Source organism: Cornus florida, unplaced genomic scaffold, assembly GCF_030987335.1.
Source record: "Cornus florida cultivar Cherokee Brave unplaced genomic scaffold, ASM3098733v1 CherokeeBrave_3.0.0_Hap2_Chr01, whole genome shotgun sequence".
Taxonomy (NCBI): Eukaryota; Viridiplantae; Streptophyta; class Magnoliopsida; order Cornales; family Cornaceae; genus Cornus; species Cornus florida.
The window spans coordinates 7704387-7776475 of NW_026775571.1; positions in this window are offsets into that span (position 1 = coordinate 7704387).

Here is a 72089-nt window from a genome sequence, read left to right on the forward strand (position 1 = left end):
TGCCTTCATAGCTGCCCTGACTGCATAAAGAAATTACTTCTCATCAAAGCGAGTACTGAACTGATCGTATGTCAATAACATCCTCTCTTTCGTGGTGGTAACTAACTCCCACCACTGTAGTGCATCCTCAACTAGCTTGAAGGTAGCAAGCATCTGCTTCTGAACCTCTGTGCACTGAATCAAACAAACATGTCGCTCGATGTCCTGTTTCCACTGGTGAGCTGCTTTCGCATTAGTGGAGCCTGTGAACTAAGGTGGGCTCCCCTTTGTGAAAGAACTACTGGCCTTCTCCTAAGTATCAGTCTGAACCACTGGTGCTGCTAACGATGCCGGCTGTACCTGAGGCTGATTTCAAAGTGTTTCTCTAGCCCGAGCAATGAGGTCGTTGACATGAGGAGGATATTCTGGATTTCCTCCCTGATCCTGAGTCTACTAAACGTCCTCCTGCCCCTCTTGAAACTGAACATCAGCATCCTAAAAGCCAGGCATTCACTGCCCTTCCTCCATTTGCCGACGCTACAGGCGTTCCTGCTGCCTACGTGCCGCTCTCCTCTGTCGACTGTTCATGTTCTGTCTAGTGTTAACCATGCTGTTAACATAAAAAGACAGACATCAGTACGAGTTTAAACGAATCGTAAAAGAATACAATGATTCCTAAACTTAAGCTCTAATCAAAAGAAAAAGCTATGCGGAAGTCTTAATATGAGACATCTTAGAGACACTTGAACCTGGAGTGCTTTAATACCAACTGTGGTACCGCTCGGATCCGAGACACAGGTTGATCAGGCCCAGGCCCAAACCTGAGGCAAATATCAAGCAATTAAAGTATTTTAAAGCGAACATAGAATATTAAATGAAATAAGAAATAGAATAAAGCTGAAAGAAAAATCTAACAACAAATCCTCCAAACGATAATGATTAAAGTGAATCCAAATCTTAAAACTGTCCATGAGTACACTCGAGAATCCATCTAGTGGACCCCTAAACAAAAACACCACTGAACTGAAATAACTGAAAATAAATGAAACTAAAACATCGCGAGAAGTCCTACGTAAGTAGATGAAAGAGACTGTCCTCGATAAGCATGATCAAGCTCTAAGGCTGGAACCATCCTGTACCTGAAAAGAATAAAAGAGTGGGTCAGGCCCACGAACAAGTTCTAATCTAACTGCAATCCATACAGTGACCCGATACGCAGATACACCATAGATACCTCACAATAGCTATCTAGTCCGTAAGTATATATATATTCACACTAAGGGACATTCACTGAACTACAATAGGGGTCTCAACCTAAATAGAAGGCAATATGCGAAAACGCACGCTAAGGTGGGCATGAGTACCTAGACCTAACTGGGTACACCTCAACCTACCATAGCCAGCTACGCATCCACTGCATATACGCTCCCTAACCAACGAGCCTGAGACTCAAGCTCATCTCGTGGTACCATAACCATATATTTAAATTCCATCCCAAAACCAGAGTATTTCTTTCAATTATTCATTGAGGTGACATACTAAACACAGTCCGGTTAGTCACTCAACTTATTCAGTTGATATGACTTAACTATAACCAACTATTCCAGGAAGTCATTCAACTTAGCCAGTTGATCTGGCTTAAGCACAAATAGTATTCAATATTTTACAATCCATTCCTTTAATCCGGTAGGTTAGGTCTTAGCGTTTTGAGCTAAACCATCCCTAGTATGCCACCGTCCCATACCGATGCATACAATCCTCCATATCCATGTAAATTATAATATATAAATAATAGTTTAGTAATTTATAGTCCAAACCCAGTATCCAAATAATTGCAGAAAGACATTTAATATTCTAGCAATTGACATCCAAACAATAATCTAGGTAATTGTAGAAAAGGTTTAATATTTCGACAATTAGCATCTAAAGCATGCATAGATCAAAAATAATAAATAGATAACCCTATCATGCATTTAAAATAAGTTTTATAAACATACTAAATCCCATTAAATTGCTAAAATTTAATTAAGCAACCAATATGTCTTTCATCCGTTAACAGCCTAGAAAATTCATTAATTTTGTACTATTTGTCCTAGAAACTTAGAGGTCAACTTTAATCAATTTAAGGTCTTAATAATACCCAAAATCAACTTCTTAATCCCTCTGTGGAAACCCAGAACCATCAGAATAGTTCAATCCTCGCACAGTTCAAACAGTGCGTCAAAAAAACCCATCAGAAAACAAATTTGAGCGAGAGCCTACTCCCAGTCTTTGGAGTTCTTTTAAGCCTGGAACTGGCTCCAAGGACCTTGGAGCTGGCTCTACAAGTGTGGGAGCCAGCTCCCACTTCTATGGAGCTGACTCTTACCTCCTCTGAGAGCCTCCTACTCCAACGCACTCCGTTTCAGCCCGTTTGCTCCATCTCCGGCCATTCCAACCCCTCTATTCCTCTTCAATACTGAACTTAGGAGTCATATCTAATCCTAGTATCATCCCCATGGTTTGTTTACAGTGGTTAAAAGTAGTTACAGTAATTACAATAATACTAGTTTAGCATGCTTAAAGAATAACACTAGAACTCAAACAAGCACGAACTGAAACAGAGTGGATTGTAACACATACAGATCATCAATATAGCATATATTATACATGTAAATCTTAGTTAATGATTAATTAAACCCTAGAGAATATCTAGGTGCACAGAACACGTGCCAATGGGGGAGAGGAAGAAAAGAACTTACCTGTGATTTCAGTTATGAAATCTCGGTTTCGTGTCCACTATTCCGGCAACACTAAACAACTGTCAAGCCTCATAGTGCTCCAGGATAATCTACCACAACCCTTCCTTGGTCCTCTCTGGTTTCCTCCTCGACAGCCCTTACAGTGTTCTGTTCCCTCAACCCTCTGTTTTTGTAGAACTAAGTTTACGTCTAAGTGCTATGTGTTATGGCCGTAAACCCTAGGCTAAAGCATAATGGTGTATTTATAGGCTTAACACCAAAACCCTAATCCTTGTAATATTAGAGACAGCCCTAATGTAAACCTTAGTCAGCCAATCCGTGAATTCTAAAAGCGAAGAAACCCTAAGGTACACGAATTATAGAAAAATAGTGAATTACCAATAAAAATAATACCATTAACAAGTAAAGAAAATAGCAGATAGTAATTAAGGAATTTAAATAAGTCAACGAATTCACAGAAAAACAATTAAATCCATTTAATTCAAATATCAATTAATAAACGCAAATAAATAATTAAACAATCAAAATTAGCAATTAAACAAATAATAAGACAATAAAATAACTAAACAAACAAAATTAGCAATTAAACAAATAAAAAGACAACAAAATAAAAATTAAAATGCCAAGACTATCCTTTTAAAATTAGGGGTATTACATTCTTCCCCCCTAACAAAAGGATTTCTGTCCTCGGAATTCGCTCTTACCTTCTTCCAATATTTCAGGAAACTGCGAGCGAATGACATCCTCTATTTCCCAAGTAGACTCAGCCTTACTGTGATGACTACACTGAACACGCACCAAAGGGATAACCTTATTACGAAGGATTTGATCCCGATGGTCGACAATATGACATGGTGGCTCCAAATAAGTTACATTCGGTTGCAACTCAATCTCTCTCACATTGATTTGCTGATACCGATCCTCATCTCGCAGAAATTTTCGCAACAAGGAAACATGGAATACATTGTGTACGCGATCCAAATTATCCGAAAGTGCTGACTGATAACCGACAGCTCCAACTCGATCCGTAATCATGAATAGACCAACAAACCATGGAGACAACTTCCCTTTCTTCCCAAAGCGTATTACACCTTTCATAGGCGATACTTTGAGTAGAACTTGATCCCCAACCTGAAACTCTAAAGCACGTGTACGATGATCCGCATAACTCTTCTGCCTACTCTAGGCAGTACGCATGTGATCCCTAATAAGAGCTATCTTCTCAGAAGTATCCTTGATGAACTCAGGACCCAAGAATCTGCTCTCGCCAACCTCCATCCAACAAACAGGCAATCGACACGGTCGACCGTATAATGCCTCAAATGGTGCCATCCCAATAGTCTTCTAGAAACTATTGTTATATGCAAACTCCACAAGCGGTAAATAATCCTCCCAGTGGCCCTTGAAATCAAGAATACACGACCGAAGCATATCCTCTATGATCTGATTAACCCTCTCAGTCTGTCCATCAGTCTGAGGATGATAAGCAGTACTAAAGTGTAATTCGGTGCCCAAAGCTTGCTGAAAACTCTTCCAAAATCCTGAAACAAAACTCGAATCCCTGTTCGATATAATAAATAATGGAATTCCATGCAGCTTTACAATCTCTGAAATGTAAAGTCTCGCCAACTGCTCCGAAGTGAAGTCAATGCGAATAGGCAAGAAATGAGTTAATTTTGTCATTCTGTTCACGATTACCGAAATGGAATTGTGACCCTTGAAGGAACTAGGCAATCCTTCCATAAAATCCATTAAAATGCACTCCCATTTCTATTCCGGTATCGGCAGTGGCTGTAGAGCTCCTGGCGGTCTCTGATGATTAATCTTGACCATCTGACAAGTACTACACTGTGAAACAAAAAGAGTAATGTCACTCTTCATACCTACCCACCAAAACTGCCGATTAATATCCTAATACATCTTGTCGCCTCCTCGATGAACAGAAATCTCAGAGTGGTGAGTCTCAGTCATCACATCCTTCCTCAACTCATCAGCAGAAGGTACCATTAACCGTCCCTTTTACCACAAACCTCCATCAGCCCCAACATAGTAGAATGGAACCTCTCCTGAAGCTATCTCTGCAATTTTGTCAATGCACTGCTGATCCGTGAGTTGTGCCTTCAAAACCTTGTGAATGATAGAAGGTGTAACTACTATGCAAGCCATGAAAGCATCTGACAACTTATCCACTATCCTCAAAGCATTTCATTCAGTGGTGAGTAAAGTAGAAAAACTACCAACAGGTCGGCGACTGAGTGCATCCGTCACTACATTCACTTTCCCTGGATGGTACTGTATAGAGAAGTGATAGTGTTTCACAAACTCCAACCATCTGCGCAGTCTCATATTTAGCTCCCGCTGAGTGAACAAGTACTGCAGGCTCTTGTGATCACTGAATAATCTGAAGGACTCACCCAACAGATAATGCCTCTAAATACGTAAGGCAAAGACCACAGCTGCTAATTCCAAATCATGAGGCTTAAGCTTTCGAGATCCATACGAAATCGGTCGCTCCTTCTGTATCAAAACATATCCCAGACCCTGTAACGAAGCATCTGTGTAGACAAGATACTCTATCGTACTCTGTGGGGTAGACAAAACCGGTGCAGAAATCAACTTTGTCTTCAGCTCATCAAAAGCTTTCTGACAATGTTCATTCCACACGAACCGTACACCCTTTTTAGTCAGATGAGTGAGTGGTCCCGCTATCTTTGAGAACCCCTGGATAAACCTCTTATAATGTCCTGTCAATCTGAGGAAACTCTGAATCTCGGTAGGTAAAGTAGGCTGTCCCCACTCAACCTGTGACGGCCCAAGTTTTGTAAACCCGGTGCGTCAGTGATGACCAAAAGATGACCCGATAACGAATCTGAAATGCAGAAGAGAAAGGTGAAACAACGGTCTTTAGAGATACAATGCGTCTCTAAGACACCAATGTGACCCTCAATGAGGTCATGGAACCTAAAGGAAAAGACAATGAAAAAAAAAATTTATCCTCAAAATTTGAAGAAAAAGGGAAAAAAAAGAAAATGACCGGGTCATTACACAACCACTGCTGATACTTTGGCTGGATCCACTGCTATTCCTCTTTCTGACACCACGTGACCCTGAAACTTCACCTCTTGCTTCCAAAATTCACATTTCTCAAACTTGGCATATAACTGGTGTTCACACAGTGTCTGCAACATAATCCGTAGATGTCTAGCATGATCATCCTCAGACCTAGAATAGATCAAGATATCATCAATGAAAATAATGAAAAATTGATCCAATAGGCCCTGAAGACTCTGTTCATTAAATCCATAAAGACCACTGGTGCATTAGTCAACCCGAACAGCATCACACAAAAATTATAAGATCCATATCTGGTGAGAAATGTCGTCCTCGGAACATCCTGCTCCCGAACTCGAAGTTGATGATATATAGACCGCAGATCAATCTTAGAGAAATGCGTAGCTCCTTTCAACTGATTGAAAAGATTATCAATCCTGGGCAAAGGGTACTTATTCCGAATAGTAACCTTGTTCAACTCCTTGTAATCTATCCACAGGCGAAATGAACCATCCTTCTTCTTCACAAACAAAACCAGTGCTCCCAAGGGTGAGTACTTCTACAAATAAAACCCTATCTGAGTAATTGATGAATCTGATCCCTCAGCTCTCGCATCTCCACTGGTGTCATCCTATACGGTACCTTTGCAGTAGGCGTAGTGCCGGTAGCTAAGTCAATCACAAAGTTGATCTCGTAACTAGGCGGCAACCCTAGAATCTCCTGAAATATATCTGGGAAATCCTATACAATTGGTATGTTATCCAATGATACAGTAGTCCCCTCCTCCGTTTCCTCCACCGTATGAAACAAATAGGTGCTAGTGACCCCGCTAGAACGCGGCATAGCGACGACATATATATCCTGATCAGGTATGGTGAAAACAACAGACCTATCATAACAATCAACTTAGGCATTGTGACAGCGCTGGTTTTTAGGCCAGTGCGTCAGTGATGAACAGAAGATTGACCCGATAATGGATCCGAATGCGGAAGCAAAAAAAGAAAAAGAAAACAAGACTCTAAGAAGTCAAAGTGACCTTCCATGAGGTCGTGGAACTCAACGAGAACTGATGCGGAAGCAAAAGATCAAAAATATGACAAATAAGCCCCTAGGTGCAAAATAGTCATTTCTAAAAACTGTGGATTCGGGTGCAACTAAGCACACCGCTAGAAGGACAACAAAAAATAATCAAGATGGACTCAAGAATCGCATGATTCGGAGTTCGGACGTAGGAGAAACGGCATGACGAAGAAAAACGAGCACTTAAGGCAAAAAGGGTAAACTGGTAATTATCCAGGAAGATCCTGGTTCAACTGAGCACACTGTTGGATAGACAGCGAAAAATTAGTCAAGTTCAAAAAAAAGTTCACTTAATTTGGAGTCCGGACGAAGGAGAAATGAGGGTTTGAAGTTGAGACATCGCGGCAGCCCGATGAAGGCCATGGCGCGCCCGGCGCCCATGCGCAAGCCCACCGGCGCCCAATGGCATGCATATGCTAACAGCAAGAAAAAAAAAAAAAAAAGGGAGTTTCCAGAACTGAGGCTTGAAACGGAAGCCTAAACGAATTTTTCTGGAAAAACACAAAGAAGAACCCCCCCCCCCCCCTAAAATTGAGTTTTCTACCCAACAACATGGACGGAAATGAAAAAAATTCACTATGAAATCCCCAAAATGCCCCTAGATTAGAACTGGACAAGAGGCAAAAAGCTGCTACAGGATCTGAGAGCAGAAACGGGCTAGAAGATGAATTTTTTTGGAAAAACACGAAAAAGAACCCCCCCCCCCCCGGAAATCAAATTTTCTACTCAGACTCGCAAGAGAAAATGAAAAAAACTTGCTGCAAAATGGCCAAAACGCCCTCCCAAGAAATCTGGTCAAGAGAGCTAAAAAACTGCTAAAATGAAAACTGGAAGCTGAAACTTCACGAGAGATTTCCGGTACCAAGACGATATTTTCTGGAAAAACAAGAAGAAGAAACCCCCCTAAAATCAAATTTTCTAATAGACCATGTGTAGACCGGAATTTATTTTCTGAAGGAAAACCCCAAAAGACCCTAAAATCAGATTATGCAAGAAAATTTTAAAATGAGTCCATAGGAGGCTCAAATCACAAAGGAAAGGGTTTTTCTTGAAAACGATCATGCATGCAAACGTAAATGATGATTTTAAGCGCACGGGAACGGTCCATGGCTCCCAGAAATGACCGAGTCAAAATCCGACCCCCCGATGGCCAAAAAGGCAAAAATAAACTTGAAATGGAAAATATGGAAACCAAAATTAGGAAATGGTTTCAAATGACCGTTTGGCCTTTGGCCACACTTCATATAAGATGAATGAGACCTAGTGGAGGTGCCAGAACACACTTTACACCACCCGATTTGAAAATGAATCCTTAAAGGCTCGGTTTCTACTATTTTAGCCCAAAAATGCAATATGTGAACTAAAATGAAAAAATGAAAACTAAATGGTGTTTAGCCATTGGCCACACCTCATGCATATTAAATGAATGCTAGATAATGAATTTCATGCATAAAGCACACTCTGGTGCAAAATAACATACTAAAATGCATGTTTTTTCACATATTCTCATTAAAGGCAAAATACAACCATTATGAATAAACATGGACTTCAAATGAAATTTGTCCCTTGGCCTTATATCATATACATAAAATGATAATCAAAAAGTGTGCTTAGGCACACATTACAAGTTTAGAATCAAATATATACATTTGACAAATAAGGCTACAGATGGCATTTCAAGCCAACCTTTACAAGAATGGAACCTTCAAGTCCACAAATCATCCGAGCATAATGAGAATATCAACCTTGATTCCTGTACCTGAAATATGCCCCAGTAACTTTGGGGTGAGTAACATAAAGCTACTCGTAGGAAATGAGCATGCATCGACCTAGCATTTTACAATTTTATCATCTTAAGGTGAAACATATCAAAGGGGCTCATACCACTGAATGTCTATGTCAAGATGAGACTCAGGGAGCATCCTAAGCTACCCTAGATCATTTCTAGCACAAATCACATCATCCATGCAATTCAAACAACATAGGAGCATGCTATACAAAGCAACATGATATAGATTCTCAAAGTCATCAACTTGAAATCTAATATACAAAAACGACAAAGGTGGGTCATGTTGCCTAACGTCTATGTTCCAAATGAATCTATAGGATGATTCCTAAGTCACATTTGAACAATAAAACATGAATCACAATATCTATGCAATTTAACTAACCTAGAAGCATGCTATACAAAGCAACAAGATATAGATTCTCAAAGTTATCAACTTAATATCTAAAAGTGCGAAATCAACTAAATATAGCAATTTAGTATAATTAGAATTTCTAATACCACACATCAAGACATAGATTCTCTAGGTTATCAACTAGAAATCTAAAAGTTCGAAATTAACAAAATATAGCAATTTAGTATAATTAGAATTTCTAATACCACACATCAAGACATAGATTCTCTAGGTTATCAACTAGAAATCTAAAAGTGCGAAATCAAATAGTGGAATACTTGGACATCTAAACTCAGAATTCTGCCGAGACCTCAATGACTATTACGGGCACTAACCCGCTGGTAATACCACCCCTAGTGCGCATTATCTTAATGGGGAAAACTCATACCTCCCACACTAGAGCCAAACTCTAGCCATATCATAGTAACAATGTCCTAAGTGACTCCAAAATAAATAAGTTTACAACTTATATACGAAATATATATAAAGCACGAAACTACATTCCATACACAAGTAGGTTGTAACCACACAGCTCATGCTCTAAATTCACAACTACTATAGGATGACAAATGTTGAATCTTCAGAGCGCGATTCGTTACGTACTATAATAACATCATATGTCGAATCTTCAGTGTGCGATTCGTTACACGCTATAACAATATAATTCAGTATTGAAAACATAAACTGAAGAATCTAATACAAGTCCAAAATCATGATTTAAATATACTTCTAATACCAAATTCATGATTAAATCAATAATGCAATAGAAACGACATTAATCAAGTAAATTAATTAATTTCTTTAAGTTTCAAATCTCAACCAAATGGTCCCTAATTAACACATGTTAAACAACATAGCATGGTCATTGCATATACCAATTCAAAAACTTAATTAGGCCATTAAAAAAATAAGATGGAATTTAATTAAACTATGATAGTCAAATCCCTAAATTCTAAAACAACATCAAATGGTCCCAAATTAACACTAGTCATTACAAATATCAAGTTAAAAACTTAACTAAACCCATAGACCTTTAAAATAGATTTTAATTAAAATGATTAATTAAAATCTATTTTAAAGGTCCATGGGCTTAATGAAGTTTTTAACTTGATATTTGTAATGACTAGGGCTTGTATACTAGCATATGTTAATTTGGGACATTTTAATTAAAATCTCTAGATTTTCATACTCATCCAAATGCTCTCAAATTAAAGTATGTTAAAGAACATGCCAAGACTTAATTTAATAGCCTATCACAAGTTAATTCCATGCAAGGTACGTCCATGATAATTAAACTTTCACAAAAGATAATTATTAAATAAAAAGTGTAATTCTTTATCAATTACTTCCAATTTAATATATGTTAACAAATATACCAAAGCCTAATACAATTTAATTCTAAGTTGAATATCATCATGAGAATTAAATCTTAAACATAGAAAATAATTAAATTAAATTCTAGATTATGAACAAAAGCATGCATACAAGTTGTATAATCATGGAAAACACTTAATACAACACATATATAATCCTAAAACATCCCCTACCTCAATTTGAGATGAAAATCTCAAAAGCCACCAAAATGAAATGGCTCTGAATCCAACAATACTTCAGGGTTTTGTCAGGGACAACGCCGTTAACATTAAACTCCAAAGAGGACCTACCAAAATCCTAACTTGACCTCAAACCCGAACTCAAAAATTGGCCAAAAACAGGTTCTAATAAGGGGTAAAGAAGCGTGTAGTCAAGACAAACACAAAACGCGAAGGCACTATGCCTTTATAACAAAGGGAAGGAGGTTTAAATGAGAGGAGACAGGTGGCAGACCCCCTTGGGCTACCATAGCAGGTTTTGGTCATGCATGGAGAGGGGAGAAGATGACTTTTTGACTTTAAATCCCCCTATTTATAGAAACTTAAAAAGTGCCTCGAAAGGGCCCGCTAGGTTCGAAAAAGTAAAAATTAAGTAGACGCGCTCAAACGGTGAAACTCCATAAATGAAAAAGATTTAAAATGAGAAAATATGAACAACGGAAGAAACGGTGTTGAAAACCAAGTCCTGAACAGAGAGATATGCCCCAAACAAGTTCGGCGGCAACAACGGCCAGAAATTCTAAAACTGGAGAAAAATGACCAAAAGGAAATTCTAAGAGGATCCAGGCTAAAAACGAGGCATTTTTGTAATAACTTTCTTTAATTGCACAATGGCCCCTCTAAAAAGTGAAAACTACACTAATGGCCCAGAATGAAAATATCTTCCAAAAATATTTTCTTAAAAACCACTGAAATAAAATATCTTCAAAAGATATTTATGAAAAACACCCAAAAAAATGAAAAGATTCTGAAGAACTTTGCATCCATGCCCCTTTGGACACCGGGAGCAACTAGAGTACTTTTCTACAAAAGTAAAGATACGTATTTCATGGAAACCACTTAGAATTAAGATACGTGAAGTCAAAAACCAACTCCAAACACAAGAAGTGTGGTTATGCCAACAAAGTGACAAACGGGAAAAAGACGAAAAGTGAATAGTGTCAAAAAACGAAAAATGTGAAAATGACTCGGTCCTTAAGGGAAGTTGTCAATCCACAGGAAAGAGCCTCGGAAACCATTCCAGAACACTCGAGACGACACTAAGTAATGAGAAACCGAGCTCAGAAAAGGAAAGATCAACGGAAAAAAAAATATCCGTAAAAATCTGAGAAAAATGAAAGGAAGGAAAATGACCGGGTCATTACAGGTATGGTAATGTGATAACCAAACCATCCCAAGTATCATATCATAAGTGTGTATGTCCAGGACCAAAAGATTGGTTAGAATTATGGGTCTACTAATATCTAGTGTCATAGGCCCATCACTCTCATAAAGAATGGCTCTATTGCCTAGCAGTATAGAAATACCATGTGGTCTACTGCATACCCGAGTCCTCATCCCAGACAAAGCAAAAAAAGATCTACCTACAAATGAGTGGGAAGCACCCGTATCAAATAAAACATGTCCATGTAAGCTATGAATAGGAAACTTACCCTCAACAGCCTGAGGTGATTGCATATCCTATGGCATGGGGTTGTACACCCTATCATAATGTAGCTGTTGCAGTGCTTGTCCCTGAGGTTGTGGTGGCGCTAGTAAAGACAGATATGTCTATCCCTGAATCCGTGGAACCTGTGGAGCTGGTAAAGGCACTGGCGCCCTCTACCCTTGCTACACCTACTGTCCCAGTCCCTGTCCCTGTCTTGCTCTAGGACATTGTCTAGAGGTATGACCATACCCTCCACAAGTGTACCTGTCTTGCTCTAGGACATTGTCTAGACGTATGACCATACCTTCCACAAGTGTAGCAACTACCCTGGAAAAGTACCAAATGGCCTCCTCTGTCGGTTAGCCTGTGGTTGACCCTGTACTGCCTGTGGTTCCCCATTCTGCTGTCGCTGAATAGTTGCCACATCTTTGTAACTTCTGAACCACCCTTGTGCTTCTTCGAAGGCTGTTGTCCTTGGAATTTGCCCTTATCATTCTGTCGGTGTCTGTTCTTATTCCTTTTCTCAGCTGACTGATTAGTAGAGTCTCTATCACCCGGCTTCTCACCCTTGGCCTGTCTGAAGTCCATCGTCAATTGATACTGTTGAAAAGCGGCGTCTACCACCTAAGAATAGGTAGTATAAGCTAGACTACCTTTAATAGCTCTCTTGATAGACCACATCAGTCCCTTAACGAAACTATTACACTTCTTCTCCTCTGTATCCACCTCCTCCAGTTTGAAAAGAGATAAACGCGTAAACTGCAGCTCATACTCTGCCACTGTCTTGTTCCCCTACTATAGATTTAGAAACTCTATCTTCATAGCTGCCCTGACTGCATAAGGAAAGTACTTCTCATCAAAGCGAATACTGAACTGATCGTATGTCAGCAACATCCTCTCCTCCGCAGTGGTAACTGACTCCCACCATTGTAGTGCATCCTCAACTAGCATGAAGGTAGCAAGCACCTACTTCTGAACCTCCGTGCACTAAACTAAGCAAAGATGTCGCTCGATGTCCTGTTTTCACTGGTGAGCTGCTTTTGCATCGGTAGAGCCTGTGAACTTAAGTGGGCTCCCCTTTGTGAAAGAACTTCTGGCCTTCTCCCAAGTATCAGTCTAAACCACCAATGCTGGTAACGGTACTGGTTGTACCTGAGGCTGATTCCGAAGTGTAGCTGTTACCCTTGCTTTTATAGCCCGAGCAATGAGGTCGTTGATGTGAAGAGGATACTGTGGATCTCCTCCCTGATCCTGAGTCTACTGAACGTCCTCCTGCCCCTCCTGAAACTGACCATCATCATCCTGAAACCCAGGCATTCTGCTCTTCCTCCATTTGCCAACGCTGCAGGCATTCCTGCTGCCTACGTGCCACTCTCCTCTGTCGACTGTTCATATTTTGTCTAGCGTTAACCATACTGTTAACATAGAAAGACAGACATCAGTACGAGTTTAAATGAACCGTAAAAGAATACAATGAATCCTAAACTTAAGCTCTAATCAAGAGAAAATGTTATGCGGAAGTCTTAATACGAAACATCCTAGAGACACTTAAACCTGGAGTGCTCTGATACCAACTGTGATACCCCTCGGATCCGAGACACGGTGTGATTAAGCCCAGGCCCAAACCTAAGGGAAATATCAAACAATTAAAGTATTTTAAAGTGAACACAGAATATTAAATGAAATAAGAAATAGAATAAAGCTGAAAGGAAAATCCAATAACAAAACCTCCAAACGATAATGATTAAAGTGAATCCAAATCTCCAAACTCTCTATGAGTACACTCGGGAATCCATCTAGTGGACCCCTAAACAAAAACCCATCTGAACTGAAATAACTGAAAATAAATTAAATTAAAACATCGAGAGAAGTCCTACATAAGCAGATGAAAGAGAATGTCCTTGACAAGCACGATCAAGCTCTAAGGCTGGAACCATCCTGTACCTGAAAAGAATAAAAGTGTGGGTTAAGACCACAAACAAGTTCTTGTAATCACCCGGTCTTTTTCCTTCCTTTCTTTTTATCAGATTTTCACGGATATTTTTTTTTCGTTGATCTTTTTCCTTCCTAGGTTCAGTTCCTCGTCGCTTAGTGTCATCTCGAGTGCTCTGGAGTGAGTTCTGAGACTCTTTTCTTTGAATTGACGACTTCTTTTGAGGACGAGTCAACTCCACATTTTTTCGTTTTTCGACATTATTCACTTTTCATCTTTTTCCCTATTTCGTCATTTTCCCTATTTTGTCTTTTTCCCGTTTGTCACTTTATTGGCATAACCTTACTTCTTGTGTTCAGAGTTGGTTTTTGAGTTCACATATCTTCATTCTAAGTGGTTTCCACGAAATACGTATCTTTACTTTTGTAAGAAAGTACTTTGGTTGCTCTTGGTGTCTATAGGGGCATGGATGTAAAGTTTTTCAGAATCTTTTTCTTTTCTTAAGGTGTTTTACGTAAATATCTTTTGAAGATATTTTATTTCAGGGGTTTTTAAGAAAATATTTTTGGAAGATATTTTCATTCTGGGCCATTAGTGCAGTTTTCACTTTTTGGAGGGGCTATTGTGCAATTATTGAAAGTGGTTGCTACATGCCTTATTTTGAGCCTGGATCCTCGTACGGGATTCATTTTCACTTTTCATCGAGTCACGTACTCTTTGAATTTCCTTCTGGTTGTTTTTCTCCAATTTCAGGGTTTTCGGTACCGGTTGCCGCCAAACTTGTTTGGGACTCAGTTTTTGATTCTGTTTCTTCTGTTATACATATTTTCTCATTTTGAATCTTTTTCATTCATAGAGTTTTGCCATTTGAGCATGTTTGCTCGAATTCCACTTTTCCGGACCCGGCGAGGCCCGTTCGGAGCACTTTTTGAGATTTTCTATAAATAGAGTGACTAAAGAGAAAATATCAGATTTTTCTCTCTCTCCCCACTCTTGGCCGGCCATCCATGGCAGCCATGGCTGCCAGATTTCTTTTTTCTTTTCCGGCCACTTCCCTTTTGTAAAAAGGTGTAGTGCCGTAGTGTTTATTGCTCGTCTTGGCGACACGCATCTTTCACCCCTATTAGAATCCATTTTTGACCAATTTTTGAGTTCGGGTTTGAGGCCAAGTTAGGATTTTGGTAGGTCCTCTTTGGAGTTTATTGTTTATGGCGTTGTCCCCGACAAAACCCCGAAGTATCGTCGGATTCAGAGCCGTTTCATTTTGGTCGCTTTTGAGATTGTCATCTCAAATTGAGGTAGGGGATGTTTTAGGATTTTGTATGTGTTGTATTGAGTATTCTCCATGATTATACAACTTATTTGCATGCTTTGTATCAAATCTAGAAAAATTAGTATTATTTATTTCTTTGTATAAGATTTAATTTTCAAGGATCTATATAGTCTAGAATTAAGTTGTGGCATAATAATTAATTATGTTTTAATATGTTTGTTAACATATATTAAATTGGAATTATTTGAATAAGAATTGCACTTTTTATTTAATATTTATCTTTTGTGAAAGATTAAATCCCATGACCATACCTTGTATGAAATGAACTTGTGATGTTCTTTTAAATTTAGTCTAGGCATGTCCTTTAACATACTTTAATTTGAGAGTAATTGAATAAGTATGAAAATCTAGAGATTTTAATTAAAATGATTAATTAAAATCCATTTAATGGTTCCATTGGCCTAATTAAGTTTTTAACTTGATATTTGTGATGACTAGGCCTTGTATACTAGCATATGTTAATTTGGGACCATTTGATGTTGTTTTAGAATTTAGGGATTTGATTATCATGATTTGATTAAATTCCATTTTGTTATCCAAATGGCCTAATCAAGTTTTTGAATTGATATATGTAGTGATCAAGTTATGTTGTATAACATGTGTTAATTAGGAACCATTTGATTTAGATTTGAAACCTAGGGAAATTAATTAGTTATTTGATTAATTTCCGTTTCCATTTCATTATTGATTAAATCATGTATTTGACATTGATAATATGTTTGAAGCATGATTTTAGACTTGTAGTGGATGCATGAGTTTATGTTTCAATGTTGAAACATATTGTGATAGCGTGTAACGAATCGCACACTGAAGATTTGACATGTGATGTTATTATAGCGTATAATGAATCGCGCTCTAAAGATTCGACATTGTCATCCTATAGTAGTTGTGGATTTAGAGCATGTATTTTGTGGTTTCAACCTACTTGTGCATGGAATGTAGTTTCATGCTGTATATATATATATTTCGTATATAAGTTGTTAACTTATTTATTTTGGAGTCTTGGGACATTGTTACTGTGATATGGCTAGAGTTTGGCTCTAGTGCGGGAGGTATGAGTTCTCTCTGTTGAGATAGTGCGCACTAGGGTGGTCTTTCCAGTGGGTTAATGCCCAGAATAACCATTTTGTTCTTGGTTTAGTCCGAGACGTGATGTCCAAGTCTTCCACTATTTGTTTTTGCATTCAATTCCAAGTTGACAACCAATGCTTAATTGTGACTTGTGGTTTTGGTTATTGGCGATTCAATGTTGTTAAGTACAATTATGCTTTACAATTTTGAATGAATCATAGCATGCTTTAATGTTGTTAAGTACATTCATGTTTTATGATTTTTAATGAATCATTATAAATTTTAATGTTACTAAGTACATCTATGCTATATTGTTCAAATGTGACTTAGGAATGACCCTATAGATTCATTTGGAACATAAACGTTAGGTAGCATGACCCACTTGAGTACACACTTTTAGATTTCAAGTTGATTACTTGAGAATCTATGTCTTGATGTGTGGTACTAGAAATTCCAATTATGCTAAATGGTTATATTTAGTTGTTTACACATTTTAGATTTCAAGTTGATGACTTTGAGAATCTATATTTTGTCGCTTTGTATAGCATGCTCCTATGTTGTTTGAATTGCATGAATGATGTGTTTTATGCTAGCAATGATCTTAGGCAGCTTAGGATGCTCCCTGAGTCTCACTTTTAACATAGACGCTAGGTGGAATGAACCACGATGTTTAAATCATGCAAACAGGTAAAACGTCAGGTCGATGCATGCTCATTTCCTACGAGTAGCTTTATGTTGCTCACCCCAAAGTTACTGGGGCATATTTCAGGTACAGGATACAAGATTGGAGATTTGCACTTGCTTTGAGTGAATTACAGAATGGAAGTTTCTTTAGAAGCATTCTTGTTCACATGCAAGTGTTAGCATGTTTAAGTTTTGCCTATGAAATATAATTTTTCTAACTTGGAAGTTTGATATGTCAAATGTTGTAAATCAATTGTAGTAAGGCCATAGGCCATTTTAGCATGTTTAAAATGTTATTTGACATTTGCATGTATGTTCACATCATCACACACTTCCATACAATTCAATTTGATCATGCAATGGGGTATCCAATTGAGCCTTAGGGACTTCTTTTCATTTTTGGTGCATAACAGGTTCATTTTTGCATTTTCAACCTGTTTCGGTCGATCGATAGCTTATTTCGATCGACCGATGGCCTTCAAATTTCAATTGAACAGTAAAAGTCCAATTCCAGTAGCCTTTTTCAGTTTCGAGCCACAAACCGGTCGACCGGTTTGTCATTTTGGTCGACCGAAATGAAGGCTCTTTTCCTTCTTTTTCCTAGCTCATTTCAGCAGACCGAAGCTCCATTTCGGTCGACCAAAATGGAGCTGCCTTATAGGTTTTGTTTGGTTAATTGTTTCTTCAGGCCTTTATCGCTTCGTTCCTTCCTACTAGATTTTGTTAATCTTGTGTAAGCTAGTTAGTGCTGTTCTTGGTTTAGTTTGAACTAGATTTTGTCCCTTTGGATGTCATTGGTGCCATAGGGTACCATTTGACCCTTTTCATGTTAGTTTTCAGTTCCGGTTATTGCCTTGAGCTCTGTGACTTCATGGAAGGTCACATTGGTATTTTGGGGATGGTTTGCATCTCTATAGACTTTGGATTTATCTTTGCTTCCATATTTTGGATCCGTTATCGGGTCAACTTTCAATTCATCACAATACACACAGGGTTGAAAAATCCAGGGTCGTTACAGTTCTAATCTAACTGTAATTCATACAGTGACCCGATACGTAGATACACCCTAGATACCTTACAATAGCTATCTACACCATAAGTATATATATATCCACAATAAGGGACATTCACTGAACTACAATAGGGGTCTCAACCTGAATAGAAGGCAACATACGAAAACGCACCCTAAGGTGGGCATGAGTACCTAGACCAAACAGGGTACACCTCAACCTACCATAGCTAGCTACACATCCACTGCATATACGCACCCTAACTAAAGCTCATCTCGTGGTACCATAACCATATATTTAAAGTCCATCCCAAAACCAGAGTATGTCATTCAATTATTCATTAAGGTGACATACTAAACACAGTACGGTTAGTCACTCAACTTATTCAATTGATATGACTTAACTACAACCAACTAACCCAGGAAATCGTTCAACTCAGCCAATTGATCTGACTTCAGCATAAATAGGATTCAACATTTTACAATTCATTCCTTTAATCCGTAGGTTAGGTCTTAGCGTTTTGAACTAAACCATCCCTAGTATGCTGCCGTCCCATATTGGTGCATACAATCCTCCATATCCATGTAAATTACAATATATAAATAATAGTTTAGTAATTTACAGTCCAAAACCACTATCCAAAGAATTGCAGAAAGACATTTAATATTCTAGCAAATGACATCCAAACAATAATCCAGGTAATTGCAGAAAAGGTTTAATATTTTGATAATTAGCATCCAAAGCATGCATAGATCAAAACTAATAAATAGATAACCCTATCATGCATTTAAAATAAGTTTTATAAACATACTAAATCCCATTAAATTGCTAAAATTTAATTAACCAACCAATATGTCTTCTATCCGTTAACAGCCTAAAAAATTCATTAATTTTATACTGTTTGTCCTATAAACTTAGAGGTCAAATTTAATCAATTTAAGGTCTTAATAATACCCAAAATCAACTTCTTAATCCCTCTGTGGAAACCCAGAACCATCATAATAGTTCATTCCTCGCACAGTTCAAAATAATGCCAAAAAACCCATCAGAAAACAAATTTGAGAGAGAGCCTGCTCCAAGTCTTTGGGAGCAGGCTCTTTTAAGCCTGGACCGGGCTCAAAGGACCTTGGAGCCAACTCTACAAGTGTGGGAGCCAGCTCCCACTTCTATGGAGCCGGCTCTCACCTCCTCTGAGAGCCTCCTGCTCTAACGCACTCCGTTTCAACTCGTTTGCTCCATCTGCGGCCATTCTAACCCCTCTGTTCCTCTTCAATACTGAACTTAGGAGTTATATCTAATCCCAGTAGCATCCCCATGGTTTGTTTACAATGGTTAAAAGCAGTTACAGTAATTACAACAATACTAGTTTAGCATGCTTAAAGAATAACACTGGAACTCAAACAAGCACGAACTGAAACAGAGTGGATTACAACACATATAGATCATCAATATAGCATATATTATACATGTAAATCTCAGTTAATGATTAATTAAACCCTAGAGACTATCTAGGTGCACAGAACACGAGCCAACGGGAGAGAGGAAAAAAAGAACTTGCCTATGATTTCAGTTATGAAATCTCAACGTCCTGTCCACTGTTCCGGTAACACTGAACTACTGTCAAGCCTCCTAGGGCTCCGGGATAATCCACCACAACCCTTCCTTGGTCCTCTCTGGTTTCCTCCTTGACAGCCCTTACAATGCTCTGTTCCCTCTACCCTCTGTTTTTACAGAACTAAGTTTACGTCTATGTGCTATGTGTTATGCTCCTAAACCCTAGGCTAAAGCATAATGGCGTATTTATAGGCTTAACACCAAAACCCTAATCCTTGTAATATTAGAGACAGCCCTAATGTAAACCTTAGTCGGCCCATCTGTGAATTCTAAAAGCGAAGAAACCCTAAGGTACACAAATTATATTAAAACAGTGAATTACCAATAAAAATAATACCATTAACAAGTAAAGAAAATAGCACACAGTAATTAAGCAATTTAAATAAGTCAACGAATTCACATAAAAATAATTAAACCCATTTAATTAAAATATTAATTAATAAACGCAAATAAATAATTAAACAACCAAAATTAGCAATTAAGCAAATAAAAAGACAATAAAATAATGAAACAAACAAAATTAGCAATTAAACAAATAAAAAGACAATAAAATTAAAATTAAAATGTGAAGACTATCCTTTTAAAATTAGGGGTATTACAGCTTTGTTGACTAAGAAAAAAAAGTTTAAGCAGTCCAATTCACCCCCTTCTTGGTCCAACAAGATCATTCACATCAACGATCCAAGCCCCCCCCCCCCCCCCTCTCGTCTCCAAAGTCCCAGTCGTCTTCCCCATCTCCGGCGAACCTCCGGCGATATCCAAGGCCCCAAATCTTCCATCTCCGATCTCTTCTCTTCTCTCTCTCCACTTCTCTCATCAGTCTTAGGTGAGTTCTTCATTTTATTTCCATTTTTGACTTTGTTTTATGTTAGTCTTGCTTGCCATGTTTAGATTTGTATGATTCGAAGTTGATTTTGTTTCCATTTTTGGATTGTGAGCATATGTATATATATAGATATATTTGTATATATAGATTTTGTTTCTGAATTTGAAATTGAGGGTCACGTGCCATTTTAAGTGACCATTTGTACTTTATTGAGGTTTATAGGGGGTCACAAGCCTTCAAGTGACCATTGGGATTCGCCCCATGTCTTCCATGTCACGAATGGGTGACTTTTCCACTTTCAACAGGTTCGATCGATCAGACCAGTGCTCTGATCGATCAAAGCACGATCGATTGCATTTTTCTATAATCATTCGAACTTCACTGCTTTACATATTGATACTCCTATACCCTCTCCCGTGTTCCATGCTATCATATCTATGCCCAATACCTGTGTTTTCCACGTTGGTTACATTATATACTTGTCATGTCTAGCATGTTTAACAGTACTTAATGTATTAGAGTATACCCTTTGTTCGTTCACTGTATATGTTTGGCTTACATTACCACTTGCATAGATAGATCCATGTGTTTCAATACTGTGATATTTGTACCATTTCAGTATTGTGTTGTCTATCTTAATCTGACAAGTATTTTTTTTTATATTTCGTGCTTTTATTTCTACATCTCATACACCATTTCCTATTTCTGACTACAATTGCAAGTGTTCTTTCTTTTTACAGGCCATGGCTAGGTTAAAGACCATGGCTAACTGGAATTATAGTCGCCGAGTGAGGCCCCGGACTGAGGAGCCAGCTCCTACCCAGTTTGAGCATTCTTCTTTTTCTTCTTCGGAGAGTGAGCCCAAGCCACCTTCATCACCTGCCACCATCGGTACAGCCCGGTATTGACCGAGTCAGGGTTACTTAGAAGTTTTCGTGCTTTGCATTGGCACATGAGTCTATTGTAGATGAGAAGGTTTTTGCACGGGCATCCACGACCAAGTGGTCATACGATGAGATCTACCGTCGCCATATTTTTCCTATTCTGGCCCCAATGACTAACTCGGTCTACCCGAGATTGGTTTAACTTTTGTGATGGCCTTGGTTTTTAGGCCAGTACGTCCTATAATGAACCGAACATAGATTCGATAATGAATCCAGAATGCAGAAGCAAAAGATGAAACAATGGTCTTTAGAGATACAACACATCTCTAAGACACCAATATGACCCTCAATAAGATCACAGAACTCAAAGGACACAAATGCGGAAGCGGCGTTTCAAGACGGAGAAGAATGAACCTAGGGAAAAAATGGTCATTTCCAACATGAAAGTGGATGCTACCGTGCACACCATTGGAAAGACAACAAAAAATCAACAAACTTAGACTCAAGAATCACTTGATTCGGAGTCTGGAAGAAGAAGATATGGCTAACGGAAGAAAAAGGGGTAAAAAGTTCAAAATAGTCAACCCAAGACCATATAACCGGTTACAAGGTTTCCTAACTGGTTAGAAGGCAAAATCAGAAGGTTCATAACTCTGCCCAAGTCATCTAACTTGTAATGACCAGGTCATTTTCCTCCCTTTCCTTTTTCTCAAATTTTACGGATAAATTTCTTTCATTTAATTTTCTTTTCTGAGTTCTGTTTCTTGACGCTTAGTGTCGTCTCGAGTGCTCGAAAATGGTTTCTGAGACTCTTTCCTTTGGATTGACAACTTCCTTTAAGGATCAAGTCATTTCTGCATTTTTCGTTTTTTGACACTATTCACTTTTCGTCCTTTTCCCTATTTTGTCTTTTCCCCGTTTATCACTTTTTGGCACAACCTCACCTTTTGTGCTTGGAGTTGGTTTTTGATTTCACATATCTTCATTCTAAGTGGTTTCCACGAAATACGTATCTTTACTTTTGCAGTAAAGTACTCTAGTTGCTCCTGGTGTCCACAAGGGCATGGATTCATAGTTCTTCAAATTCTTTTTCTTTTCTTGGGGTATTTTTCATAAATATCTTTTGAAGATATTTTATTTAAGGGGTTTTTAAGAAAATATTTTTGGAAGATATTTTCATTCTGGGTCATTAGTGCAGCTTTCACTTTTTGGAGGGGCCACTGTGCAATTAAGGAAAGTTATTACAAAAATACCTCATTTTGAGCCTAGATCCTCGTACAGAATTCATTTTCACTTTTTGTTGTGTCATGTACTCTTAGAATTCCCTTCTGGTCATTTTTCTCCAGTTTCAGGGTTTCTGGCCCTAGTTACCGCCGAACTTGTTCAGGGCATATCTCTCTACTCGGGACTCAGTTTTCGATGCTGTTTGTTCCGTTGTTTATATTTTCTCATCTTAGTTCTTTTTTGTTCACAGAGTTTTGCCGTTTGAGTGCATTTGCTCAGATTTCACTTTTCCGGACCCGGCGGGGCCCTTTCGGGGCACTTTTAGGGTTTTCCTATAAATAGAATGTCTTAAAGTGAAAAGTCAATTTTTCCATCATCTTTCTCCCTCTTTGGCTGGTAGCCAAGGGAGCTCCTTGGGCTACCACCTTTTCTTCTTCTCCTCCACTCAATTTCCTTGGTAAAAAGTCTTCGGCCTTAACATTTATCGTAGGCCTCGTCATGCTCTACCTTTTCCCCTTATTAGAACCCATTTTTGGCCAAATTTTGAGTTCGGGTTTAAAGTCAAGTTGTGATTTTGATGGGGCTTTCTTGGGATTCTTGTTCATCGTGTTGTCCCTGACAAAACCCCTAAGTATCGTCGAATTCGGAGCACTTTTCTTTCAGTGGGGATTTGAGATTTTCATCTCAAATTGAGGTAGGGGGTGTTATAGGTTATTATTTTTGTTGTTTTATATGCTATTGATACTTATACAACTTGTACGTATGCTTTTGTTCAAAATCTAGAATTTAATTTAATTATTTTCTATGTTTAAGATTTAATTCTCATGATGATGTATAACTTAGAATTAAATTGTGGCATGCTAGAAAATTAAGCTTTGGTATGTTTGTTCACATATATTAAATTGTGATTATTTGAATAGGAATGCAACTTTTATTTAATATTTTTCTTTTGTGAAAGATTAATTCTCATGGCCGTACCTTGTATAAAATTAACTTGTGATAGGCTATTAAATTAAGTCTTGGCATACTCTTTAACATACTTTAATTTTGGAGCATTTGGATGTATATGAAAATCTAGAGATTTTAATTAAAAGATTTAATTAAAATCAATTTAAGGGTTCTATGGGCTTAATTGAGTTTTAAACTTGATATTTGAAATGACTAGGACTGTTTACTAGTATATATTAATTTGGGATCATTTGATGTTGTTTTAGAATTTAAGGATTTGATTATTATGATTTAATTAATTTCCATTTTTTATTGTTCCAATGGCCTAATTCAGTTTTTGAATTGATATATGTGACAATCAAGTTATATTGTATAACATGTATTAATTATGGATCATTTGGTTGAGAATTGAAACCTAGGAAAATTAATTAGTTTATTTAATTAATTTCCGTTTCTATTGCATTAAGGATTTAATCATATATTTGACGTCGATTGTAAGTTTAAAATCATGATTTTGGATTTGCATTAAATGCATGAGTTTATGTTTTCAATATTGAATGATATTGCCATAGCATATAACGAATCGCACACTGAAGATTCGATATTTTTCATGCCTTAGTAGTTGTGGACTTAAAGCATGTATTGTTTGTGTTTCCAAATTCGGTTATGCATAGTAGATAGTTGATTATCTTGTACATACATGTTGATATATATGTTGTTGCATAACTTGTTGATTTTGAAAACTTGGGGATGTCGATGTTTGACTACAGCTAGGACATGGTTCTAGTACGGTGGATTGTCGCTCTATAGTCTAGTGCGCATATAGGGAGGTTTACCATGGACTAGTAACCCTAAAGTAAATATAGTGTCGGTCTGATCTGGCGTGATATCCAAGTATCCACTTTGTTTGATTTCGCATTTCATTTCAAGTTGATAACTAGATGATATTGTAACTTATTGTTCCTTAATTGTTTTCCCACTCTGAGTTTCAAGATGTTAACTTGAGAAATCACGCTTTATACGTTGTATTGGAAGTTCCAATGTTGGTTAAATTGCATCGATATTGTGATTTGTGTTTTGATGTTCAAATGTAAGTTAGGATAATTCCTTAGACTTATTGAAACATAGATGCTAGGTGGCATGATCCACTTTAGTTGTTTTCGTATCTTAAGTTGCAAGTTGATACTTTTGAGAACCTTATCTTGTTGCTTTGTATAACATATTTCTATGTTGTTTAAATTGCATGAATGATGTGATTTATGGTAGAAATGATCTAAGGTAGCTTAGGGTGATCCCTAAGTCTCACTTTGATATAGACGTTAGATGGCATAAGCCCTTTTAACATGTTTCACCTTAAGGTAATATAATTGTAAAATGCTAGGTCGATGCATGCTCATCTCCTACGAGTAGCTTTATGTTACTCACCCACGTAGTGGAGACATTTTTCAGGTACAGGGACCTTGATTTGGGATGCACATTAAGCCATGGAAGTTGCATAGACTTGAAGTATCATTTTCATGAAAATGTTGGCATAAAATCCTACTTGTAGCTTTGTATGTCAAAACTTGTATCTTCGATTCCATATATATAATGTGTACATAAGTACACTCTTTTCACTGTATTTGACATGTATGAGTTGAGGCCATAGGCCAATGGCATCAAATATGTGTTCTATGTACTTTCGTTTTCAAGGTTTACTATGGAAATAATGGAAAATGTTAAGACTTTACTTCACCATATTTGCATCGGGCGTGGGAATTCCATTTTTTTTTCTTTCATAGGGTCTCTATAATCATGTATGAGGTATGGCCAAGAGCCAAATACCATTTTGTTCTAGGTTTCACATTTTGGTTTCATTTATTGCATTTTTAGGCATTTTTGGCCGTTGAGATGTCATATTTTGCATTGGGGTTCTTTTGAGGCCGCGGACCATTGGGACGTGTCTTAAATGTCTTTTTACATTCGCATGCATGCCTACTCTTCACAAAACTCTTAAGTTTCAACTTTTGACCTATTTTTGGGCGATTTTATGAATTTTCATGAAAATTCATGCTTTGGGGCATCATTTTAAGTTTCATTTTGTTTTAGCATGTTTTGGATGCTTGCATGACGCTAGGGAATGTTTTTAAACTTGTTCGGATCATATAGAATGCATGTAAAGCCTTAGAGATGGACCAAACACCTCATACACACATTGTAGCAGATTTTTCTGCTGCAGCAGATGTGTCGGTCGGCTGATGAGGACCCATCAGCCGGCTAACCAAGCTCTCGAGACCATTCCAGTAGGCTTTTTAGGAAAAACCTTGTTTCGGCTGGCTGATGATTGGGGTTTGGCCGACCAACGGTTGAGTTTCGGTCTGCTGATGGTTGCATTTCGATCAACCGATCCTCCCTGGGACTTTCCCTTTTCAGTTTCTCTTGGATAGTTTCCTTGCACTGACTTTAGAAGGTCATGTCTTACTCATTTCAACTCCAAATTAGGTCATTCTTAATTCTACATTCAAGAGCTTAAAGTTAGCTTTCCAATGGTACCAACCACTCATCAAAACTCCATTGATAGTGTGAGCTATTCCAGTTTTAGTGAGATAGGTTTGTGGCAACTCTTAAGCGGAGAAGGCCACTTCGTTTTAATTTCATATCTTTTCTGTCCGGACTTAGAATCAAGTGATTCTTGAGTCTAACTTTGTTCATTTTTCATTTTCTTTTCAATGTGTGCACGGTGGCACCCATTTCAGTGTGAAATGACCATTTTGCCCTTGGTTCATTTCTATATGGGTTTGGCATTCTTGCTTCATTGCTTGGCTCATTTGAGTTCCATGGCTTTATGGGGAGTCATCTTGGTGCCTTAGGGATGACGTACATCTCTTGAGGACATTCTGGTCCTTTTGCTTCCGAATTTCGGATTCATTATCGGGTCGTCTTTTGGTTCATCACAGGATACAGTGGGTTGAAAAATCCAGGGTCGTTACATTACCGGTTACGAGGAGTTTACTACCCGCACACTTGTACTACAACTCAGCAAAAGCCTGACAGTAGGGGTTTTTTGGGAAAAATTAGGTTTTTAAGGGCTGAGATGACATTTTCTGGAAAAACACGAAGAAGAAACTCCCCCTAAAATCACGTTTTCTAAGTGACCATGTTCAAACTGGAATTTATTTCTTGAAAGAAAATCCCAAAATTCCCTTAGACCAAATTATGCAATAAAAATGCAAAATGAGTCCATAGGAGAGACTCATTTCACCAAAGAAGAAGTTTTTCTTGAAAACGATCATGCACGCAAATGTAACTTACCTATTAGGATGTGCTACAATGATCCACAACTTAAAAATATCGTCGATACAAAATACAACCCCTCGATGGCCAAAATGACAAAAATGAAACTTGGAATGAAAACTTGGAACTCAAAATTATGAAATGGTTTCAAAATACCGTTAGGCCCTTGGCCATTCTATATATATGATTAATGAATGCTAATGGATGAATTTCATACACAGTGCACGCTTAAATTCGGGTGCCACCGAGCACACCATGGGAAGGACAACGAAAAACTAATCAAGATGGACTCAAGAATCGCATGATTCGGAGTCCGAATGAAGGAGAAATGGCATGACGAAGAAAAGTAAGCACTTAAAGCAAAAAGGGTAAAATGGTAATTATCAAGGAAGAACCGGGTGCAACCGAGCACACCGTTGGAAAGACAGCGAAAAATTAGTCAAGTTCAAAAAAAAAAATTCACTTGAATCGGAGGCCGGACGAAGGAGAAAAGCCCAAAAGAAGAATTGACGTCGTGGCGGCCCGACGAGGGGCCATGGGGCACACGGCGCCCATGCGCGAGCCCACCGGCCTGCATGCTGGCGCCAAAGGACATGGCTTGTGGCAACCCTTGGCTGCTGCTACATTTTTTTTGATCTACCTAGAACTGAGGCTTGAAACGGAAGTCAAGACGAGTTTTTCTGGAAAAACACAAATAAGAAACCCCCCCTAAAATCGAGTTTTCTACCTGACATAGCGAACGGAATCGAAAAAAACTCACTGTGAAATCCCCAAAATGCCCCTAGATCAGAACTGAACAAGAGGGTCATAAAGCTGCTAAATGAAAACTGGAAGCTGAAACTTCACGAGGGATTTTCGGTACCAAGACGACATTTTCTGGAAAAATACAAAAAAGAAACCCCCCCTAAAATCACGTTTTCTAAGCGACCATGTCAAAAGAAGAAAATAAAACTGAGGTGAAAGGTCCATAATTCCCCAAGATCAGAATATGCAAAAAAAATGCGAAAAGAATTCACAAGAGGCTCAAAACACAAACGATGAGGTTTTGCCTGAAAACGACTATGCACGCAAACATAACTTACCTATTTAGACGCGCTACAATGGTCCATGGCTTAAAAATATAGCCGATGCAAAATCCGACCCCCCAACGGGCAAAAAGGCAAAAATGGACTTGGAACGAAAAACATGGAATCCAAAAATGCAAAATGGGATCAAATGACCATTTGGCCCTTGGCCATACTTCATACAAGATTAATAAGACCCTATAAAAGAATGAAAATGGAATTCCCACACCCGATGCAATCGTGGTGAAGGAATGACTTACGATTTTTCAAGATTTCCACAATATTTCATGAAGTTAAAAAGTTGCATAAAATACAATATACATGTCATTGGCCTCCGGCCTCATCTCATACATATCAAATACATTGAAAGGAGTGTGCTTAAGTATACATTACATACATGGAATCAAATATACATATTTTGACATATAAGTCTACAAAATGACATTTCATGCTAACATTTGCATGAAATGGAAACTTGAAAGCTACTCGACATCCAAGGAAAGCTAGGCTTCACGAACCAAGTCTTCGTACCTGAAATATGCCCCAGTATTGTAGGGGTGACTAACATAAAGCTACTCGTAAGAGATGAGCATGCATCGACCTAGCATTTTACAAATTTATCACCTTAAGGTGAAACATGTTAAAGGGGCTCATGCCACCAAACGTCGATGTCCAAGTGAGACTCCGGGAGCATCCTAAGCTACCTTAGAGTCTAAGCCACAAGAATCATGATATACATACGTGTATGAAACGAATCATGGTTGGGATAATCCACAGAACACGACAAGAAGAATGCTTGAGCATAGATTAACATGAATTGCATTTTCAAAACAATTGAACTAGGTCTAGAGTAATCCATACAACATGACAAAAGCATATTTGAATACAAGTTAACAAGAATCACATTATCCATGCAATTCAACAACAAAAGAGCATATTATACAATGCAACAAGGTTTAAGTTCTCAAAGCCATCAACTTAGAATCTAAAGCACAAAATAACAGTAGTGGTTCATACCACCGAACGTCTATGTTATAAAAGAATCAATAGGATCAATCCTAAGCTTCATTAGAACGTCAAAACATGATTTTCAATATCGATGCAATTGAACCAACATTGGAACTTTCAATACAATGCATAAAGCATAATATCGCAAAGTTAACATTCTGTAACTTAAAATGGAACGACAAATAAGAAACAACAAGTTATAACATCATCTAGTTATCAACTTGAAAATGAAATGCGAAATCAATCAAAGTGGATACTCAGACGTCATGCCGGATCAGACCGACAACATAGTTGCCTTAGGGTTACTATCCCATGGGTAACCTCCCTATGTGCGCACTAGACCATATAGAGGGACTATCCCCCGTACTAGAACCACGTCCTAGCCATAGTCAAACAATGACATCCCCAAGTTTCCAAAATCAACAAGTTGTGCAACAACGCATATATCAACAGGAATATGCAAGATAATCAACTATCTACCAAGCACAACCAAATTTGGAAACCTATACAATTTATGTTCTAAGTCCACAACTAATATGATGTGATGAATGTCGAATCTTCAGTGTGCGATTCATTACACGCTATGCATGAATGATGTTAAATACGACATGTGCAAATTATTACACAAGGCAACAATATATTCAATAAGGAAAACATATTCTCATGAGTATAAACATAGCAACTATGTTATCCAATGCTCAAAACATAACCAAATGAATATACAACAAGTCTAAGTCCATGATTTGAATATAGAAACCACTTCTAAAACACAACTAGATCATGGAGCAAATTGAAAGAATTTAAATAGATAAACACAACTAAATTCTCTAGATTCCGATTCAATTCCAAATAACCTCAATTTAATACATGTTAAAGAACATGGTATGGTTATCACCTATATCCATTTTAAAACTCAATTAGGTTATTGGAACAACAAAGTAGAACTTTAATTAAATCATGCCAATTTAATTACCAAGGTTCTAAAACAACTTCTAATAGTCCCAAATTAATATATACTAGTAAACAAGTCATGGCCAATACAAATATCAAGTTAAAACCTTAATTAAGCTAATGGGACCACAAAATAGATTTTAATTAATTCTTTTAATTAAAATCTCTTGATTTTCAAACTTAACCAAATGCTCTCAATTTAACCTATGTTGGAAAGCATGCCAAGAACTAATGTAATATCACATTACAAGTTTATTTCATTCAATTTAAGACCATGTGAATTAAACTTTGACTAAAGTTAAATATAAATTAAAAGTTCCAATTTAAGACCATGTGCCACAATACAATTCCAAGTTGTATATCACCATGAAGATTAAATCTTAAACATGGAATTTAATTAAATAAAAGGTTTCAAAACCTCACCGAATATTCTAAATCAAATATATGTGGAGCTATATGGCATGTAGATCAAGAATATCAAGTCAGAATTCGAATGAAGTGAATAGTGCACTCGGGGTAAATTAATTAATCAAATTAATTAATAATTACTAATTTTCAAAACACCTCCAATTACTTTCAATTTCAACTATGTTGAAGAGCATGCTAAGGCCTAATGTAATATGCTAACACATATTAATTTCAAGCTAGTTAAGCCCATATGAATTAATCTTTCACCTAAGATAAATATTAAATAAAATCTTTAATACTTATTCAAATGTTCCAATTTTAATACACGACAATGAGCATATCAAGGGGCAATATAAAATCATGCTACGTGTTTAAACCAAGTCATGAGCAACCGGGAAAATTAGATCCCGTACAAGGAAAATAAATAATAAAATCTCTAGATTTTATATTTAATCATGCAAACAAGTAGTATAAGCATCACAAGCATGCTATATAACAAGAATTTAAACCTAGAACATCTCCTACCTCAATTTGAGATGAAAATCCCTAAGGCCCACCAAAATAAAAGTGCTCCGAATTCGACGATACCGAGAGGTTTTGTCGGGGACAACGCCGTGACCAAGAATCCGCAAGAAGTCCCATGAAAATGATAACTTGACCTCAAAACCAAACTTAAGAAATGGTCAAAACTGAATCTAATACGGGGGAAAGGTAGAGCACGGCGAGGGGAACAACAAACGTTAAAGCCGAAGACTTTCCATCAAAGAAAAGTGAACCAAAAGAGGAGAGAGATGGTAGCAGCCCTTATGCTGCCATGGGAGCTCCAGGTCGTTCATGAAGAGGGGAGAAGATGAAAAATGAAATATCTCACCCCCCTTTTATAGAAATCTCAAAAAGTGCCCCGAACGGGCCCCGCCGGGTCCGAAAAAGTAAAATTTGAGCAGACGCGCTCAAATGGCAAAACTTTGTGAACAAAAAAGATTCAAAATGATAAAATATGAACAATGAAAGAAACGGCGTTAAAAACTAAGTCCCGAACAGAAAGTTATGCCCAAAACAAGTTTGGCACCGGGGCCAGAAACCCTGAAACTGGAAAACATCGACCAGGAGGAAATTCCAAGAGTACATAACTTGACGAAATATGAAAATGAATCCCGTACGAGGATCCAGGCTCAAAACAAGACATTTTGCAATAACTTTTTAAACGAAAAAAATTCATTCGTAAAATTTCAAGAAAAAGGAAAGGGAGGGAAATGACTGGGTCGTTACAACCTACCCTCCTTAAAGGAATTTTGTCCCCGAAATTAGGAACATACCAGAGAGAACAGAATAACGACCGAACAAAAGGTTAAATCAAAGGACAGCTCACAACGCACTGAAGGACAAATCCCGAAGTCTACAGATCAATTGAAGAAATGCGAAACCAAGAACTGAGGCAACACCTCATACGAATCGGCACGTTAACTCAACGTCAACTATCGAGAGAATCCCAAGAAAACAAAACGTCAAACACAGTGAAAAAAGAGAGTGACAAGGCAGTACGAACAGTGACCAGTTGCTGCCCACACTTACTCATCAGCAAGGTAGCATGACGGTATAAGGCACTAGTTCATAACATGCCCCAACCAGGTCAACTTTGAGAAACCTATTGATACGGATGACATCAATGTCGAAAACGATCATTACCAAAAGCACCGCGGGAGCCACGCATCTGCGAGAGTTGGGGTAGCTAATTCCAAAACTCTGACAACAATGACACTGGCACCATTATGCTTATGGCCTTAGATCTAGAAGCCACGATGAAAGGGAATGAAACGGTACCTCCCTGGCCCACGTCTCACCCCACCAGACAATGAAAAGGAAATGAATCACAGTCGTCTACGCTCACATGAACCTCACTCACATCAACCAACAGAACAGACAAGAAGGTTCCCTATATGGGTCCTCACAGAATGAATTTCTCCTATCCAAGGAAAAAACTCGTGAAACAAGAATGCATCAAAGGGATACGACAAATCCTAAGAGACAATGCAAAAACCTGACATAAAGTAAACAAGTAGCTGCAACATAGCATAACTATCTACTCACACAAGTAGTAAACAAGTTGCAACATAAGCAAATAGGCATGTTATCAAATCAAACATGTTATCAAGAAGCACGCAAACATGTTATCACACTAGAACATGATAGTGACACAGAAAATGTTATCAGGAAGCATATATACACAAAAGCATGCTCAACCAGTGATAGATGTCTCAAAACACCTGAACATGTGAACATGTTATCATACAAGACATGTTATCAAGATACAAATGACAAATCAAAGCAAAATAACATGAGCATGATATACACCCAAAACCCATTGTCCAAGGTATTCGAACCCGGACGCTCTGATACCACCTGTGACGACCCTGGTTTTTAAGCCAGCGTGTCCTGTGATGAACCATAAGGATGATCCGATAACGGATCCGAATGCGGAAGCAAAAACAGAAAACAAGACTCTAAGAAGTCAAAGTGACCTTCCATGAGGTCGTGGAACTCAATAAGAACTGATGCGGAAGCAAAAGATCGAAAATATGACAAATAAGCCCCCAGGGGCAAAATAGTCATTTCTAAAAACTATAGATTCGGGTGCCACCGAGTACACCGCGGGAAGGACAACGAAAAACTAATTAAGATGGACTCAAGAATCGCATGATTCGGAGTCCGAACGAAGGAGAGATGCCATGACGAAGAAAACCAAGCACTTAAAGCAAAAAGGGTAAACTGAGTACACCGTTGGAAAGAAAGCGAAAAATTAGTCAAGTTCAAAAAAAAATTCACTTGAATCGGAGTCCGGACGAAGGAGAAAAGCCCAAAAGAAGAATTGACGTCGCGGCGGCCCGACGAGGGGCCATGGCGCACACGGCGCCCATGCGCGAGCCCACCGGCGTGCATGCCGGCGCCCAAGGACATGGCTGGTGGCAGTCCTTGGCTGCTGCTACATTTTTTTTGATCTACCCAGAACTGAGGCTTGAAACGGAGGTCAAGACGAGTTTTTCTGGAAAAACACGAAGAAGAAACCAACCCTAAAATTGAGTTTTCTACCTGACCGCACGAACGGAATTGAAAAAAACTCACTGTGAAATCCCCAAAATGCCCCTAGATCAGAACTGAACAAGAGGGTCATAAAGTTGCTAAATGAAAACTGGAAGCTGAAACTTCACGAGGGATTTCCGTTACCAAGACGACATTTTCTGGAAAAACACGAAAAAGAAATCCCCCCTAAAATCACGTTTTCTAAGTGACCATGTCGAAAGAAGAAAATAAAACTGAGGTGAAAGGTCTATAATGCCCCTAGATCAGAATATGCAAAAAAACTGCGAAAAGAATTCACAAGAGGCTCAAAACACAAACGATGAGGTTTTGCCCAGAAACGACTATACAAGCAAACGTAACTTACCTATTTAGACACGCTACAATGTTCCATGGCTTAAAAATATAGCCGATGCAAAATCCGACCCCCCAACGGTCAATAAGGCAAAAATGGACTTGGAACGGAAAACTTGGAATCCAAAAATGCAAAACGGGATCAAATGACCGTTTGGCCCTTGGCCACACTTCATACAAGATTAATAAGACCCTATAAAAGAATGAAAATGGAATTCCCACACCCGATGCAATCGTGGTGAAGGAATGACTTGCGATTTTTCAAGATTTTCACAATATTTTATGAAGTTAAAAAATTGCATAAAATACAATATATATGTCATTAGCCACTGGCCTCATCTCATACATATCAAATACATTGAAATGAGTGTACTTAAGTACACATTACATACATGGAATCAAATATACATATTTTGACATATAAGTCTACAAAATGACATTTCATGCTAACATTTGCATGAAATAGAAACTTGAAAGCTACTCAACATCCAAGGAATGCTAGGCTTCACGAACCAAGTCTTCGTACCTGAAATATGCCCCAGTATCGTAGGGGTGAGTAACATAAAGCTACTCGTAGGAGATGAGCATGCATCGACCTAGCATTTTACAAATTTATCACCTTAAGGTGAAACATGTTAAAGGAGCTCATGCCACCTAACGTCTATGTCCAACTGAGACTACGGGAGCATCCTAAGCTACCTTAGAGTCTAAGCAACAAGAATCATGATATACATACGTGTATGAAATGAATCATGGTTGGGATAATCCACAGAACACGACAAGAAGAATACTTGAGCATAGATTAACATGAATTGCATTTTCAATACAATTAAACTAGGTCTAAAGTAATCCATACAACATGACAAAAACATATTTGAATACAAGTTAGCAAGAATCGCATTATCCATACAATTCAACAACAAAAGAGCATGTTATACATTGCAACAAGGTTTAAGTTCTCAAAGCCATCAACTTAGAATCTAAAGCATAAAATAACAGTAGTGGTTCATGCCACCAAACGTCTATGTTATAAAAGAATCAGTAGGATCAATCCTAAGCTTTATTAGAAAGTCAAAACACGATTTTCAATATCGATGCAATTTAACCAACATTGGAACTTCTAATACAACGCATAAAGCATAATTTCGCAAAGTTAACATCCTGTAACTTAAAATAGAACGACAAATAAGAAACAACAAGTTACAACATCATCTAGTTATCAACTTGAAAATGAAATGCGAAATCAAACAAAGTGGATACTCGGACGTCACGCCTGATGACCGACAACATAGTTACTTTAGGATTACTAGCCCATGGGTAACCTACCTATGTGCGCACTAGACCATATAGAGGGATAATCCCCCATACTAGAGCCACGTCCTAGCCATAGTCAAACAACGACATCCCCAATTTTCCAAAATCAACAAGTTGTGCAACAACGCATATATCAACAGGAATATGCAAGATAATCAACTATCTACCAAGCACAACCAAATTTGGAAACCTATACAATGTATGCTCTAAGTTCACAACTAATATGATGTGATGAATGTCGAATCTTCAGTGTGCGATTTGTTACACACTATGCACGAATGACGTTAAATACGAAATGTGCAAATCATTAAACAAGGCAACAATATATCCAATAAGGAAAACATATTCTCATGAGTATAAACATAGCAACTATGTTATCCAATGCTCAAAACATAACCAAATGAATATACAACAAGTCTAAGTCCATAATTTGAATATAGAAACCACTTCTAAAACACAACTAGATCATGGAGCAAATTGAAAGAATTTAAATAGATAAACACAATTAAATTCTCTAGATTCGGATTCAATTCCAAATAACCTCAATTTAATATATGTTAAAGGACATGGTATGGTCATCACCTATATCCATTCTAAAACTCAATTAGGTTGTTGGAACAACAAAGTAGAACTTTAATTAAATCATGCTAATTTAATTACCAAGGTTCTAAAACAACTTCTAATAGTCCCAAATTAATATATACTAGTAAACAAGTCATGGCCAATACAAATATCAAGTTAAAACCTTAATTAAGCTAATGGGACCACAAAATAGATTTTAATTAATTCTTTTCATTAAAATCTCTTGATTTTCAAACTTAACCAAATGCTCTCAATTTAACCTATGTTGGAAAGCATGCCAAGAACTAATGTAATATCACATTACAAGTTTATTTCATTCAATTTAAGATCATGTGAATTAAACTTTCACTAAAGTTAAATATAAATTAAAAGTTCCAATTCTCATGCAATTAATCTCAATTTAATATATGTGAACAACTATATCTAAGCTTAATTTTCTAGCATGCCACAATACAATTCCAAGTTGTATATCACCATAAGGATTAAATCTTAAACATGGAATTTAATTAAATAAAAGGTTTCAAAACCTCACCGAATATTCTAAATCAAATATATGTGAAGCTATTTGGCATGTAGATCAAGAATATCAAGTCAGAATTCGAACGGAGTGAATAGTGCACTCGGGGCAAATTAATTAATCAAATTAATTAATAATTACTAATTTTCAAAACACCTCCAATTACTTTCAATTTCAACTATGTTGAAGAGCATGCTAAGGCCTAATGTAATACGCTAACACATATTAATTTAAAGCTAGTTAAGGCCATGTGAATTAATCTTTCACCTAAGATAAATATTAAATAAAATCTTTAATACTTATTCAAACATTTCAATTTTAATACACGACAATGAGCATATCAAGGGGCAATATAAAATCATGCTACATGTTTAAACCAAGTCATGAGCAACCGGAAAAATCAGATCCCATACAAGAAAAATAAATAATAAAATCTCTAGATTTTATATTTAATCATGCAAACAAGTAATATAAGCATCACAAGCATGCTATATTACAAGAATTTAAACCTAGAACATCTCCTACCTCAATTTGAGATGAAAATCCCAAAGGCCCACCAAAATAAAAGTGTTCCGAATTCGACGATACCGAGAGGTTTTGTCGGGGACAACACCGTGAACAAGAATCCGCAAGAAGCCCCATGAAAATCATAACTTGACCTCAAAACCAAACTCAAGAAATGGTCAAAACTGAATTCTAATAAGGGGGAAAGGTAGAGCACGGCGAGGGGAACAACAAACGTTAAGGCCGAAGACTTTCCATCAAAGAAAAGTGAACCAAAAGAGGAGAGAGAAGATGGCAGCACCCCTTGGGCTGCCATGGGAGCTCCAGGTTGTGCATGAAGAGGGGAGAAGATGAAAAATGAAATTGCTCACCCCCCTTTTATAGAAATCTCAAAAAGTACCCCGAACGGGCCCCGCCGGGTCTGAAAAAGTAAAATTTGAGCAGACGCGCTCAAATGGCAAAACTTTGTGAACAAAAAAGATTCAAAATGATAAAATATGAACAACAGAAGAAACAGCATCAAAAACCAAGTCCCGAGCAGAAAGTTATGCCCAAAACAAGTTTGGCAAAAACTAGGGCCAGAAACCCTGAAATTGGAAAACATCGACCAGGAGGAAATTCCAAGAGTACACAACTCAAGGAAATGTGAAAATGAATCCTGTACGAGGATCCAGACTCAAAACAAGACATTTTGCAATAACTTTCATTAATTGCACAATGGCCCCTCCAAAAAGTGAAAACTGCATTTATGGCCCAGAATGAAAATATCTTCCAAAAATATTTTCTTAAAAACCCTTGAAATAAAATATCTTCAAAAGATATTTATGAAAAATACCCCAAGAAAAGAAAATAGTTTCAAACAACTTTGCATCCATGCCCCTATGGACACCGGGAGCAACTAGAGTACTTTCTTGCAAAAGTGAAGATACGTATTTCGAGAAAACCACTCAAAATGAAGGCACGTGAAGTTAAAAACCAACTCTGAGCATGAGAAGTGAGGTTGTGCCAAAAACTGACAAATAGAGATAAGACGAAATAGGGAAAATGACAGAATAGGGAAAAGACGAAATAGCGCATAGTGTCCGAAAAATGAAAAATACAAAAATGACTCGGTCCTCAAAGGAAGTTGTCAATTAACATGAAAGAGTCTCAGAAATCAATTCTGAGCACTCGAGATGACACTAAGCGACACGAAACAGAGCTCATAAAAGAAAATTAAACGAAAAAAATTCATTCGTAAAATTTCAAGAAAAAGGAAAGGGAGGCAAATGACTAGGTCATTACAAAGTGCGCACTAGGGGTGGTATTACCAACGGGTTAGTGCCCGTAATAGCCATCGAGGTCTCGGCAGAATTCCGAGCTTAGATGTCCAAGTATTCCACTATTTGATTTTGTACTTTTAGATTTCTAGTTGATAACCTAGAGAATCTATGTCTTGATGTATGGTATTAGAAATTATAATTATACTAAATTGCTATATTTAGTTGATTTTGCACTTTTAGATTTCTAGTTGATAACCTAGAGAATCTACATCTTGGTGTGTGGTATTAGAAATTCTAATTATACTAAATTGCTATATTTAGTTGATTTCGCATTTTTAGATTTCAAGTTGATAACTTTGAGAATCTATATCTTGTTGCTTTGTATAGTATGCTTCTATGTTAGTTAAATTGCATAGATATTTTTGATTCGTGTTTTATTGTTCAAATGTGACTTAGGAATGATCCTATAGATTCATTTGGAATATAGACGTTAGGCGGCATGACCCACCTTTATCGTTTTTGTATATTAGATTTCAAGTTGATGACTTTGAGAATCTATATCATGTCGCTTTGTATAGCATGCTCCTATGTTGTTTGAATTACATGGATGATGTGATTTGTGCTAGAAATGATCTAGGGTAGCTTAGGATGCTCCCTAAGTCTCATCTTGACATAGACGTTAGGTGGCATGAGCCCCTTTAACATGTTTCACCTTAAGGTGATAAAAATTGTAAAATGCTAGGTCGATGCATGCTCATTTCCTATGTGTAGCTTTATGTTACTCACCCCAAAGTTACTGGGGCATATTTCTGGTACAGGAATCAAGGTTGAGATTCTCATTATGCTCGGGTGATTTGTTGATTTGAAGGTTCCATTCTTGTAAAGGTTGGCTTGAAATACCATCTGTAGCCTTATTTGTCAAATGTGTATATTTGATTCTAAACTTGTAATGTGTGCCTAAGCACACTTTTTGATTCTTATTTTATGTATATGATATAAGGCCAAGGGCCAAATTTCATTTGAAGTCCATGTTTATTCATAATGGTTGTATTTTGCCTTCAATGAGAATATGTAAAAAAACATATTGGCAGAAACCTGGCAGCAATGATTTTTCGGAAAAAAATCGATTTTTGAGGGCCAATATGGCAGTTTCTGGAAAAACACAAAGAAGAAACCCCCCTCAAAATTGAGTTTTCTATGTGACTAATGAGGAAAAATGAAAAAAAAAACGTATTTTGAAATATCCGAAATTCCCCTAGAACAGAATAGGGTAAAACTCCCTAAAAATGCTACTTAGAGTCTTTGTTTCATTAAGGATGGTTTTGTTTGCCAAAGTAAGCATGCAAGCATATGTAATGTGATAAAATAGATGTGTTGCAATGGTCTATGGCCTCATGGCATGTCATATGCAAAATAGAACCCTTCAATGCATTAATCCACATATCTTCCATAGGCAACAATGAAGTTCAAAGTTAGCATACATTTCACATAAGTGTCTTTGGACCTTGGCCTCATTACAACCACATTCTAAGAGTGTGAAAAGGTGCACTTAAGTGCACATTACATAACTTAGACAATAAGTACAAGTTTTATCAAAGTAAACAAAAGTAGGACAAGATATGCTAACATATGCATATTCTATGTCATCAAAATATACTTCAAGAACTCTAGTGAGTCTAAGAATGCCGTGCATCCCACACTAAGGCTTCTTTACCTGCAAAACACCCATTAACTTAGGGGTGAGTAAACAAGTTTACTCATAGGGAATGCATGGGTTTATCTTTGTACCAAGTTACAATCCAATACCATTTAATTCATGCTATCAAGTGACAATAGAACTTTCAACATAACACAATGAGATGTAATTTTACAAAGTTAACAACTTGGAATTTAAGTACAAAATCAAACCAAAGTGGATACTTAGACGTCACGCCGGATCAAACTGACAATGTGGTTACTTTAGGGTTACTAGCCCATGGTAACCTCCCTATGTGCGCACTAGACTTGTAGAGGGACTTTCCCCCGTACTAGAACCATGCCCTAGCCATAGTCATAACAACGACATCCCCAATTTTCTAAAATCAACATTTTGTGCACATTACATATATGTATCAACATAACATATATATATACAATGTAAAGCCATCAACATGCACAAATCAATTTTGGAAACACAATACATGCCCTAAGTTCTCAACTAAAATGGCATGAAGAATATTGAATGATCATTATGCTATTTGCCACTAATTACAACAATATCATTCAACAACAAGAACATAACCTCACAAGTATGATATAAGTTTAAAATCATAATTTAAACAATTTAATAAAACAACTAAATTCCCAAGATTTCACTTCTCATTCAAACATGCTCAATTTAATATATGTTGTAGTACATGTCATGGTTATTATATAAATCACTTCAAAACTTGATTTAAGTCATGGAAGCATATAAATAAAAATTAATTAAATTAATTCATTAATCCCTCTAGATTTTAAAACAACTCTAAATGACCTCAAATTAACATAAGTTATAAATCAAGCCATGGTCATGTTATTTATCAAGTCTAAAGTGAATTACATACAAGTCACCATTAATCATTTATTTCTCATTTTAATACAAGACAAACATATAACTTAGATATCACTATAGGAACAAATAAAATCACTTAGAAGATAAATGATAACACCCCCTACCTCAATAGAGAATTGAATCTCTATAATCCAAGCAACCAAGCTCAAAATGGAAAACAAGTTTAGGGTTAATGAAGAGGGGAGTGAGAGGAAGCTTTTGTCTTCCAAGGTTTTATGTCTAAGGTGAGTGGAAGGAGGCCAAAATGAAGATAAAAGCTATTAACCAAGCTTTTCTCCAATGGTGGCTAGGTTATGGTTCTTGAAGACAAGTGAAAATGAAAATGATAAAGTGTAAAATGGTGAGTGGAAGGGCTAGAAATCCTCCACTCACTATGTGCTCTTACACTACCTCTCTCACACACATAATGCAAGGCTAAATAGTGAACCTACACTTGTCATGAATCTATGGTTCATTCCTAGGCCTAATCTCAAGCCTACACTTGTCACCATCCTATGTAAACTTCCAAGACTTAATATTGAACCTACATTTGTCAACCATCCATACCAACAAGTGTACCAATCCTAGGCTAACAAGTGAGTGAATCTCCACCCTCCACATGTCATCATCCAAGGCATCAAAATGTTTCCACACAAATGTCAACAAGTGGACCAATGAGAGTGTGACACTTGTCACACTTTCCGGAAATTGCAAACAAGTCCTTTTTGAAATATCTTCCAAATTAAATTACAAAATGGTCCCTAAGACGAAAAATAATTACTTTACTTAATTACTTAAAAACCCCTCAAGTTATGGATAATTACAAAAAGTCTTATTTTCATGGCTTTTATAAAGAAAGTAAGCATTTAATATACATTTCTACGAAAGTAAAAATGTAGATATCATGGAATTTAAATACCATGAATGCATGCAAAACCGGAATTAAATCTGAGCACAACAAGTAGGGTTATGCAAGGAAAAACGAAAGAAACGGGAAAAAGACGAAATAGGGAAAAGATAAAATAGGAAAAAGACGAAAAAAGAAAATCGCCAAAAATGGAAAAGGAGGAAAAAGGCCGGGTCATTACAACTCGATTGCCTGGGACTTGCTACGTGTCACAGGGCCCGCCAAGGTACTTCCATTACTTGATTTGGCCTTCGTGCCACTTTTCATGGTGGCTTTAGCAACGACTTTTGCAATAGCGATGTTCTTTTGGGCTTTCTTGTCTGCATGAGTCTTAGGGGGAGCCATAGAATCTGATAGAGAAGAAACTTGATGGTAGGAGAAAGAGATGAGAGGCAAAGGAGGTCCCACCGGGCGTGCCACAAATTTGTACGCATAAATTTTGTAAGTCTGCAATATAAACAAAATATGGAGCAAATAATTTAATATTTTATTAATTTGGAAAGATAGGGTACAATCCTTTATAATATTCTTTACAAAGAATAGAGTAAGGTCCTTTGATTCGATCTCCTGTTGGCTAGTTGGATCCAAGGGCTGCATGAGCTTGATCTTGAATCACCGTAGAATTTGGATAAAGAACGGCATGTCTTTGGATGTGCTTGTTGTTGATCACTGTGGAATTTGATGAAGAATGGCACGATTTGATATACTTTATGTTCTTCGCTTTTGGGTTTGGATTCTGAATTTGTGTCTCTAACTTCTGAGTCTCTGGATTTCGGAGTCACTAGATTTGAGGACTTCTGGATTCTGAATTTGTGTACCCCTTCCTTCTTCCTTCAGGCCTCTATTTATAGGCTTCTTGGATTAATATGATGATGACACATGTCATCTACTGATAAGGATAAAATCATAACTGGGCCGGGCCAGTTATATTATGATAATTATCCTTAAAAATAATTATTCCAAATATATTATATTAGGAATAATTATTATTTTTTATTTAACCATCTGGGTTGGGCTAATTAAATAATTTAAGTGGACCAAACTTGAGCCAATTACATAACTTAATTAAACATTAGGCCCATATTTAATGGGTCTATTTGTCAAAACCAAAGTCCACTAAATTTTAGTGTCTACATATGCAACTCGACAAAAAGTGAAAATGAATCCCGTACGAGGATCCAGGCTCGAAACGAGGCATTTAGCAATAACTTCATTAATTGCATAATGGCCCCTCCAAAAAGTGAAAACTACACAACTGGCCTAGAATGAAAATATCTTCCAAAAATATTTTCTTAGAAACTCCTGAAATAAAATATCTTCAAAAGATATTTACGAAAAATACCCTATGAAAAGAAAATGTTTTTGAAGAACAATCCATCCATACCCCTATGGACACCGGGAGCAACCAGAGTACTTTTATGCAAAAGTAAAGATACGTATTTAGTGGAAAGTACTTAGAATGAAGATATGTGAAGTCAAAAACCAACTCCGAACACAACAGTGAGGCTATGCCAACAAAGTGACAAATGGGAAAAAGACAAAATAGGGAAAATGATGAAAAGTAAATAGTGTTGAAAAAATAAAAAGGTGGAAATGATGCGTTCCTTAAAGGAAGTTGTCAATCCAAGGAAAAAAGTCTCAGAATCCATTCCCGTGCACTCAAGATGACACTAAGTGACGAGAATCCGAACTTAGAAAAGGAAAGATCAACGGAAAAAAAAAAAAAAAAAAAAAAAATATCCGTGAAAATCTGAGACAAAGAAAAGGAAGGAAAATGACCAGGTCATTACAACTTTTGTGACGACCCTGGATTTTTTAACTCAGTCTGCCCTGTGATGACCCAAAACGGATCCAAAATGCGGAAGCAAAAGATAGAACAATGGTCTCTAGAGATACAACACTCCTCTAACACACCAATGTGACCCATAACGAGGTCACAAAACCCAAAGGAAGAAAATGCGGAAGCAACGTTTCAAAAACGGAAAAGAATGAACCTAGGGGTAAAATGGTCATTCCACCCTGAAATGGGTGCCACCGTGCACACCATTGGAAAGACAACAAAAAATTAATAAAGATAGACTCAAGAATCACTTGATTCAAGGTCCGGACGGCAAAGATATCAAGTTCTGAAGTCGAAGAAAGGAATACCCTATCCCGGTTCGAACCAAAAATAGACACTACCTTACTAAAACTTGAACAACTTGAGGCACAAGAAGAATCTGAAGCTCTAATTAGTACCATTGGAAAGCTTATTTCGACGTGATCAATTTAGAATCCAGAACGGACAAATTTGGACTTAAAACAAAGAAGTAATGATGATTTGAAGTCAGAGGTGCAGTGCTAAACCAAGACACACACACCCGTGAACAGTACTTTGAGCGCTCAAACAAGGACTTCGAGCACTTGAAATTTGCCATAAGAAATCTGCCCAAAGTTTGAGCGCTCTAACTCCCTATTTAGAGCGCTCGAACTCCTGTAGGCTGCGCCTGAAATGCTGACTTGAAATAAAATTTTGAGGACTTTCTGGGCTTTTTTTAGAAAAACACAAAGAAGAAACTACCCTCAAAATCATGTTTCCTAGCTAACCACATTAAGGTCTCCAAAACTGAAACAAGTCTCCAAAAGACATTCCTAAATAGCATCAAACTCACACAATGAGTCAACTATATCCCCAACCAAATGGACACAAGTCCCCTTAAAATGATCTCACACCAATCCACTCACACTGAGCACCACAACCCGTCAGCAACCACGACAAAACTCCCCAAGGGAAGACACGAAAGAAAAGGAACCACCAGTCCTAAGAAGAACAACACCACAACTTCATTTCTGAAATGAAAGACAGCAAGGTCAAAGACTTCACCCCCTACATAAAGGTAAGTCGACCAAAACCCATCAAATCCTCACCAAGGACTCAAGACAACGATAGTGATCCACACAGACCAACCAACCCCAAAGCTGTGCACACTGCAACGAAAAGAAGAGACTCACTCCTTGTGAAGTCCCTAACACGAACCAACACAAAACCCTCGTAGAAACCCGCATACACACTACGTGCGACCGAAGGAAACGAATGGGGAAAACCAAACCTGGAAGTTATGCATATGATAAGGAAATGCAACTATCAAGAAATAAATCTACTCACATAGATAAAAATCAAGGTTACATGCATCACGTCTCCATGTAAACACAAAATCATGTCACTAAAGCACAATAACAACATGGCATCTCTAAGCATATAAAGAAGGCATGCTAATGCCACACAACAAGAAGGCAAATGTGGATACACTTCCACCTACTCATGCATCACAATAACATAAATCATACTACTAACATGGTAGTAAACGAAACTGCAGAAGAACAAAAATGATGCAACAATGAACCCTATGGACACCGTGACCTAGAGTGTCTAGGTGAAAGGAAGGACAACTCTTAGCCAGAAATTGACTCCAAAACCAATGCGATAACAACCTGTCTTAAAACAAACGTGAGCCTTTACCACAATGGTAAGACTCCAACAATCCAACTCCGAATCTAGAGGTGACACTATACATGACACTAACAATGGAATGCTCTCACCAACCCAAAACATCGATCAATCGACTCGATCCCAAAAGCATCACCACACAAAGAGAACTCAAACAAAATGGCTACTTTAGCCGTACAATCAGACAACCAATTCAATCTCCAAAATCATCGTCAAAACGACCATCAATCACCGTCTCAACACCAGACGCCCAAAACAAAACTCACATCATCACCAATCAAAAGGACAACGCCTATCATAATAAAACCAACATTGATTCCATCCGAACTGGACTTGTAGTTAGCCAGTATGATAGCATGATTGTGCTATGCATCCGCCCACAGCGTACCCGCCCACAAAAATTGCAATATCAGAGGAACCTTCCAAAATAATTAAGGATCCTAAGTGGTCCAGGACCTCATCGTGGCCCAAAACCAATAATCCAGCACCATGGCAATGCCAAAGGACTCACCTCACGAGAGCCTAAACAAAAGGTGTCTCACCACCTACCTCAAACCAATGCTAGGTCGACAACAACCTATACTACCATAAAACCATGTGGACAATCACCAACAACCTCAAGGAAGAATGCCAAAATGAAACCAATTTCACCAACCATCGTACTAAGTGAAAACTTACCAAACGACTCAAGCTTAACTCAAACATCCAATGACTAATCCCAAGTCCTGCGAAATATGCAACACAATAATGCATATACAATTCTAATCTAGCACACATCATATGTCATGCTCTTTACACTAGAATAAACTCATGCTAAAACAAACGGCATACTACATATACCACATAAGCACATAAGCATATAAACATGTTATCAAACCAAAACATGTTATCATGAAGCATATAAACATATAGAGCATGACAACATAAGCATAATATGCACCCAAACCCGTCGTCCAAGGTATTCAAACCTAGGAGCTCTGATACCACCTGTGACGACCCTGGATTTTTCAACCTAGTGTGTCCTGTGATGACCCAAAACGGATCCAAAATGCGGAAGCAAAAGATAGAACAATGGTCTCTAGAGATACAACACTCCTCTAAGACACCAATGTGACCCTCAATGAGGCCACGAAACCCAAAGGAAGAAAATGCAGAAGCAACGTTTTAAAAACGAAAAAGAATGAACCTAGGGGCAAAATGGTCATTACACCCTGAAATGGGTGCCACCGTGCACACCATTGGAAAGACAATGAAAAATTAATAATGATAGACTCAATAATCACTTGATTCGGGGTCCGGACGGCAAAGATATCAAGTTCTGAAGTCGAAGGAAGGAATACCCTATCCCGGCTCGAACCAAAAACAGAAACTACCTTACTAAAACTTGAATAACTTGAGGCATAAGAAGAATCTGAAGCTCTAATTAGTATCATTGGAAAGCTTATTTCAATGCGATCAATTTAGACTCAAGAACGGACCAATTTGGAGTTAAAACGAAGAAGTTATGATGATTTAAAGTCGGAGGTGCAGTGCTGAACCAAGACACACACACCCATGAACAGTACTTTGAGCGCTCGAACTCCTGTAGGCTGCGCCTGAAATGCTGACTTGAAATGCAATTTTAAGGACTTTCTGGGCTTTTTTGAGAAAAACACAAAGAAGAAACTACCCTCAAAATCATGTTTCATAGCCAACCACGCCAAAATAAAACTTTATTTTTCAATTAAAAACCCCAAAATGCCCTTATGCTCAGTTTAGGCTCGAAACGGCAAAAAATGTAAGTTTGCACCAAACATGCTTTTGACCCCAAATACACTTCTAGGCTGAAACGAATATGCACGCAAACGTAATAAATGATTTTGAGCGCACGGGAATGGTCCACGGCTCCCGGAAATGGTCGAGTCAAAATTAGACCCCCCGACGGCCAAAGAGGCGAAAATGAAAATGAAATGGAAATTTTGAAAACCAAAATTAGCAAATGATTGGAAATTACCATTTGGCCCTTGGCCACACTTCATACATGATTAATGAAATCCTATGAAAGAGTAAGAATGGATTTCCCACACCCGATACAAACATAGTGAGACAATAACTTAACATTTTTCAACATTTTCATAATATTTCACGAAGTTAAAACTACTTAGGATACAATTACATTTCATTGGCCTCCGGCCTCATCTCATACATGTCAAATATATTGTAAGGAGTGCACTCATGTACACGCTACATGTTTAAATTCAAATATACATATTTTGACATATAAGGCAAATGGCTTTCCAAGCCAACCTTTATAAGAAATGAAAATCTTCAAGTCCACCAATCATCCAAGCATGACGAGAATCGCAACCTTGATTCTTGTACCTGAAATATGCCCCAGTATCGTAGGGGTGAGTAACATAAAGCTACTCGTAGGAAATGAGCATGCATCGACCTACGTTTTACAAGTTTGCATGATTTAGTTATTGTGATTCATTCCACCTAACGTCTATGTCAAAGGTGAGACTCAAGGAGCATCCTAGCTACCTAGGATCATTTCTAGCATCAATCACCTCATTCATGCAATTTTAGCAACATAGGGTCATGCTTACACAAAGCAACAATATAGGAGCATGCTTACAAAAAGCACAACATATAGATTCTCAAGGTAATCAACTTGAAGTCTAAAAGGCAACATCAACTAAATATAACAATTTAGCATAATTAAAATATCTAATACCACACATCAAGACATAGGTTCTTTAGGTTATCAACTAGAAATCTAAAAGTGTGAAATCAACTAAATATATTAATTTAGTATGGATGTACTTAACAACATCAAAATGATTCATTAAAATCATATACATGGATGTACTTAACAACATCAAAATCGCCAATAACTAAAACCACAAGTTACAATATAAATATGATTGTTAACTTGGAATTGAATGCAAAAACAAATAATGGAAGACTTGGACATCTACGCTCGAAATTCTGCCGAGGCCTCAATGGTTATTCCGGGCACTAACCCGCAGGGAAGACCACCCTAAGTGCGCACTATCTCAATGACTTAGAGGACTCACGTCCCTGTACTAGAGCCAAACCCTAGCCATCTCAACTCAACAATGTTCCAAGATTCCAAAATTAAACCAAATAAGTTCACAACTTATACATAACTTATATAATGCATGAAAACACCTTCCATGCACAAGTAGGTTGAAACCACACAATCCATGCCTTAGAGTTTCAATTCTAAAATGACATACATAATGTCAATTATAAAGTGTGCAATTCACTACACATGGCATCAATATATTCAATAATGAAAACATGTTCTCATGAATATAAATCTAATAACAAAGTTCTCCAATGCTCAAAACACAATCAAGTGAATACATAACAAGTTCAAGTCCATGATTTGAATATAGAAACAACTTCTAAAATACCAATAGATCCATGGAGCCATTAGATAGAATTTAATTAAACAAGGTGATTAAATTCTCTAGATTTCAAATAACCTCAAATTAATATATGTTAAGCAACATATCATCGTCTTTACATATATCAAATCAAAAGTGCAACATAAGCAAGATATCACCAAATAGAATTTAATTAATTTAAATAAATTAAATCTCTAGATTTCAAAAGTTGTCCAAATAATCTCAAATTAATTTATATCAAGCACTAAGTCATGGTCAAACCATATATCAAGTCTAAGATAGATTACAAGCAAAACACAATTTACTAGAATTTAAACCAAATTAAATCCATTTAATCTCTAGATTTGAAAACTCATCTAAATCAACCCAAATTAATATATATCAAAGATCAACTCATGGCCATGCCATTTACCAATTCTAAAATGAGTTATAAGCAAACTACCATTAATCATAATTTCTCAAATTAATACACCAAATGCATATAAGTTGTATAAGCATCAAAAACATGCAAGACAACAAACATATAACCCTATAACATTCCCTACCTCACTAGTGAAGTGTCTCTCTAGAATCCAAGGCAAAATCAATGCAAAATGGCAAACCCTTCTAGGGTTATGAAGAGGAAGATGAGGGGAACAAAATATATTCCCAAGTTCAAGCTTGGAAATCAATGGAAGGCTCTCAAAAATCAAGGTCAAAGCTTAAGGCTTTAGGCTCCATCCATGGAGGCTAGGGTTTTCTTTACAAAGGAGGGAGGAAATGAAAAATGATCAAGATGAAATGTGAGTGGAGGGGATAGAGATCCTCCACTCACTATGTGCTCTTACACTACCTCTCACACACAGACTAATGCAAGATCAAATTGTGAGCCTACACTTGTCACAAATCCAAGGCTTCATCCTAGGTTAAATCTCAAGGTTACACTTGTCAACCATCCAAGCCAACAAGTGCACCAATCCAAGGCCAACAAGTGGTTAAATCTCCACCCTCCACATGTCCTCATCCAAGGCCTCAAAGTGTTTCCACACACATGTTAACAAGTGGACCAATGAGAGTGTGACACTTGTCAGGCTTTCTAAAAATTGCAAAAAAAATCCTTTTTAAAAATATCTTCCAAATTAAATTGCAAAGTGGCCCTTAAGACGAAAAATAATTACTTTACAGTAATTACACAAAAACCCCTAAAGTTTAAAAAATTATAAAATAGTCATGCATCTATTCCCTTTACAAGAAAAGTAAGCACTTAGCATGCTTTCTACAAAAGTGAAAATACACATAGTATGGAATTTAAATATCGTGGAAGCATGCAAAACCGGAATCAAATCCGAACACAAAAAGTGAGGTTATACCAATAAAGTGACAACCGAGAAAAAGACGAAAGTGAATAGTGTCACAAAAGTGAAAATGTTAAAATGGCTCGGTCCTCAAAGTAAGTCGTTAATCCACCGAAAAGAGTCTCAGAAACCATTCCCGAGTACTCAAGATGACACTAAGTGCCGAGAAACTGAACTCAGAAAGGAAAAGATCAACGGAAAAAAAATATCCGTGAAAACCGAGAAAAGGAAAGGAAGGAAAATGACCGGGTCATTACAACCTTCCCACCTTAAAAGGATTTCGTCCCCGAAATCCAGCCCCAACTAACAAAAGGCGAAACCAGGAAAACCATAGAGTACATCTCCGAGTATCCCACACAACAGGCTATACCAGCGACCTCCAAGTTGAAAGGAACCCCACAACCCAGTGTCATTTGCACCCACGTGCTTATAACAAGACAACCTCTCAAAGGAAAAGTGACTACATGGCCACACAACAAGTCAAAGGTCAAACACAGAACCCAAGGTCAAACAAAGGAACAGAAGACCACAACCGTAAGCATCCAACCTGACGAACTATCGTACGGATCTGAAAACAACCACCAAAAGAACTCCAAGATATCTACGTATCAAATCAGGGTACAGAACAAACACAACGTGGCAGTACGAATAGTGACCAAAACCCGCCCACAATGCACTCAAATGTGTGGTAGCAATGACAGTACCTAGTGCCCGCCCACACTTACTCGTCAGTAAGGTAGCATCGACGGCAACTAGTACTCGCCCACAACACACAACTTTGTACGGTAGCATGATAGTATAAGGCACTAATTCATAACCTGCCCCCCACTAGGTCTACCTAAGAAACCTCTCGATACAAATGACATCAATGTCAAAAAAATGATCATTGCCAAAAGCACTACGGAGACTAACATTTTCTGAGAGTTAAGATATGATCCAAAGATGTCCAGCTGGACCATCCTAGCCAATCCCAAAACTCTGACAATAATGCGATAGGTACCGCTATACTTAAGGCCCCAAACCCTTAACACAGCAAAACCAACGTCTCCAATGTCTCAAAATACCCCTATTAACAACATTAATCAGGAATCCATAACCTGACAAGCAAGTCAATGCCTACAGAAATCGAAACAAACCTCACAATAAGACATTTCATCGAAAGTCCTTCATCTCTCCCTGAAACAGATCAACTATAAGACTACACTGTAATCAAACATCAGATCCGCATCCCTATCATGGATAACTAAATCCTCTAAATACAAATCCACCAAGTGGCACATACATCAGAATGCCAACAACCAAGGTCACAAAATGAATCTCTCAAAACCGTACTTGGAAACATCAAGTTAAATCAAAATTCCTCAATTTTTGATCCACAATGAATCATCAGAACTACGATTCCTCAAAGCTACGCCTATCCGTAACTAGGACGAGAAAACTCCCCAGACAAGCCATATCCAACAACAATCTTTCAAAACTCTTCTAAGAGTCAACCACATCAAGGTCTCCAAAACTGAAACAAGTCTCCAAAAGACATTCCTAAATAGCATCAAACTCACACAATGAGTCAACCATATCCCCAATCAAATGGACACAAGTCCCCTTAAAATGATCTCACACCATTCCACTCACACTAAGCACCACAACCCGTCAACAACCACGGCAAAACTCCCCAAGGGAAGACACGAAAGAAAAGGAACCACCAGTCCTAAGAAGAACAACACCACGACTCCATTTCTGAAATGAAAGACAGCAAGGTCAAAGACTTCACCCCCTACATAAAGGTAAGTCGACCAAAACCCATCAAATCCTCACCAAGGACTCAAGACAACGATAGTGATCCTCACGGACCAACCAACCCCAAAGCTGTGCACACTGCAACGAAGAGAAGAGACTCACTCCTTGTGAAGTCCCTAACACGAACCAACACAAAACCCTCATGGAAACCCGCATACACACTACGTGCGACCGAGGGAAACGAATGGGGAAAACCAAACCTGGAAGTTATGCATATGATAAGGAAATGCAACTATCAAGAAATAAATCTACTCACATAGATAAAAATCAAGGTTACATGCAGCACGTCTCCATGTAAACACAAAATCATGTCACTAAAGTGCAATAACAATATGGCATCTCTAAGCATATAAGGAAGGCATGCTAATGCCACACAATAAGAAGGCAAATGTTGATACACTTCCACCTACTCATGCATCACAATAACATAAATCATACTACTAATATGGTAGTAAACAAAACTGCAGAAGAACAAAAATGATGCAACAATGAACCCTATGGACACCGTGTCCTAGAGTGTCTAGGTAAAAGGAAGAACAACTCCTAGCCATAAATTGACTCCAAAACCAATGCAACAACAACCTGTCTCAAAACAAACGTGAGCCTTTACCACAATGGTAAGACTCCAACAATCCAACTCCGAATCTGGAGGTGACACTATACATGACAGTAACAATGCAATGCCCTCACCAACCCAAAACATCGATCAATCGACTCGATCCCAAAAGCATCACCACACAAAGAGAACTCAAACAAAATGGCTACTTTAGCCGTACAATCAGACAACCAATTCAATCTACAAAATCGTTGTCAAAACGACCATCAATCACCGTCTCAACACTAGACGCCAAAAACAAAACTCACATCATCACCAACCAAAAGGACAACGCCTATCATAAAAAAACCAACATTGATTCCATCCGAACTGCACTTGTACTTAGCCAGTACGATAGCATGACAGTGCTATGCATCCGCCCACAGCATACCCGCCCACAAAAATTGCAATATCAGAGGAACCTTCCAAAATAGTTAAGGATCCTAAGAGGTCCATGACCTCATCGTGGCCCAAAACCAATAATCCAGCACCATGGCAACGCCAAAGGACTCACCTCATGAGAGCCTAAACAAAAGGTGTCTCACCACTTACTTCAAACCAATGCTAGGTCGACAACAACCTATGCTACCATAAAACCATGTGGACAATCACCAACAACCTCAAGGAAGAATGCCAAAATTAGACCAATTTCACCAACAATCATACTAAGTGAAAACTAACCAAACGACTCAAGCTTAACTCAAACATCCAATGACTAATCCCAAGTCCAGCCAAGTATGCAACACAACAATGCATATACAATTCTAATCTAGCACACATCATATGTCACGCTCTTTACACTAGAATAAAATCATGCTTACACAAACGGCATACTACATATACCACATAAGCACATAAGCATATAAACATGTTATCAAACCAAAATATATTATCATGAAGCATATAAACATATAGAGCATGGCAACATAAGCATGATATGCACCCAAACCCGTCCTGCAATGCATTCAAACCTAGGAGCTCTGATACCACCTGTGACGACCCTGGATTTTTCAACCTAGTGTGTCCTGTGATGACCCAAAACGGATCCAAAATACGGAAGCAAAAGATAGAACAATGGTCTCTAGAGATACAACACTCCTCTAAGACACCAATGTGACCCTCAATGAGGTCACGAAACCCAAAGGAAGAAAATACAGAAGCAACGTTTCAAAAACGAAAAAGAATGAACCTAGGGGCAAAATGGTCATTACACCCTGAAAGAGGTGCCACCGTGCACACCATTGGAAAGACAACGAAAAATTAATAAAGATAGACTCAATAATCACTTGATTCGGGGTCCGGACGGCAAAGATATCAAGTTCTGAAGTCGAAGGAAGGAATACCCTATCCCGATTCGAACCAAAAACAGACACTACCTTAATAAAACCTGAATAACTTGAGACACAAGAAGAATCTGAATCTCTAATTAGTACCATTGGAAAGCTTATTTCGACGCGATCAATTTAGACTCAAGAACGGACCAATTTGGAGTTAAAACGAAGAAGTTATGATGATTTGAAGTCGGAGGTGCAGTGCTGATCCAAGACACACACACCCGTGAACAGTACTTCGTGCTCTCGAACAAGGACTTCGAGCGCTCAAAATTTGCCCTAAGAAATCTGCCCAAATTTCGAGCGCTCGAACTCCTTATTTAGAGCGCTTGAACTCCGGTAGGCTGCGCCTGAAATGCTGACTTGAAATGCAATTTTGAGGACTTTCTGGGCTTTTTTGAGAAAAACACAAAAAAAAACTACCCTCAAAATCATGTTTCCTAGCCAACCATGCCAAAAGAAAACTTTATTTTTCAAGTAAAAACCCCAAAATGCCCTTATGCTCAGTTTAGGCGAAAAACGGCAAAAAATGTAAGTTTGCACCAAACATACTTTTGACCCCAAATACACTTCTATGCTGAAACGAATATGCACACAAACGTAATAAATGATTTTGAGTGCACGGGAATGGTCCACGGCTCCCGGAAATGGTCTAGTCAAAATCCGACCCCCCGACGGCCAAAGAGGCGAAAATGAAAAAGAAATGGAAATTTTGAAAACCAAAATTAGCAAATGATTGGAAATTACCATTTGGCCCTTGGCCACACTTCATACATGTTTAATGAAATCCTATGAAAGAGTAAGAATGGATTTCCCACACCCGATGCAAACATAGTGAGACAATAAGTTAACATTTTTCAACATTTTCATAATATTTCACGAAGTTAAAACTACTTTGGATACAATTACATGTCATTGGCCTCCGGCCTCATCTCATACATGTCAAATATATTGTAAGAAGTGCACTCATGTACACACTACATGTTTAAATTCAAATATACATATTTTGACATATAAGGCAAATGGCTTTCCAAGCCAACCATTACAAGAAATGAAAATCTTCAAGTCCACCAATCATCCAAGCATGACGAGAATCGCAACCTTGATTCTTGTACCTAAAATATGCCCCAGTATCATAGGGGTGAGTAATATAAAGCTACTCGTAGGAAATGAGCATGCATCGACCTACGTTTTACAAGTTTGCATGATTTAGTTATTGTGGTTCATTCCACCTAACGTCTATGTCAAAGGTGAGACTCAAGGAGCATCCTAGCTACCTAGGATCATTTCTAGCATCAATCACCTCATTCATGCAATTTTAGTAACATAGGGTCATGCTTAAACAAAGCAACAACATAGGAGCATGCTTACACAAAGCACAACATTTAGATTCTCAAGGTAATCAACTTGAAGTCTAAAATGCAACATCAACTAAATATAACAATTTAGCATAATTAGAATATCTAATACCACACATCAAGACATAGGTTCTCTAGGTTATCAACTAGAAATCTAAAAGTGTGAGATCAACTAAATATATCAATTTAGTATGGATGTACTTAACAACATCAAAATGATTCATTAAAATCATATATATGGATGTACTTAACAACATCAAAATTGCCAATAACTAAAACCACAAGTTACAATATAAACATGATTGTTAACCTGGAATTGAATGCGAAAGCAAATAATGGAAGACATGGACATCTACGCTCGGAATTCAGCCGAGGCCTCAGTGGTTATTCCGGGCACTAACCCGCAGGGAAGACCACCCTAAGTGCGCACTATCTCAATGACTTAGAGGACTCACGTCCCTGTACTAGAGCCAAACCCTAGCCATCTCAACTCAACAATGTTCCAAGATTCCAAAATTAAACCAAATAAGTTCACAACTTATACATAACTTATATAATGCAAGAAAACACCTTCCATGCACAAGTAGGTTGAAACCACACAATCCATGCCCTAGAGTTTCAATTCTAAAATGACATACATAATGTCAATTATAAAGTGTGTAATTCACTACACATGGCATCAATATATTCTATAAAGAAAACATGTTCTCATGAATATAAATCTAATAACAAAGTTCTCCAATGCTCAAAACACAATCAAGTGAATACATGACAAGTTCAAGTCCATGATTTGAATATAGAAACAACTTCTAAAATACCAATAGATCCATGGAGCCATTAAATAGAATTTAATTAAACAAGGTGATTAAATTTTCTAGATTTCAAATAACCTCAAATTAATATATGTTAAGCAACATATCATCGTGTTTACATATATCAAATCAAAAGTGCAACATAAGCAAGATATCATCAAATAGAATTTAATTAATTTAAATAAATTAAATCTCTAGATTTCAAAAGTTGTCCAAATGATCTCAAATTAATTTATATCAAGCACTAAGTCATGGTCATACCATATATCAAGTCTAAGATAGATTACAAGCAAAACACAATTTACTAGAATTTAAACCAAATTAAATCCATTTAATCTCTAGATTTGAAAACTCATCTAAATCAACCCAAATTAATATATATCAAAGATCAACTCATGGCCATGCCATTTACCAAGTCTAAAATGAGTTATAAGCAAACTACCATTAATCATAATTTCTCAAATTAATACATCACATGCATACAAGTTGTATAAGCATCAAAAACATGCAAGACAACAAACATATAACCCTATAACATTCCCTACCTCACTAGAGAAGTGTCTCTCTAGAATCCAAGGCAAAATCAACACAAAATGGCAAACCCTTCTAGGGTTATGAAGAGGAAGATGAGGGGAACAAAATGTATTCCCAAGTTCGAGCTTGGAAATCAATGGAACGCTCTCAAAAATCAAGGTCAAAGCTTAAGGCTTTAGGCTCCATCCATGGAGGCTAGGGTTTTCTTTACAAAGGAGGGAGGAAATGAAAAATGATCAAGATGAAATGTGAGTGGAGGGGATAGAGATCCTCCGCTCACTATGTACTCTTACACTACCTCTCACAGACACACTAATGCAAGATCAAATTGTGAGCCTACACTTGTCACAAATCCAAGGCTCCATCCTAGGTTAAATCTCAAGCCTACACTTGTCAACCATCCAAGCCAATAAGTGCACCAATCCTAGGCCAACAAGTGGTTAAATCTCCACCCTCCACATGTCCTCATCCAAGGCCTCAAAATGTTTCCACAAACATGTTAACAAGTGGACCAATGAGAGTGTGACACTTGTCATACTTTCTAAAAATTGCAAAAAAAAATCCTTTTTGAAAATATCTTCCAAATAAAATTACAAAGTGGTCCCTAAGACGAAAAATAATTACTTTACAGTAATTACACAAAAACCCCTAAAGTTTAGAAAATTACAAAATAGTCATGCATCTATACCCTTTACAAGAAAAGTAAGCACTTAGCATGCTTTTCTACAAAAGTGAAAATACACATAGTATGGAATTTAAATATCGTGGAAGCATGCAAAACCGGAATCAAATCCGAACACAAAAAGTGAGGTTATGCCAACAAAGTGACAACCGAGAAAAAGACGAAAGTGAATAGTGTCACAAAAGTGAAAATGTTAAAATGGCTCGGTCCTCAAAGTAAGTCGTCAATCCACCGAAAAGAGTCTCAGAAACCATTCCCGAGTACTCAAGATGACACTAAGTGCCGAGAAATTGAACTCAGAAAGGAAAAGATCAACGGAAAAAAAAAATATCCTTGAAAATCTGAGAAAAGGAAAGGAAGGAAAATGACCGGGTCATTACAACCTTCCCACCTTAAAAAGATTTCGTCCCCGAAATCCAGCCCCAATCAACAAAATTCGAAACCAAGAAAAACCATAGAGTACAACTCTGAGTATCCCACACAACACGCTATACCTGCGACCTCAAAGTTGAAAGGAACCCTACGACCCAGTGTCATTTGCACCCACGTGCTTATGACCAGACAACCTCTCAAAGGAAAATTGACTACATGGCCATACAACAAGTCAAAGGTCACACACAGAACCCATAGTCAAACAAAGGAACAGAAGACCACAACCGTAGGCATCCCTCCTGATGAACTATCGTACGGATCTGAAAACAACCACCAAAAGAACTCCAAGATATCTACGTTTCAAATTAGGGTACAGAACAAATACAACGTGGTAGTACGGATAGTGACCAAAACCCGCCCACAATGCACTCAAATGTGTGGTAGCAATGATAGTACCTAGTGCCCGCCCACACTTACTCGTCAGTAAGGTAGCATCGACGGCAACTAGTACTCGCCCACAACACACAACTTTATACGATAGCATGATAGTATAAGGCACTAATTCATAACCTGCCCCCCACTAGGTCTACCCAAGAAACCTCTCGATACAAATGACATCAATGTCAAAAAAATGATCATTACCAAAAGCACTACGGAGACTAATATTTTGTGAGAGTTGAGATATGGTCCAAAGATGTCCAGCCGGACCATCCTAGCCAATCCCAAAACTTTGACAATAATGCGATAGGTACCGCTATGCTTAAGGCCCCAAACCCTCAACACAGCAAAACCAACATCTCCAATGTCTCAAAATACCCCTTTTAACAACATTAATCAGGAATCCAAAACCTGACAAGCAAGTCAATGCCTACAGAAATCAAAACAAACCTCACAATAAGACATTTCATCGAAAGTCCTTCATATCTCCCTGAAACAGATCAACTACAAGACTACACTGTAATCAAACATCAGATCCGCATCCCTATCATGGATAACTAAATCCTCTAAATACAAATCCACCAAGTGGCATATACATCAGAATGCCAACAACCAAGGTCACAAAAAGAATCTCTCAAAACCGTACTTGGAAACACCAAGTTAAATCAAAATTCCTCAATTTTTGATCCACAACCAATCATCAGAACTACGATTCCTCAAAGCTACGCCTAGCCGTAACTAGGACGAGAAAACTCCCTAGACAAGCCATATCCAACAACGATCTTTCAAAACTCTTCTAAGAGTCAACCACATCAAGGTCTCCAAAACTGAAACAAGTCTCCAAAAGACATTCCTAAATAGCATCAAACTCACACAATGAGTCAACCATATCCCCAATCAAATGGACACAAGTCCCCTTAAAATGATCTCACACCAATCCACTCACACTGAGCACCACAACCCATCAACAACCACGGCAAAACTCCCCAAGGGAAGACACGAAAGAAAAGGAACCACCAGTCCTAAGAAGAACAACACCACGACTCCATTTCTGAAATGAAAGACAGCAAGGTCAAAAACTTCACCCCCTACATAAAGGTAAGTCGACCAAAACCCATCAAATCCTCACCAAGGACTCAAGACAACGATAGCGATCCTCACGGGCCAACCAACCCCGAAGCTGTGCACACTGCAACGAAGAGAAGAGACTCACTCCTTGTGAAGTCCCTAACACGAACTAACACAAAACCCTCATGGAAACCCGCATACACACTACGTGCGACCGAGGGAAACAAATGGGGAAAACCAAACCTGGAAGTTATGCATATGATAAGGAAATGCAACTATCAAGAAATAAATCTACTCACATAGATAAAAATCAAGGTTACATGCAGCACGTCTCCATGTAAACACAAAATCATGTCACTAAAGCGCAATAACAACATGGCATCTCTAAGCATATAAAGAAGGCATGCTAATGCCACACAACAAGAAGGCAAATATGGATACACTTCCACCTACTCATGCATCACAATAACATAAATCATACTACTAACATGGTAGTAAATGAAACTGCAGAAGAACAAAAATGATGCAACAATGAACCCTATGGACACCGTGTCCTAGAGTGTCTAGGTAAAAGGAAGGACAACTCCTAGCCATAAATTGACTCCAAAACCAATGCGACAACAACCTGTCTCAAAACAAACGTGAGCCTTTACCACAATGGTAAGACTCCAACAATCCAACTCCGAATCTAGAGGTGACACTATACATGACACTAACAATGCAATGCTCTCACCAACCCAAAACATCGATCAATCGACTCGATCCCAAAAGCATCACCACACAAAGAGAACTCAAACAAAATGGCTACTTTAGCCATACAATCAGACAACCAATTCAATCTCCAAATTCGTCCTCAAAACGACCATCAATCACCGTCTCAACACCAGACGCCCAAAACAAAACTCACATCATCACCAATCAAAAGGACAATGGCTATCATAATAAAACCAACATTGATTCCATCCGAATTGCACTTGTAGTTAGCAAGTATGATAGCATGATAGTGCTATGCATCCGCCCGCAGCGTACCCACCCACAAAAATTGCAATATCAGAGGAACCTTCCAAAATAATTAAGGATCCTAAGAGGTCCATGACCTCATCGTGGCCCAAAACCAATAATCCAGCACCATGGCAATGCCAAAGGACTCACCTCACGAGAGCCTAAACAAAAGGTGTCTCACCACCTACCTCATACCAATGCTAGGTCGACAACAACCTATACTACCATAAAACAATGTGGACAATCACCAACAACCTCAAGGAAGAATGCCAAAATGAAACCAATTTCACCAACCATCGTACTAAGTGAAAACTCACCAAAGGACTCAAGCTCAACTCAAACATCCAATGACTAGTCCCAAGTCCTACCAAATATGCAACACAACAATGCATATACAATTCTAATCTAGCACACATCATATGTCATGCTCTTTATGTTGGGAAACGTGCAAGTTTTAAAAACTTTTCGAGGGATTTTGATTCATAGATCTTGATTCATCACATAGAGACAAGTTTTATGCAAAAATAAAAATATGATGTATCATTCAATTAATAGATTGAATACTTACATCAAAGGTCTGAGTAAACCTTTAAAACTTTCCTCTAAAGTGAATGTTCTCACTTATTGTAGATCCCTTAGCAAGATGCCTTCTCCTTGGATCTCCATTTTCTTGGTAATTATTTTGCCTTTAGGAATCATTCATAAGCCTCCATGAATTACCTCGGAAAACTAGGCTTGTGGGAGCCTCCATTAGATGAGAACATAAACCCTAATTTTCTAGAGAGAGAAAATTTATTCCTTTTTCCTTCTCATAAAAATCACCCCCTAAATTATACATAGACCATGTATATTTATAGGCAACATAAAAATAAAGAAAAGGAAAAAACAAATCCTTCTCCATCTCTAATTCATATGTCTCAAATCTAATATGATTCCAATATTAAGTTGGGCTATGAGTGAGAATCCATTGGGCCTATTATTTTATTGGCTACAATGAATTAATAATTGGCCCGGTCCATGGACCCAATTCAATTAATTAATAAATTAATTTCTACTCCACTAAAAGAAATTAATTGAACTCCAATTAAATAATAAATAACATCTAAGTCAATATTGCACTTTGACCCCTCTATGCATAATTAGTTATCGGATAAATATAGCCATCAATCCGACTACTTAATTAATATATTTATTTTGGTACCTTTGATTATTTCTGGCTCGATCACAATAAAACATTTGTTTGACAAAAATAATAATTTAAATAAATAAATATATAATAAATCATTTTGTCTAAAAACACACGAAGGCCTTCGAATTTACTTTGTGATCAACCATAATCAATACAAAATAAATACAAGTAGCAATGATGCAAATATTGAAAATATAACCCTCTAACTATTAATTACATAACTACCCAAAGTGTCGGTCTAAGGATCCCGAAGAATCCGCCGAACAAATCAAAGTAATTATTAATTAATAAAAGAGTCTATACTTTTCTCATGCTTAAGAGTCAAATGCCATGACGGTGATAGGGAGTAATTGCATACGACGGCTCTCGCAATATATCTCAACCTAACGCGGATCCAGTTCAAGTCTTAATTAATTATGAGTCCATCCATAATTACCGACTATGAACAATTTATAATTACTATTTATATATCATGCATTGATTGTCATCACATACATATATATAAATATTTCTTGTAATTAAATGGACACTATCAATTTCATAGTGAATCGAAACATAATACATTGAATTCACCAATTATATAAATCATAAATATTTCAGATATGTCAGGAACATATGTCACTATAATCCAGATAGGAATTTGCTATGCCAGGGCATATAAATCCCAACAGCTCCCACTTGCCCTCATAGCCAATTCAAATTGCACCTAACTCCAATGTTATCCAGATGATGATCAAAATTATTGATCAATGACACCTTTGATAATGGATCAACAAAGTTGTGTTCCAATGCAATGTTCTAACTACAAGTGCATTTTCTTGCCGAACAATATCATGTAGAACATGATACTTCCTCTCAGTGTATCTTGTTCCTCTATGGAACCTTGGGTCATTGGTTTGGACTACTTCTGCACTATTGTCACAACATAGCTCAATAGGCAGGCTAGTATACTCCACAACCTCTAAATCAGTGAGATCAAACTAATAGGCTTCCTTTGCCACCTTTAAGGCTGCAATATATTCCACCTACATGTTTGAGTCAGCAGTTAAAATCTGCTTAACAATCTACCAACTGATCTCCCTTCTATTAAGTGAACATACACTGAGTCATGAACCTCATAATATCTACTTCTGATTGAAAATCAGAACTAGCATACCTGACTAGGACCATATCATCACATCCATAAATGAGTATGATATCATTGATTCTCCTTAGGTACTTAATGATATTTTTCACAACAGACCAGTTGTCAAGTCCAGTATTGGACTGATCTCTACTGACTATCCCTACTATGTAGCGGATGTCCTGTTTGGTATAGACCATGGCATATATGAGATTCTCATATGCCGAAACATATTGTTCCAGTCTCATTTGCTCAATCTCCTTTGATAGTCTTGAAAAACTACTTACTAGAGAGAGCCATCCATATCAATAAAGCAAGAACTCATTCTTTGAGTTATGCATACCAAACCTGGTCAAAACTTTATCAATGTAGGATTATTAAGATAAGCCTATTTTCCTTTTAACCTGATCTTGCAAAAGCTTGATCCTAGGAATCTAGCTTACATCCTAAAAATCCTTCATTTAAAAGTAATTGAACAACTACCTCTTTATTAATGACAAAACTTCCACATCATTCTAAATGAGTAGGATGTCATCAATATATATAGAATTAGAAAAATAATGACATTCCCTTGTACACTCATGATTTATTCACTAAGAAATCTTCTGGTATCTATTTGTAGATTAACTTACCTTCCATAGGAATCACCCTACTAGAAAGTTCTACAAGATCCCAGAATTTATTAGAATACATAGATTCCAACTCTGATTTCATAGTAACTCACCAAAACGATCTGTATCCACATCGGTTCACGCTTCCGTGTAGCTTACTGGGTCCAACTCATGTTTAACAGGGATGTCCATAATGGTCTCACCTAAAAACATGATTCTGTCGAATTGGATGATAATCCTCCCACTACATCAATGTACCGATGCAGAAATCGATGATGCTAACGCATTAATAGGGAATTCATATATTATTCTCAATCTCTATAATAAGTGTGTTCACTTGTGGTACATCTGGTACTCTTACCATATTCTCTAACACTATACTACTAGGTATGTGATTCATAATATGATTCTCCTATAGATAAACAGTGAGTGTAAACAATCAACTTTTATCATTGAGATCATAAAATAATCAGTCCTAGTGACATTTTAGAGTAGCTATCAAATCTATCATGCATATGATCTGTTTCCAACTTACTTGTCCATATCAAGCGCACATGTGCAAGACTACCCCATATGTGCATGTGATTCAAACTAAGATTTAGTCAAAAACACAGCTCAACGGTATCCTTGAGACAGACTAAGATGGAATGCAGTTCATAATGCGCATCGATGTTATTAACGCTAAACTCTTAAATGAAAGAGATAATGTAGCATAGCTGATCATAGATCTAACCATGTTAAGTGGAATTCTGTTATTCCTATTTGACACCTAAATTAATTTAGCGTCAATTGCGGAAAACTGGTACACAACACCCTCATTGACCATATAGTCTTTGCACTATCCCAAGAAATACTCAAATACTCGATCAGATCGAAGTGTCTTGATAAGTTTACCTAATCTGTGCTCCACATCAGTCTTGACCCTTTCGGAATATACCAAAAGTATAAGACTTGTGTCGCAACAGGTAAATTTATCCAAAACGTGAGTAATCTTGATTGGATGTTCATAAGACTACACGTGTACGTGTGTACCGACTCCAATTGTTCTTTATGTTTATTTCATTTGGCTGATTAAGCCCTTAGAGTTATCTATCCTTCAAAACAAGATTCACAAGTTTGGTTTAGGCTCCTCTGCCTCACTAGGTAATAAACCTTCTTTAACCAATCTTTAAATCTCATTTTGATTGATTATAACCCAAAAATAGACACCAAAAATACAATGAGTCAGGAATAACAAATTTTCTCTTAACATTCAATCTAGAAGATGCAACATTAGTTTCTACATCCTGCAAATCTTAAGAGCTTGTGATTATAGTATATTAACCATCTTTCAATGCACCAGAAGCAATCGCATATCTATTCAATTTTATAAAACCAGTTTTACAAAATAACGATCTAGTTTTTATAAACCACAAGTGAAACAAAAATTAGATAGCGTCTAACCACTGTGCATAAAGATAATTCTCTAATACTAATATCCTCATACTCTCTAATTTCAGATGTAATACTCCCACTGACTTAACTACAACCTTGGCATCAGGTCAAAAGATAAATATATTTCCATATCATCAAGGCTTCTGGATTCCTGAAATCCTTACAATAAATTGCAAACATGTTTAGTGGCTCCAGAATCTATCCATCAGGAATCAATAGATACAACCACATAACATGGCTCAATGATTAAATATATATTTTCCTATGCCACGTCATTGCTTAGACAGTTTGTCCTTTAGTGTCTTAGTTAACGACAAAAGAAACAGTTTTCTTCGCCCTCAACATACACTGCCTTATTCCCTTTAACCTTTTTGAATACCCATGTTCTGTGCTAGTCTAGTCCTATTATCATCCTTCTTCTGTGCTTTGCCCTTCCTCTTGGGCCTAGAAGAAGATGGTATAGACTAGGTTAGATTGATAGGAACGCCCATACTCTTGATTATCACTTCATCTGTTACCAATTCTATAAGAATATCAGCGAGTGTGAACTCAAACTGATTCCTTATTTAGTTCACTCTAACAGAGTCGAACGAGTTTGGTAACAAGGCAATAATCATGTTAACTTGAAACTTACCACCCAAGTCAGCCTTATTGATCTCCAGCTAATTTTTAAATAATAAACAATCATTTTTCAAAATTCAATTTCATATTGGAGTTCCTTAGGCTATCTTGATGCTATTCAAGTCTGACATAGTACTTTGGCATACTCTCTATCTAATCTCACCAAAACATCTTATTAAAATTTTAACATGATGCTTGAAGAAAATAAAATAATGTAAATGTTAGCTTTGGAGCATATTCGAGGTAAACTCTAGAATATTGCACCAAGTCATCTCATTTGCCTTATCTAATTTATTAAAAGCATTAATGTCAAATTTGGTATTTCAAAGTAAAAGAGATAGGTATAGGAGTAATAAACACATTTTGTACTCTTACGTTGTGAATAAAATATCTAAGTTCATTTTCCAGTCATTATAAATAAGGTCCAATATCATAGAATATGTAAGCAAGCAGATAAAATGGATTAAACATAATTCATCTGAATATAAATGCATTCATACAACATGCAAGGTGAATTATTAATTCTGTCATGCATATTTAAAATTAAAATGAGTTTGTTAACCACATAATATAATAAATCTCAATCGAACAAGTGATCATTATCATTATTGGTGAACAATCCCTTTTAATTAATGCGGGTCCCTCAACTCTGTAGCATAATAAATCAACCAATCAATATGTCAATAACTTATCCTGTTGGAGGAGTTCATTATTACTATTATTGAGATTCATTTGCTATTAGGCGAGCACTTCCATTAAAATAATAATATGTGGGTCCCTTAACCACTGCATGAAAAATCGGATAACCAATACATCAATAACTTATTCGGTTGGCGAAGTTCATTATTGTTATTGGCGGGCAAATCCCATCATTTCCATATCTCTTAAGACAATGCCTTGTCTATCTATATGAAATGATTTCCGATTATGTTTAGCCTTTCTAAAATCACCTAGTATAGACCACTCCGTTGGGGAGCTAACACTATTGATTTTAGATTGAGTGTATAACGTTATTAATGCTCTAATAAAAATAAAACATTAAATATGTTGTCATTATAATCTAGACTCTTTAAATCATGCGTAGGGCCTTATTTTTAAAGATCTAATTACAATGAACATTTAATATTTGTATTTTCACGAGACAACCATTCTTGTAATATTAAGACTCTTCAAATCATGCGTGGGGCCTTATTTTTGAAGATCTAATTACAATGGTGTTAATAACGAAGGCCATGGGGCAATGTATAAAAATCCCCGCTCCCACTCAATTTTTAATCATTCATAATTAGGGTTTTCATTTTATTTATTTACATGATATAATGCATGCAAAACGTCTTGGTTTTAATCGAATTAAATTTAGAAAATATTTGGACTTTAAACGATTCACTAATATTTAATTTGAAGCACACTTTAAAAACAATTTACAAAAAATAATTTTGCGTTTCCCAATAAGTGCCCTCAAATTAATTAGTAATCAGATCCGATTAATTTTCATAACTTAATTAATATAAATCAAGCCATTTAAATAAATATCATGGATCCAATGCATAAATAATAATTAATAATCAATTATCTATTCCATGCATCACATACATCAATAAATAATTAAACCACAGACAGAAACAATTTAAATGGCCAATGGATTTAGCTTTTAACATTTAATTGCTCTAAGTATTGCCCGAGGGTCCTCCATCCACTTGCAAACACCCGTAGGAGACAAGAATGCGCCTGAAGAAGCATAACAGTGCCTGGAACAAGCCTGAAAAACCCCACACGCGCTCCCACGCGCCTAGGGGAGCTGCCAGGTCAAGACACGCACCCCCACGCGCTTGCACGCGCCTGGGGCGCGTGGGAGCACCTCCACGCGCCTGCACGCGCGCGTGGAAGAGGTTGACTTGTGCTGGCGCATGCTTCTCACGCGCCAGCAAACTGATGACCCTGGCGCGTGCTCCTCACGCGCCAGGTGTATTCTGTTGGTGCTGCACTTGATTGCAGCCCTTGATCAACGGTTGTGGATCCGGTTGCATAGTCCTGCGTTGCACCGGATCCTATCTCTTCCTCCGGTCTTGCCTCTTGCCACCGGCGAGCCTCCGGTCACCGGAAAACCGCCGTTAATTCCAGAAAAATTAATAAAAATTTCCAGAAATTAAATTTAGGCCCTAAAAATTTCAGAAAAATTCCAAAAAATTTCTAAAAAATCCCAGAAAATTCCTGAAGCCTAATTTAACCCTTTTGGACCTTCTTGAAGCTTCATAGCATCCTTTGATGAATATTACATGGCTTTAAAAATATTTACAACTTGAAATACAATGGGAAAAATAAATTACATCATTGAACTTTCAAACGGCTAAATCAAAGCCTTAATTACATTCATCCAAAGATAAAATTACATTCAATATTCCGATAAGCTTCATCCATGGCCCAACCATACATCATCATTCATTCACAATTATTCATACATCATCATGTATCAATATATATCAACATATTAAATCATACATCAACATACATCAATAAAAATATATATGAATATAATTTTGGATCCATGAATGATGATCTTCATAAAATCATGATCTCTAGTAATGAATCAAACCATGCTCTGATACCACTGTTGGGAAACGTGCAAGTTTTAAAAACTTTTCGAGGGATTTTGATTCATAGATCTTGATTCATCACATAGAGACAAGTTTTATGCAAAAATAAAAATATGATGTATCATTCAATTAATAGATTGAATACTTACATCAAAGGTCTGAGTAAACCTTTAAAACTTTCCTCTAAAGTGAATGTTCTCACTTATTGTAGATCCCTTAGCAAGATGCCTTCTCATTGGATCTCCATCTTCTTGGTAATTATTTTGCCTTTAGGAATCATTCATAAGCCTCCATGAATTACCTCGGAAAACTAGGCTTGTGGGAGCCTCCATTAGATGAGAACATAAACCCTAATTTTCTAGAGAGAGAAAATTTATTCCTTTTTCCTTCTCATAAAAATCACCCCCTAAATTATACATAGACCATGTATATTTATAGGCAACATAAAAATAAAGAAAAGGAAAAAACAAATCCTTCTCCATCTCTAATTCATATGTCTCAAATCTAATATGATTCCAATATCAAGTTGGGCTATGAGTGAGAATCCATTGGGCCTATTATTTTATTGGCTACAATGAATTAATAATTGGCCCGGTCCATGGACCCAATTCAATTAATTAATAAATTAATTTCTACTCCACTAAAAGAAATTAATTGAACTCCAATTAAATAATAAATAACATCTAAGTCAATATTGCACTTTGACCCCTCTATGCATAATTAGTTATCGGATAAATATAGCCATCAATCCGACTACTTAATTAATATATTTATTTTGGTACCTTTGATTATTTCTGGCTCGATCACAATAAAACATTTGTTTGACAAAAATAATAATTTAAATAAATAAATATATAATAAATCATTTTGTCTAAAAACACACGAAGGCCTTCGAATTTACTTTGTGATCAACCATAATCAATACAAAATAAATACAAGTAGCAATGATGCAAATATTGAAAATATAACCCTCTAACTATTAATTACATAACTACCCAAAGTGTCGGTCTAAGGATCCCGAAGAATCCGCCGAACAAATCAAAGTAATTATTAATTAATAAAAGAGTCTATACTTTTCTCATGCTTAAGAGTCAAATGCCATGACGGTGATAGGGAGTAATTGCATACGACAGCTCTCGCAATATATCTTAACCTAACGCGGATCCAGTTCAAGTCTTAATTAATTATGAGTCCATCCATAATTACCGACTATGAACAATTTATAATTACTATTTATATATCATGCATTGATTGTCATCACATACATATATATAAATATTTCTTGTAATTAAATGGACACTATCAATTTCATAGTGAATCGAAACATAATACATTGAATTCACCAATTATATAAATCATAAATATTTCAGATATGTCAGGAACATATGTCACTATAATCCAGATAGGAATTTGCTATGCCAGGGCATATAAATCCCAACACTTTACACTAGAATAAAATCATGCTTAAACAAACGGAATACTACATATACCACATAAGCACATAACCATATAAACATGTTATCAAACCAAAACATGTTATCATGAAGCATATAAACATATAGAGCATGACAACATAAGCATGATATGCACCCAAACCCATCGTCCAAGGTATTCAAACCTAGGAGCTCTGATACCACCTGTGACGACCCTGGATTTTTCAACCTTGTATGTCCTGTGATGACCCAAAACGGATCCAAAATGCGGAAGCAAAAGATAGAACAATGGTCTCTAGAGATACAACACTCCTCTAAGACACCAATGTGACCCTCAATGAGGTCACGAAACCCAAAGGAAGAAAATGCAGAAGCAACGTTTCAAAAATGAAAAAGAATGAACCTAGGAGCAAAATGGTCATTGCACCCTGAAATGGGTGGCCACTGTGCACACCATTGGAAAGACAACGAAAAATTAATAAAGATAGACTCAATAATAACTTGATTTGGGGTCCAGACGGCAAAGATATCAAGTTCTGAAGTCGAAGGAAGGAATACCCTATCCCGGTTCGAACCAAAAATAGATATTACCTTACTAAAACTTAAATAACTTTAGACACAAGAAGAATCTAACGCTCTAATTAGTACCATTGGAAAGCTTATTTCGATGCGATCAATTTAGACTCAAGAACGGACCAATTTGGAGTTAAAACGAAGAAGTTATGATGATTTGAAGTCGGAGGTGCAGTGCTGAACCAAGACACACACACCCGTGGACAGTACTTCGAGCGCTCGAACAAGGACTTCGAGTGCTCGAACTCCCTATTTAGAGCGCTCGAACTCCTGTAGGCTACGCTTGAAATGCAGACTTGAAATGCAATTTTGTGGACTTTCTGGGCTTTTTTTGAGAAAAACACAAAGAAGAAACTACCCTCAAAATAATGTTTCGTAGCCAACCATGCCAAAATAAAACTTTATTTTTCAAGTAAAAACACCAAAATGGCCTTATGCTCAGTTTAGGCTCAAAACGGCAAAAAATGTAAGTTTGCACCAAACATACTTTTGACCCCAAATACACTTCTAGGCTGAAACGAATATGTACGCAAACGTAATAAATGATTTTGAGCGCACGGGAATGGTCCACGGCTCCCGGAAATGGTCGAGTCAAAATCCGACCCCCCGACGGCCAAAGAGGCGAAAATGAAAATGAAATGGAAATTTTGAAAACCAAAATTAGCAAATGATTGGAAATTACCTTTTAGCCCTTGGCCACACTTCATACATGATTAATGAAATCATATGAAAGAGTAAGAATGGATTTCCCACACCCGATACAAACATAGTGAGACAATAACTTAACATTTTTCAACATTTTCATAATATTTCACGAAGTTAAAACTACTTAGGATACAATTACATGTCATTGGCCTCCGGCCTCATCTCATACATGTCAAATATATTGTAAGGAGTACACTCATGTACACGCTACATGTTTAAATTCAAATATACATATTTTGACATATAAGGCAAATGGCTTTCCAAGCCAACCTTTACAAGAAATGAAAATCTTCAAGTCCACCAATCATCCAAGCATGACGAGAATCGCAACCTTGATTCTTGTACCTGAAATATGCCCCAGTATCGTAGGGGTCAGTAACATAAAGCTACTCGTAGGAAATGAGCATGCATCGACCTACGTTTTACAAGTTTGCATGATTTAGTTATTGCGGTTCATTCCACCTAACGTCTATGCCAAAGGTGAGACTCAAGGAGCATCCTAGCTACCTAGGATCATTTCTAGCATCAATCACCTCATTCATGAAATTTTAGCAACATAGGGTCATGCTTACACAAAGCAACAACATAGGAGCATGCTTACACAAAGCACAACATATAGATTCTCAAGGTAATCAACTTGAAGTCTAAAATACAACATCAACTAAATATAACAATTTAGCATAATTAGAATATCTAATACCACACATCAAGACATAGGTTCTCTAGGTTATCAACTAGAAATCTAAAAGTGTGAAATCAACTAAATATATCAATTTAGTATGGATGTACTTAACAACATCAAAATGATTCATTAAAATCATATACATGGATGTACTTAACAACATCAAAATCGCCAATAACTAAAACCACAAGTTACAATATAAACATGATTGTTAATTTGGAATTGAATGCAAAAACAAATAATGGAAGCCTTGGACATCTACGCTCGGAATTCTGCCGAGACCTCAATGGTTATTCCGGGCACTAACCCGCAGGGAAGACCACCCTAAGTGCGCACTATCTCAATGACTTAGAGGACTCACATCCCCGTACTAGAGCCAAACCTTAGCCATCTCAACTCAACAATGCTCCAAGATTCCAAAATTAAACCAAATAAGTTCACAACTTATACATTACTTATATAATGCATGAAAACACCTTCCATGCACAAGTAGGTTGAAACCACACAATCCATGCCTTAGAGTTTCAAATCTAAAATGACATACATAATGTGAATTATAAAGTGTGCAATTCACTACACATGGCATCAATATATTCTATAAAGAAAACATGTTCTCATGAATATAAATATAACAACAAAGTTGTCCAATGCTCAAAACACAATCAAGTGAATACATAACAAGTTCAAATCCATGATTTGAATATAGAAACAACTTCTAAAATACCAATAGATCCATGGAGCCATTAGATAGAATTTAATTAAACAAGATGATTAAATTCTCTAGATTTCAAATAACCTCAAATTAATATATGTTAAGCAACATATTATCGTCTTTACATATATCAAATCAAAAGTGCAAGATAAGCAAGATATCATCAAATAGAATTTAATTAATTTAAATAAATTAAATCTCTTGATTTCAAAAGTTGTCCAAATGATCTCAAATTAATTTATATCAAGTACTAAGTCATGGTCATACCATATATCAAGTCTAAAATAGATTACAAGCAAAACACAATTTACTATAATTTAAACCAAATTAAATCCATTTAATCTCTAGATTTGAAAACTCATCTCAATCAACCCAAATTAATATATATCAAAGATCAACTCATGGCCATGCCATTTACCAAGTCTAAAATGAGTTATAAGCAAACTACCATTAATCATAATTTCTCAAATTAATATACCACTTGCATACAAGTTGTATAAGCATCAAAAACATGCAAGACAACAAACATATAACCCTATAACATTCCTACCTCACTAGAGAAGTGTCTTTCTAGAATCCAAGGCAAAATCAACACAAAATGGCAAACCCTTCTAGGGTTATGAAGAGGAAGATGAGGGGAACAAAATGTATTCCCAAGTTCAAGCTTGGAAATCAATGGAAGGCTCTCAAAAATCAAGGTCAAAGCTTAAGGCTTTAGGCTCCATCCATGGAGGCTAAGGTTTTCTTTACAAAAGAGGGAGGAAATGAAAAATGATCAAGATGAAATGTGAGTGGAGGGGATAGAGATCCTCCACT